This window comes from Arachis hypogaea, chromosome 13, assembly GCF_003086295.3.
Source record: "Arachis hypogaea cultivar Tifrunner chromosome 13, arahy.Tifrunner.gnm2.J5K5, whole genome shotgun sequence".
Taxonomy (NCBI): domain Eukaryota; kingdom Viridiplantae; phylum Streptophyta; class Magnoliopsida; order Fabales; family Fabaceae; genus Arachis; species Arachis hypogaea.
Genome location: NC_092048.1, coordinates 91,644,312 through 91,709,100, shown reverse-complemented (window position 1 = coordinate 91,709,100; position 64,789 = coordinate 91,644,312). Strand labels below are relative to the sequence as shown.

The 64,789-nt window shown below is 38.9% G+C and overlaps 1 protein-coding gene and 1 non-coding gene across 2 annotated transcripts; one reads left to right on the top strand and one right to left on the bottom strand.

The window, feature by feature from the left end:
- The first annotated feature begins 25,765 nt into the window (after positions 1–25,765).
- Positions 25,766–25,869, top strand: LOC112739736 (small nucleolar RNA R71). The gene has a single exon (XR_003170672.1). It is a non-coding gene; the product is annotated as a small nucleolar RNA R71 (small nucleolar RNA).
- A 17,516-nt stretch (positions 25,870–43,385) lies between these two features.
- Positions 43,386–45,416, bottom strand: LOC112735129 (uncharacterized). The gene is made up of 3 exons (XM_025784700.1): positions 45,180–45,416; positions 44,411–44,870; positions 43,386–43,816 (listed from the first exon to the last, which is right to left on the bottom strand). Exons 1-3 carry the CDS (start codon positions 45,414–45,416, stop codon positions 43,386–43,388), a joined length of 1,128 nt encoding a protein of 375 aa, XP_025640485.1.
- Between the last annotated feature and the right edge of the window lie 19,373 nt (positions 45,417–64,789).

Genomic DNA, 64,789 nt, shown 5'->3' with positions numbered 1-64,789 from the left:
ATTTCTGCAAATCCCAATTTAAATCTATTTAGTTCAACTAGAACACTCCTCTGATTAAAGTTGCTCAACCAATCAATCCCTGTGGGATTCGACCTCACTCTATTGTGAGTTTTTACTTGACGACTATTCGGTATACTTGCTGAAGGAAGTTTATAGCGATATAGATTTTTGAGAATCAAGTTTATGGCGCCGTTGCCGGGGATTGATTTTGCATTGACAATGATAAAATCAGAGGATAACTAGATTGAACACTTTTCTTTTCTTTTGTTGATTAGTCTTTATTTCAGTTTGTTTACCTTTATTTGTAGCAATTTGGTTTGTTTTCCCTTGTTTATTTACATTTTAGCACACTAATCCACTAACTATTTGATCAATTGCACCACTCACTCTAACCACAATTCTTAACAAGAGTGAATCCTTCGCTTGCCTTTGCTTGTCTGTTTGCTGAGTGTATGACAGGTAGAAGAGTAGGAGCTTCAACCTCTTTCGATAGTGAACCTGAGAGGACCTTCCTTAGACTAAGAAGGGAAGCATGAGGTAAAGAAAAAGTTGGAGAGGAAGCTTTGGAAGAAGATCTAGACGTTACTATGGAGGAAGAAGTTCATAACCATGTTGGAGAAGGTGCTGGTAACCATGTTGGGCAGGAGAGAAGATTTTTAGGCTCTTTCATCAACCCAAACCCAGGGAATTATTAAAGTAGCATCCTAAAACCAACCATTCATGCCAACAACTTTGAGCTAAAACCACAACTTATCACCCTTGTTCAAAATAATTGCTCATTTGGAGGAAGTGCCCAGGAAGTCCCCAACCAATATCTAACCATATTCCTGAGATTATGCGATACTGTGAAGGCCAATGGTGTTCATCTTGACACCTATATATTGCTTTTGTTTCCCTTCTCTCTTAGGGATAAAGCATCTAAGTGGCTTGTCTCCTTTCCTAAGGAGAGCCTTACTACCTGGGAGGATGTTGTTAATCAAGTTGAGAACGTAGGTGCAAACCTTCAGGCAGCTGGATGGAGAAACTTTGTATGAAGCCTGGGAGAAATACAAAGAGCTAACAAGGAGATGTCCCCCTGATATGTTCAATGAATGGGTGCAGCTGCACATTTTCTATGAAGGTCTTTCTAGGGAAGCAAATAAGGCCCTGGACCACTCTTCAGGAGGCTTTCTCAATACTAAGAAGACCATAAAAGAGGCCATTGATATCATTGAAACAGTGGCAAATAATGAATACTTCTATGCCTCATATAGGAGCACCAACAGAGGAGTGATAGAACTGAGTCACATGGATGTATTGCTAGCTCAAAACAAGTTGATTACCAAGCAATTGGTGGACCTCACCAAGCAGATGGAGAGGAACCAAGTTGCAGCAGTCAATACTCAACCACCAGCTCAAGAAGGGATGAATACAGAGGAAGGAGGTGATTGGGAACAAGCCAATTATGTTGGAAACTCATCAAGGCAACCCTATGATCCACACTCCAAAACCTATAATCCTGGTTAGAAGAACCAACCAAACTTTGGGTGGAGAAACCAGCAAAATCAGAACCAAGATCATAGACCTCAAAACTCCAACCATTACAGTAATTCCAGTTACCAACACCCCAACCAAAGACCATACCAACCCCCACACAACAATTCTTTCCAACCTTCATACCAAGCACAAAATAGCCATCCTCAACCTCCAAATTCCAACCTACCATCATCATCTGAGGATAGAATCTCCCGGATTGAAGCCTTGCTTGAAAATCTCTGCAAGAAGTTTTAAGACAACAAAGCATTTAAGGATGAAGTGAGGTCTAATATGAAGAACCAGGGGGAAGCCATCAAGAAGCTTGAATCTGAAGTAGGATATCTTTCTCAACAGATCCCTAAATCCACTAACAGTTTTCCAAGTGACACTGAGAAGAATCCAAGAGGAGAAACAAAGAAGGTGAGATGGGAAGAATGTAAGGAAATTACTCTAAGAAATGAAGAAACCTTGGAGGAAGAAATCAGCAGGCCAACAGAGCACAACCAAGGGGTTCTAAAGGAGAAGTTGGAAGGGATAGAATAAGGAATTGACTATGCACAAATGAAGGAGCCAATGGAGAAGGGAATCCTGAAACCTTATGTGCCAAAAGCACCATTCCCTCAGAGACTTAGGGGTGGTGAGAAAGAGAAGGTGTATTCTAGGTTCCTAGATATATTCAAGTCCCTTCATATCAACATTCCCTTCATCGAAGCCCTCCAACAGATGCCTTCATATATCAAATGTATGAAGGAGTTTCTAACAAAGAAGGGTACCTTGAAAGGTGGGCAAACAGTAGTGATGACTAAAGAGAGTAGTGCTCTCATCCAGAAAGATTTTCCTGCAAAGAAGAAGGATCCAGGGAGTTTTCACATCCCTTGTGCTATAGGGGATACAATGATTGACAGAGGGTTTTGTAATCTAGGGGCAAGCATAAATCTAATGCCTCTGTCTCTCATGAAGAAGCTGCAAATCAATGAGTTGAAATCCACAAATGTAACCCTTCAACTGGCTAACAAGACCCAGAAACAAGCACTGGGAATTGTTGAAAATGTGCTGGTCAAGGTAGGGAGGTGCTTCCTCCCTACAGATTTTGTTGTCCTTGAGATGGAAGAAAGCTATCTTCATCCAATCATTTTAGGGAGACCATTCTTGGCCACAGCTAGAGCACTTATAGATGTTGAGAAGAGGGAGTTGATATTGAGAATACATGATGAACAACTCACCTTTCATGTCTTCAAACCTTCACATGAGTCTGAACAAGAAAATAAAAACCTGAAGGATGTTCATGAGGAAGCAATTATGGAAGAAGCACCCAATAAATCACCCCTAGAGCATCCAAGGTCATGTCTAAAAGAGAAGAAAGAAGTAAAGGTGGTGCTATAGACTGAAGAAACTAAGGAGGAGCTAGGGTCACAAGCCCCACATGAGACAAGCAACAAGATCCATCCTGACAAAGAGATCACAAGGAATAAGGCACCACCAGAAGAAGGAAAGAAGAAAATGCCAAGAGGTTGGAGGAACAAAAAAAATTCCCACTGAAGATTTTTCTCCAGGGGATAGAGTGATATCGATCTACCAACCACTAATACCACCTCATTTTCCTGTGATACCATCTCAATTACCTCAAGTGTACACAATGAACAAAGTCCTCTCATTGGAGCATGTAGAAATTCTCAAGGAAGGAAGTGGAGATAGATTCACCTTGAGAAGAGAGGACCTGAGACATTATGATTATCTTCCTCCTTGACAAACAACCACCGTCAAGCTAATGACGTTAAAGAAGCGCTTGTTGGGAGGCAACCCAACCAGAGGTAACTCTCTTTTCTTATCTGTTTCAATAAAATAGTTAAGTAGATTTCTCTGTATTGCAAGGAGTTAAGTTTGGTGTTTCACACCAAGGTGATTATATCATGAGTCAACAATTCAAGAGTGAATGTTTGATACTAAGTTTGGTGTTCCACCATAAATTTCAATTAACCACATGATGATCCTTAGCAGCATGACTAATCACCAACTCCAAACCATCATAGAAGTCCCTTGACTTTGCAATTTTCTTTCAATTTTATCTTTGTTTTAGAAAAATAAAAGCACATAATGTTGCGTTGCATGCATACAATCCGTTGCACACAGAACTAAGCAAAGAATTAAGTTTGGTGTTCACACACCAAATTGAGTTCAGAAGCTTACAAGCACACATGAATGCTAACCACTCAAGTGCTTGGGAAGCAAGCAACTTTCACTACTTTTGCAAGAAGAGCAGTCAAGCCTTTAGAGGAATATGCATCATCATCCAGGATGGAAAAAGAAAGATACAAGAGCTAAAGGTGGTGATGACAAATAAAAAATAAGAGGACACCAAGAGGTTGTACTATTTCTTGATTGTGTCTAAATTAAAGTTGTCAATTGAAAGTGCACTTGTATTGCTGTTGATCAATGTCCCTACAGTCTTTAAGTCATTTGCATTTAGTTCTTTAGTTTATCTTTGCCTTGCTAGCTTAGATGTTTAGGCCACTACACCAATGCTTGAATTATATGCTGTGTTCTTAAGCTCAATAAAAGAGATAAGAAAATGTTGTGAAAAAGAAGAGTGAAGTCCAATGTTGTAGAATAAGGTCCTAGTGTTTGTGGTGGTATTTGCTAGCTAAGTTGGTTCATCAATAAGAACAAGACTAAGATATCTCTTGAATTATGAGCTTGAAGTGCATTCTATGAGACTTAGATAATAAATAAGATCCTTGAAAGAAAAAGAAACTGAAAAGAGAAAGAAAAGAGCAAGAAATAAAGCTAGGCACCAATAGTTTGAACCTTGAGGCATGTGTCTGTGGTGTTTTTGTATAAGGATATGCTTGGATGAGTAAGTTCTGAGGAGTGCTTCATCACTTGATAACTTGGGTTAACTAACCCGGGGTTGTCAACTGAAAATCCACTATCAAGAGCAACCTTGTTACAAAACATTTAGTAACCCAAAGAGGTGCTGGACACCAAGGTCTCAGGAATGAAATAACAAACCATGTGTCTGTGGTGCGTATGTGTGTAGGAGAGACTTGGGTGATTAAGTCCTTAGGGGTGTTTCAACACCTAGCACCTTGAACCAACTGGTTCGGGAGTGTTGGCTGAAAGCCTATCCTAAAGAGTTGTCTCAACATAGAACACTTAGCTAAAGAAAGCAATAAGCTTTAAAAAAGAAAGAAAACAAAAGCAGAGCTAAGTCAAGGATCAAGAATAAGAGTCTCATATAAGGCAATCGAGTGAGAATTCAAGAGTATATGATAGCCTAGAAACTAGCAAGAACATGAACCTAAATTGCAATGCATGAAACTCCATGGACCAAGGATTTGAATCCTTTGAATAAGGACTTGTATCTCTTGTATTCTCATCTCATTCTTCTTATGTTCTATCATTTGCTTGAGGACAAGTGGTACACGAAATCACAATCACACTTTTGCAATTCCGCATAACTAACCAGTAAGTGCACTGGGTCGTCCAAGTAATACCTTACGTGAGTAAGGGTCGATCCCACGGAGATTGTCGGCTTGAAGCAAGCTATGGTTATTTTGTAATTCTTAGTCATAAAATCAATTATAAGAGTGATTATATTTATGAAGAGTAAATAGCATAAATTAAATAATACTTTTTATGCAGTAATGGAGAACAGATTGAGGATTTGGAGATGCTCTGTCTTTCGAATCTCTGCTTTCCTACTGTCTTCTTCTTCACGCACGCAAGGCTCCTTCCATGGCAAGCTGTATGTTGGTGGATTACTGCTGTCAATGGTTACCATCCGTCCTCTCAATGAAAATGGTCCAAATCCGCTGTCACTGCACGGCTAATCATCTGTCGGTTCTCACTCATATTGGAATAGGATCCATTGATCCTTTTGCGTCTGTCACTACGCCCAGCACTCGTGAGTTTGAAGCTCGTCACAGTCATCCCATCCCAGATCCTACTCGGAATACCACAGACAAGGTTTAGACTTTCCGGATCTCAGGAATGGATGCTAATAATCCTAGCCTATACCACGAAGACTCTGATCATGAACTAAGAGGCTAAGAGATACACACTCAAACTAAGGTAGAACGGAAGTGGTTGTCAGGCACACGTTCATAGATTGAGAATGGTGATGAGTGTCACGGATAATCACATTCATCACGATTAAGTACAAGCGAGTATCTTAGAACAGAAACAAGCGTGATTGAATAGAAAACAGAAGTAATTGCATTAATTCATCGAGACACAGCAGAGCTCCTCACCCCCAACCATGGGGTTTAGAGACTCATGCCATCAGAAATACAATATGAAATGTGTAAAATGTCATGAGATACATAGTAAGTCTCTAAAAGTAGTATTTATACTAAACTAGTAGCTAGGGTTTACAGAAATTGAGTAAACTAAGATGGATAGTGTAGAAATCCACTTCTGGGGCCCACTTAGTGTGTGTTTAGGATGAGCATTGAGATTTACATGTGTAGAGGCTTCTCTTGGAGTTAAATGCTAGGTTTCAGCTTGTTTGTGGCATTTAACTCTGGTTTGTAACCTGTTTCTGGCGCTTAACTTCAGAATAGGGCAAAAAGTTGGCGTTTAAACGTCAGTTTGCGTCATCAAAAATCGGGAAAAGTATAGATTATTATACATTTCTAGAAAGCCCTGGATGTCTACTTTCTAACGCAATTGAGAGCGCGCCAATTGGGTTTCTGTAGCTCGAAAAAATCCATTTTGCGTGAAGCAGGGTCAGAATCCAACAGCATCTGCAGTCCTTTTTTAGCCTCTAAATCAGATTTTTGCTCAGATCCCTCAACTTCAGCCAAAAAATACCTGAAATTATAAAAAAACACACAAACTCATAGTAAAGTCCAAAAATGTGATTTTTTCATAAAAAAGTAATAATACTATACTAAAAAGTAGCTAAATCCTACTAAAACTATATGAAAATACCCCCAAAAAGCGTATAAAATATCCGCTCATCACAACACCAAACTTAAACTGTTGCTTGTCTTTAAGCAACTAGATAAATAAAATAGGATATAAAGAAGGTCAAGAGGCAATAGCATCTCAGAGTTTTACATGAAGCTCAAATTCTCATTAGATGAGCGGGACTAGTAGCTTTTTGCTTCTGAACAGTTTTGGCATCTCCATTCATCCTTTGAAGTTCAGAATGATTGGCATCTATAGGAATTCAAAATTCAGATAGTGTTATTGATTTTCCTAGTTTAGTATGTTGATTCTTGAACACAGCTACTTTATGAGTTTTGGCCGTGGCCCTAAGCACTTTGTTTTCCAGTATTACCACCGGATACATAAATGCCACAGACACATAACTGGGTGAACCTTTTCAGATTGTGACTCAGCTTTGCTAGAGTCCCCAATTAGAGTTGTCCAGGGTTCTTAAGCACACTCTTTTTGCTTTGGATCACGACTTTAACCACTCAGTCTCAAGCTTTTTACTTGACACCTTCACGCCACAAGTACATGGTTAGGGACAGTGGTATGCGAAATTGTTACTCTGAGGTTGTAAAATTTGTTCTTCGTTCTCTCCCTGATAATGGCGCCAATAACTGGTGCACAATACAATGGTCCAAACATAACTTCACAACTTTGCACAACTAACCAGCAAGTGCACTGGGTCGTCCAAGTAATAAAACCTTACGTGAGTTAGGGTCGATCCCACGGAGATTGTTCGTATGAAGCAAGCTATGGTCATCTTGTTAATCTCAGTCAGGCGGATATCAAATGGTTATGGAGTTTTCGAATAATAATAATAATAAATAAACAGAAAATAAAGATAGAAATACTTATGTAATTCATTGGTGAGAATTTCAGATAAGCGTATAGAGATGCTTTTGTTCCTCTGAATCTCTGCTTTTCCGCTATCTTCATCAGTCTTACTCCTTTCCATGGCAAGCTTTCTGTAAGGGCATCACCATTGTTAATGGCTACATCCCATCCTCTCTGTGAAAATGGTCCAAATACTCTGTCACGGCATGGCTAATCATCTGGAGGTTCTCGATCATACTGGAATAGGATTTACTATCCTTTTGCGTCTGTCACTACGCCCAGCACTCGTGAGTTTGAAGTTCGTCACAGCCATCCCTTCCCAGATCCTACTCGGAATACCACAGACAAGGTTTAGACTTTCTGGATCTCAGGAATGGCCATCCATGGGTTCTAACTTATACCACGAAGATACTAATAACTCGGACTCGGTCCCCTGTATTAGATATCTAAGAGATACTCATTCTAGCTTGGTTGCATGTAGAACGGAAGTGTTTGTCAGGCACGCGTTCATAAGTGAGAATGATGATGAGCGTCACATAATCATCACATTCATCATGTTCTTGGGTGCGAATGGATATCTTAGAAGCGGAATAAGTTGAATTGAATAGAAAATAGTAGTACTTTGCATTAAATCATGAGGAACAGCAGAGCTCCACACCTTAATCTATGGAGTGCAGAAACTCTACCGTTTGAAAATACATAAGTGATAATGGTCCAGGCATGGCCGAATGGCCAGCCCCCATGAAAGTCTAAGATAGCATAAAACTGATCAAAGATCCCCTTATACAATAGTAAAAAGTCCTATTTATACTAAACTAGTTACTAGGGTTTACAGAAGTAAGTAATTGATGCATAAATCCACTTCCGGGGCCCACTTGGTGTGTGCTTGGGCTAAGATTGAAGTTTACACGTGGAGAGATCATTCTTGGAGTTGAACGCCAGTTTGTAACGTGTTTCTGGTGTTCAACTCTGGTTTGTGACGTGTTTCTGGCGTTTAACTCTAGACTGCAGCGTAGAACTGGCGTTCAACGCCCTTTTGCGTCATCTAAACTCGTCCAAAGTATGGACTATTATATATTGCTGGAAAGCCTTGGATATCTACTTTCCAACGCAATTGGAAGCGCACGATTTTGAGTTCTGTAGCTCCAGAAAATCCACTTTGAGTGCAGGGAGGTCAGAATCCAACAGCATCAGCAGTCCTTCTTCTACCTCTGAATCTGATTTTTGCTCAAGTCCCTCAATTTCAGCCAGAAAATACCTGAAATCACAGAAAAATACACAAACTCATAGTAAAGTCCAAAAATGTGAATTTAACATAAAAACTAATGAAAACATCCCTAAAAGTAACTAGATCCTACTAAAAACATACTAAAAACAATGCCAAAAAGCATATAAATTATCCGCTCATCAGACAGCTTGGTTTAGCCGCTTAGGCCGGGATTTTATTCCTTTGGGCCGTCCTATCCATTAATGCTCAAAGCCTTGGATCCTTTTTATTACCCTTTCCTTTTGGTTTAAAGGGTTACTGACTTTTTTTCTTTTTTTTTTGTTGCTTTTTCTTGCTTCAAGAATCAATTTCATTATTTTTCATATTATCAATAACATTTCTCTTTTTCATCATTCTTCAGGAGCCAACAGTTTTAACATTCATAAACATCAAATTCAAAAGACATATGCACTGTTCAAGCATTCATTCAGAGAACAAAAAGTATTGCCACCACATATAAATAATTTGAATTTTTCTTATTAAAAACTCGAAAATAAAATTGCCTCCTTATTCTAAAAATCTGCTATTTTATTCATGTTTAATGATGATAAGAAAGATAAATTATATCTTATTTGGGGATTGAAAAATAAAAAATAAAGATACTAATTACTACTACTCATATAACTTCTAAGGTAGCTTTCTAATAATAAAAGTTATCACAGAGTTAAGACTAAGATTAGGACTCAACAACCTTTATTTTGGGAGATGGATGCTCCTTTAGTCTGTGGGGTGTTTGGCCCTTCAAGAGACAGCTTCTGGCGCTTCAGCTCCTCTAGCTCACGCCCTTGCTCCTCTTGTTCCCTCAGCAGTTTGCAGAGCATGCTATTTTGAACTTGCTGTTCTTCTTTTAGTTGATCCATAGCTTCTTGCAGCTTGGTGACAGAGGCCTCTAGGCGGATCCAGTAGTCAATCTGAGTGATTTCTGGGAGGAACTCCTGTGCTCTCCTTTTGATGGAGTTATCTTGCATCTATTGTCCTTCCATTGAATTTTTGGTGATTGGGTGCTCGACTGAGATATACTCATCCACTCCCATCTTTACCCCAGTATCCTTGCATAGCAGAGATATTAAGCTTTGTTAAGCCAATTTGGCTTCTTTGGAGTTCTTGTTTGCAATTGTGTAGAGCTCACACGAAATCAGATCTTGAACTTCCACTTCGTTTCCCTGCATAATACAATGGATCATTATTGCTCTTTTGAGGGTAACCTCAGAGCGGTTACTGGTGGGCAATATGGAACGCCCAATGAAGTCCAGCCAGCCCCTAGTGACTGGTTTGAGATCTCCTCTCTTGAGTTAATTTGGGACACCCTTTGTGTTGGTTGTCCACTTGGTTTTAGGGATGCATATGTCCTTCAGAACTTGGTCCAAGCGCTTATCTGATCTCACCATTCTCTTACTAAAGGAATCTGAATCATCTTGTAGTTGCTGCAGCTTGAAGATCTCTCTTATTTTGTCAATGTGGAAGTAAATAGCTTTCCCTCTGACCATGGTTCAAAAGGTGTAAAAGGTGATTCCAGCCTTTCTCTGCCTATCTGTTTGCCACACATTTGCGTAAAATTCCTGAACCATGTTTCTTTCCACCTTTGTCTCAGGATTAGCTAGGATTTCCCAGCCCCTTTTTCGAATTTGCTCTTGGATCTCTGGATATTCGTCTTCTTTTAGATCGAATTTAACTTCCAGGATCACTGATCTTAGATCCATTATTCTGTAGTAATGGTCTGCATGTTCTTTTGTTAAGAACTTCTCCTGATTCCAAAGTGGTTTTGGAATATTCTCTTTCTTGCCTCTTGAAGTAGTTTGTTTCCCTTTAGGGGCCATGATCTTAGTGAGTCTTAGCTCAGTGATCAGGCAAAGCACACCAAACTTAGAGGTTTGTTTGTCCTCAAGAAAAAGAAAGGACAGGAGATGAATAGAAGGTGAGCCAAATTTGAATGTTGAAGGAGAGGGGGAGGCCGAGTTTGAATTTATAAAGGAAGGGGTGGGTTTGAAAATTTTGAAAAAGATATGATAGAAGATATGATTTGTAAAAAGATAATTAGGATATGCAAAACATGAAATTTTAAATTTGAAAAGATAAGAGGGAGATTTGAAAGCTATAGATTTAATTTTGAAAAGATAATATGATAGTTTGAAAAAGATTTGAAAAGAATTTAAAAAGATAGATGAGTTTTGGAAAAGATTTGAAAAGAAGTTGAAGGAGAATGAAGAAATATTTTATTATTATTTTTTTTTGAATTTGAAAAATGATGATTTGTAACATGTTTATGCAAGAAATTATGGATGAAATCATGAAAATTTGAAAAAAAATATTTGGAAAACAAAAGTTCTTCCCCTCCACGATCCTGGCGTTAAACGCCCAACTTCTGCATGTTTTGGGTGTTTAACGCCCCTCTGTAGCCTCTTTTGGGCATTTAATGCCCAACTGTTGCTTTTGGCTGGCGTTAAATACCAGAATTCTTGTCACTGGGCATTTTTCTGAATGCCCAGGATGCTGCAAGTTTGGCGTTAAACGCCCAGAATGGTACCCAGCAAGCGCTTCTTTATTGTCTTTAGCTGGACCTTGCTGAGCTTTTTATCTAGCCTCAGCTTTGAGCATTCTTGCTCAACATTGCCTTCAAGATAATGTTTGATTCTCTGTCCATTAACAATGAACTTCTTATTAGAATCAATGTCTTGAAGCTCCACATAGCCATATGGTGACACACTTGTAATCACATATGGTCCCCTCCACCGGGATTTCAGTTTCCCGGGGAATAATCTGAGCCTAGAGTTAAATAGCAGAACTTTCTGTCCTGGTTCAAAGACTCTAGATGACAGCTTTCTGTCATGCCACCTTTTTGCTTTCTCTTTGTAGAGCTTAGCATTTTCGAAAGCAGTGAGTCTGAATTCCTCTAGCTCATTCAGCTGGAGCAATCTTTTTTCTCCAGCTAATTTGGCATCAAAGGTTAGGAATCTGGTTGCCCAGTTGGCCTTATGCTCCAGTTCCACGGGCAGATGATAGGCCTTACCATACACAAGCTGGTATGGAGAGGTCCCTATAGGAGTCTTGAATGCTGTATGCCCACAGGGCATCATCCAAGCTTCTTGCCCAATCCTTTCTACGGGTACTTACAGTCCGTTCTAGAATTCTTTTTAGTTCTCTATTAGAGACTTCAACTTGCCCATTTTTCTGTGGATGATATGGAGTTGCCACCTTGTGGCTAATTCCATATCGGGCCATAGCAGAGTAAAGCTGTTTGTTGCAGAAGTGAGTGCCCCATCACTGATTAGTGCTCTAGGGACACTAAACATGCTGAAGATATATTTCTAGAGGAACTTCAGCACTATCTTAGTATCATTGGTGGGTGTTGCAATGGCCTCTACCCATTTGGATACATAGTCGACTGCCACCAGAATATAAGTGTTTGAGTATGATGGTGGGAAAGGCCCCATGAAGTCAATACCCCATACGTCAAACAACTCAATCTCTAAGATCCCTTGCTGAGGCATGGCATAACTATGAGGCAGATTACCAGCTCTCTGGCAGCTGTCACAGTTACGCACAAACTCTCAGAAGTTTTTATAGAGAGTGGGCCAGTAGAAGCCACATTGGAGGACTTTTGTGGCTATTCGCTCACCTCCGAAATGTCCTCCATATTATGATCCATGACAATGCCATAGGATCTTCTGTGCTTCTTCTCTAGGCACACACCTACGGATTATTCTGTCTGCACATCTCTTAAAGAGATATGGTTCATCCCACAAGTAGTACTTTGCATCAGTAATTAATTTTTTCGTTTGTTGCCTGCTTTACTCCTTGGGTATGAATCTTGCAGCTTTATAGTTTGCAATGTCTGCAAACCATGGTGTTTCCTGAATGGAAAACAATTGCTCATCCGGAAAGGTTTCAGAGATCTCAATAGAGGAAAAGGACGTCCCTTCTACTGGCTCTATCTGGGACAGATGATCAGCCACTTGGTTCTCTGTCCCTTTTCTGTTTCTTATTTCTATATCAAACTCTTGCAGAAGCAACACCCATCTTATGAGCCTGGGTTTTGAATCCTGCTTTGTGAGTAGATATTTAAGAGCAGCATGGTCAGTGTACACAATCACTTTTGATCCTACTAAGTATGATCTAAACTTGTCAATGGCATAAACCACTGCAAGCAATTCTTTTTCTGTGGTTGTGTAATTTTTCTTGGCATCATTTAAAACACGGCTAGCATAATAAATGACATGCAGAAGCTTGTTATGCCTCTGTCCCAGTACTGCACCAATGGCATGGTCACTGGCATCACACATTAGTTCAAATGGTAATGTCCAGTCTACTGCAGAAATAACTGGTGCTGTAACCAGCTTAGCTTTTAGAATTTCAAACGCCTGCAGACACTCTGTGTCAAACATAAATGGCGTGTCAGCAGCTAGCAGGTTGCTCAGAGGTTTTGCAATTTTTGAAAAATCCTTTATAAACCTCCTATAGAATCCTGCATGCCCCAGAAAGCTTTTGATTGCCTTAACATTGGCAAGTGGTGGTAATTTTTCAATTACTTCCACTTTAGCTTGATCCACCTCTATTCCCTTGTTTGAAATTTTATGCCCAAGGACAATTTCTTCAGTCACCATAAAGTGACATTTTTTCCAGTTTAAAACTAGGTTAGTCTCTTGGCATCTTTTCAGAACAAGTGCTAAATGGTCAAGGCAGGAGCTGAATGAATCTCCAAATACTGAAAAGTCATCCATGAAGACTTCCAGAAATTTCTCTACCATATCAGAGAAGATAGAGAGCATGCACCTTTGAAAGGTTGCAGGTGCATTGCACAGACCAAAAGGCATCCTTCTGTAAGCAAACACTCCAAAAGGACATGTGAATGCTGTTTTCTCTTGGTCCTGAGGATCTACTGCAATTTGGTTATAACCTGAATAGCCATCCAAAAAGCAGTAGTATTCATGACCTGCTAGTCTTTCTAGCATCTGGTCTATAAATGGTAAAGGAAAGTGATCCTTCCTGGTGGCTGTATTGAGCCTTCTGTAATCTATACACATACGCCACCCTGTAACTGTTCTTGTAGGAACCAGTTCATTTTTTTCATTATGAACCACTGTCATGCCTCCCTTCTTGGGGACAACATGGATAGGGCTCACCCAGGGGCTATTAGAAATGGGATAAATAATCCCAGCCTCCAGTAATTTGGTGACCTCTTTCTGCACCACCTCCTTCATGGATGGATTTAGCCACCTCTGTGGTTAAACCACTGGCTTAGCATCGTCCTCCAATAGGATCTTGTGCATGCATCTTGCTGGGCTGATGCCCTTAAGATCACTTATGGACCACCCAAGAGCTGCCTTGTGTGTCCTTAGCACTTGAAGTAGTGCTTTCTCTTCCGGTGGATTTAAGACAGAGCTTATGATCACCGGAAAAGTGTCACCTTCTCCCAGAAATGCGTATTTTAGGGATGATGGTAGTGGTTTGAGCTCGGGTTTAGGAGGTTTCTCCTCTTCCTGAGGAAATTTCAGAGGCTCTTTTATTTCCTCTGATTCCTCTAGATCAGGCTGGACATCTTTAAAGATATCTTCTAGCTTTGATTCGAGACTCTTAGCCATGTTGATCTCCTCTACCAAGGAGTCAATAATATCAACATGCATGCAGTCTTTTGATGTGTCTGGATGCTTCATTGCCTCAACAGCATTTAGCTTGAACTCGTTCTCATTGACTCTTAAGGTCACCTCCCCTTTTTGGACATCAATGAGGGTTCGTCCAGTTGCTAGGAAGGGTCTTCCTAGAATGAGAGTTGCACTTTTGTGCTCCTCCATTTCCAGCACTACAAAGTCAGTGGAAAAGGCAAATGGCCCAACTTTGACAATCATGTCCTCAATTATGCCTGATGGATATTTAATGGAGCCATCAGCAAGTTGAAGACATATCCGGGTTGGTTTGACCTCTTCAGCTAAGCCAAGCTTTCTGATAGTGGATGCAGGGATTAGATTGATACTTGCCCCAAGGTCACATAGAGCTGTCTTGGTACAAGTACCCTCTAATGTGCATGGTATCATAAAGCTTCCGGGATCCTTAAGCTTCTCTGGTAAGCTTGTTAGGATGACTGCACTGCATTTTTCAGTGAGAAAAACTTTTTCTGTTTCTCTCCAATCCTTCTTATGACTTAAGATCTCTTTCATGAACTTAACATAAGAGGGTATTTGCTCAAGTGCCTCTGCAAACGGAATCTTTATTTCAAGAGTCCTGAGATAGTCTGCAAAGCGGGCAAATTATTTATCCTGTTCTGCTTGGCGGTGTTTCTGAGGATAAGGTATTTTGGCTTTATATTCTTCAACCTTAGTTACTACAGGTTTATTTCCTACAGAGACAGGTTAAGAAGCCTTCTTGAGGGAGTTAGTATCAGCACTTGCAGGTGTCTGATCCTTCACTGGCATTTGAACGCCAGATCTGGACATGGATTGGGCGTTTAACGCCAGATTCCTACACTTTTCTGGCGTCTAAACGCCAGAACTAGACGTGGATTTGGAGTCTAACGCCAGTTTTTCACCTGTTTCTGGCGTTTGATCACCAGACCTATTCCTCTCTGGGCTCTTACTGTCCTCAGAGGGATTTTGGGTAGCAAGTTGCTCCTCCTCTGTCAGCTGTTCTTTTCTTGGCTTTCTGCTGCTTTGAGTTGAAGTGTTTAGCATTTTTCCACTTTTTAATTGAACTGCTTGGCACTCCTCTGTTATCTGTTTTGATAACTGCTATTTTGTCTGATTCAATTATGATTCCATATCCCTGTTAGCATTTCTGGTCTCTTGTAGCATCTCCTTAAATTCTACTAGCTGCCTTGTTATATAAGATAGTTGCTGATTGAGTTCAGCAACTTGTTCCTGAGGACTAAAGTCAGTTGACACTTCCTTAGCTTCTTCTTTCATGGAGGACTCATTACTTATGTACAGATGCTAATTTTTAGCAACTATATCAATAAGCTCTTGAGCCTCTTCAACAGTCTTTCTCATGTGTATAGATCCACCAGCTGAGTGGTCTAGAGATATCTGAGCTTTTTCTGTAAACCCGTAGTAGAAGATGTCTAACTGCACCCACTCTGAAAATATTTCAGAGGGGCATTTCCTTAGCATCCCTCTGTACCTCTCCCAGGCGTTATAAAGGGATTCATCATCCTCTTGTTTAAAGCCTTGGATGTCCAGCTTTAGCTGTGTCATCCTTTTTGGAGGGAAATATTGATTCAGGAATTTGTCTGATAACTTTTTCCATGTTCTTATGCTTGCTGTAGGTTGGTTATTTAACCACCCCTTAGCTTGATCTTTTACATCAAATGGAAACAGTAATAATCTATAGACATCCTGATCTACTTTCTTGTCACGTACTGTGTCAGCAATTTGTAAGAACTGTGCCAGAAACTTAGTAGGTTCTTCCTGTGGAAGACCGAAATACTGGCAATTTTGCTGCACCATGACAATGAGCTGAGGATTTAGCTCAAAACTGCTTGCTTTGATGGGAGGTATACAGATACTACTCCCATATGCAGCAGTAATGGGGTTAGCATATGACCCCAGAGTCCTTTTGGACTGTTCATTTTCACTTATGTCTATGTTGGAGTAAGGGAGATGATGTGGATAAAAATTTTATTTTATTTTATATATATACTTTTTTGAAATTAAAATAAATAAAAAAAATAAAATAGATGAAAAATGGGTGAATATTTTCGAAAAATGGAGAGAGAGAAAGTGGTTAGTAAGTTTTGAAAAAGATATGATTTCAAAATTTTAAATGTTGAAACTTCCTCAAAACTTAAAATTTTTAAATCACAATAATAGAGTAAGAGTAGGTTTTCGAAAATTATGAGCAATTAAAGGAAAGGATATATATTTTTTTGAATTTTAAATTTTATGAGGAAAGAGAAAAACCACAAAATGACACCAAACTTAGAATTTTTAGATCAGGACAACGAAAACAAGCAGGAAAACTTTGAATATCACAATGAACACCAAAAACAACTTTTTTTTTGAAAAATTTTTAAGAACACTAAAACACAAAGGACACCAAACTTAAAAATTTTTATACTCTGAACCAAAAAAAAAAGAAAAATTTTTCCTAATCTAAGCAACAAAATAGACCGTCAGTTGTCCAAACTCGAACAATCCCCGGCAACGGCACCAAAAACTTGGTGCACGAAATCACAATCACACTTTTGCAATTCCGCACAACTAACTAGCAAGTGCACTGGGTCTTCCAAGTAATACCTTACGTGAGTAAGGGTCGATCCCACGGAGATTGTCGGCTTGAAGCAAGCTATGGTTATTTTCTAATTCTTAGTCAGGAAATCAATGATAAGAGTGATTATATTTATGAAGAGTAAATAGCATAAATTAAATAATACTTGTTATGCAGTAATAGAGAACAGATTGAGGATTTGGAGATGCTCTGTCTTTCGAATCTCTGCTTTCCTACTGTCTTCTTCTTCACGCACGCAAGGCTCCTTCCATGGCAAGCTGTAGGTTGGTGGATTACCATTGTCAATGGCTACCAACCGTCCTCTTAGTGAAAATGGTCCAAATGCGCTGTCACCGCACGGCTAATCATCTGTCGGTTCTCACTCATGTTGGAATAGGATCCATTGATCCTTTTGCGTCTGTCACTACGCCCAGCACTCGTGAGTTTGAAGCTCGTCACAGTCATCCCATCCCAGATCCTACTCGGAATACCACAGACAAAGTTTAGACTTTCTGGATCTCAGGAATGGCCTCTAATAATCCTAGCCTATACCACGAAGACTCTTATCATGAACCAAGAGGCTAAGAGATACACACTCAATCTAAGGTAGAATGGAAGTGGTTGTCAGGCACGCGTTCATAGGTTGAGAATGGTGATGAGTGTCACAGATCATCACATTCATCACGGTAAAGTACAAGCGAGTATCTTAGAACAAAAACAAGCGTGATTGAATAGAAAACAGAAGTAATTGCATTAATTCATCGAGACACAGCAGAGCTCCTCACCCCCAACCATGGGGTTTAGAGACTCATGCCGTCAGAAATACAATATGAAACGTGTAAAATGTCATGAGATATGATGCGCATAAACTAGTTATGCTACGATTTAGGAAATTGCACGATCGGCAAAATTCCTTCCGGCAAGTGCACCGGTTATCGTCAAGTAAAAACTCACAATAGAGTGAGGTCGAATCCCACAAGGATTGGTTGAGTGAGCAATTCGGATTAGAAGTGTGTTCTAGTTGAGCGGAATCAAGATTGAGATGAGAATTGCGGAATGTAAAATTGGCGGGAAAAGTAAATGACAAGAAATTGAAATGGCGGAATCTTAAATTGCTGAAATTAAAAGGGAATGGGGGTGATTGCATGAATTGAGTTGCAGAATGTAAAGAGAAGATGGAAATCAAAATTGGGGGATTCATTGGGTTATAGGAGATATTGAGATCTCCGAATCAAAACATGTTTATCTCTTCCTCAAGCCATGCGTTCATTGAATTTTGCTTGGCAATCTTATATGATTGGATCCCAATCCCTTGGTTCACCAATTCTCTCTAAAAATGAACAAATTCCCAATCCCTTGGTTTAAATGTTCATAAGAAGAGATGATGCTCGATCACTGATTATACCACACAGTTTCATGAACCACAATTTGGTAGGATTACATGTCACAATATCCATCCAAACCCCAATCCAATTCACTGTGAGAAAGCTTCTCTAGCATGAATCCTCCATTCCTTTCCCAAGGTTCCGAAGGATTCCAATTATGGGTAGTTTCTTTCCCAAGACAACTACCCAATGGAATTAGATCGAGAAGCTTTCTAACAAAATTCAAGAGAAAAGATTGAAGAAGAAGATAAACTATTATTGATTCATTGAATTACAATAGAGCTCCCTAACCCAATGAAAGGGGGTTTAGTGAGTCATAGCTCTGAATTCAATTACAAAGATATGAAAACTAGCTAAAAGTGAAGGTCCAAGTCCTTTCTAACTTAAATTCTATCCTATTTATACACTTTCTATATTGAGCTTCTGTTGTGTTTCTTGGGCTTTGAGGCCTCTCCCTGCTTTCCTTTTGCCTTGGGTTTATGATCCATAATCTTGATGAGGCTGCTGATCCAAATTCTGTAACATTCATTGAGCCAACTTAGTGATAATCAAATAATGGCACCTGACTCAATAAATTGAAATTTCAGACTCATCAATCCTTCAGGCCCAATCCCATAAACCATGATATTCAATTGGGTTTCATATCAGAATAAGTTTAAGTTAATGTTTGTGCTCAAATACTAACTTAAACCACAATATTTTTGGTCCAGAAACCTTTTCCAAGAGTGGCGTTTAAGCAGTTTAAGCTTAAACTGCAGCTTAAACGCCAGACACTTCCAGTGAGGCCTTTTGTAGAAGCACGTTTAAGCTTCAGTTTAAGGTTAAACTGAAGCTTAAACGTGGAAATGGAAGAAGGCAGCCCTGGAGAGTCATGTAGTCGAACACGTTTAAGCTTCAGTTTAAGGTTAAACTGAAGCTTAAACGTGGAGATAGGAAGGGCAGCCCTGGAGGTCGAACACGTTTAACCTCCAGTTTAAGGTTAAACTGGAGGTTAAACGTGGAAATGGAAGGAGGCATCTTGGAGGTCGAACACGTTTAACCTCCAGTTTAAGGTTAAACTGGAGGTTAAACGTGGAAGCTTAGAAGGGTAGCCCTGGAGGTGTCGAACACGTTTAAGCTCCAGTTTGAGGTCAAACTGGAGCTTAAACGTGGAAATGGAGAGAGCAACCTTGGAGGAGAAAACTTGGTCGAACACGTTTAAGCTCCAGTTTGAGGTCAAACTGGAGCTTAAACGTGGAAATGGCTCCCTGGTGCTTTTCCCATTCTGGCGTTTAACCTCCAGTTTAAGGTTAAACTGGAGGTTAAACGTGGAACTCCTTCCTGAGTGGCATTATCATTCTGGCGTTTAACCTCCAGTTTAAGGTTAAACTGGAGGTTAAACGTGTAATGCTTCTTTGGTGAGACTTTCATTCTGGCGTTTAACCTCCAGTTTAAGGTTAAACTGGAGGTTAAACTTCAATTTCAGCATTTCTTAGCCTTCATGATTCTGGTGTTTAAGCTCCAGTTTAGGCTTAGACTGGAACTTAAACTCCACATGTGATATTCAAGCTTCCTTTATTGACTTTGTTGCTTCCTTGCCTAGCCTCTTCTTCCCTGAAATCATCCAAACAATTGCATCAAAGTCTTGCAAAATTTCATGAGAAATCTTCCATTCATAGCATTCAAGTAATATAACTAAAACTCATGGAATTTGCATCAAAATCATATTGTTTGGATGGTTCATTGCTTTGTTATTCTTTTAACTATTCTTGGTTACTTTAAGCTCAAGAAAATGCATAAAACCACTAAAACTAACAGAAAAATACTAGTGAAACTAGCCTAAGATGCCTTGGCATCACAACACCAAACTTAATACTTGCTTGTCCCTAAGCAAGTCCTGAGTTATTTGAGAAGAAAGTATGAAACAGAAAGCAATTATATTGGCTATATTAGCAAGCATTTGAAGTTCATCAGAAGGGTTTTATGCAGAAAGTTGCAGCATCACTTTTTCATTCTTATCAGGTAAGATTATCACTTTTTCATTGCATCCATCAAACACTGCTATGGCCTCTTGTTATTCTTATGTCCTTGGCACTTTTCTCTTCTTTGTTTTTCTTTTCTTTTTCTTAGAGCTTCTTTTGCTCCTTGTTTGCTTAGTGTCATGTGTTGCACAAGCTTTTGGCATTTTCTTTTTCTTATCAGTGCACTACACATATCCACTTTAGGCATTTTAGTTCACATTTCTTCTTGAGACATTGGTGCCCAGCACCTCTTTGTGTGACTAAATCTTTTGTATTTAGGTTGCTCTTGATAATGGACTTTTGGTTGATAATCCCGGGTTAGTTAACCCAAGTTACCAAGTGTTGAAACACTCCTCAGAACCTATTCATCCAAGCATATCCTTAATACATAAACACCACAGGCATTTGTCTCAGAAGTTCAAACCATTGGTACCTAGCTTATTTTCTCAATTTTTTTGCTTTTTGGTTGCCCTTTTTCAGTGGCTTTTTCTTCTTCTTTTTCTTTCTTTTTCATGGCCAAAGACATTTATTCATCAAGATCCATAGACAGTTTTCAATTTCTACACAAAGAATGATAATTCTACACTCTAATTCCAGTGATCTGACTAAACAATCAAGCATGCATACCACCACTTAATTCTACTTGATTTGTCACTAATTTAGCCAAGTTACTTTTGTTCAAACTTTTCTTTTATTTTTTTTGGAAACAGAACAAGCATGGCAAGCACTCGTTTAAGAAGGTGAAGTTATATCCAAACATCTAGGCATTCACTTTATTCAAAGCAATAAACAGACACTCATACTAAAAAAAAACTCCACATAACACTTAAATGACTTATGATGAAAGAAAGCTCATAAAGACAATCCACCAATGATCATTTGATTATTAAGGAACGAGACCACCTCTTATTTATTGCTTGGTTCTTCTTAATTCTTGGGATCCTGCTTCTTCTTGCTTCCTGCCTCTTTTTGACCACTTGTGCTTCCTTTGTCTTTTCTTATGAGCTTTTTCCAGAATCCAGCCTTTTTCATCGTTTCTTCCACTCCTTTTTCAAGGATCATTGCCTTGTTTATTTCTCCTTCTTTCCTTCCTTTGAAATACTCATCAAAAGCTGGGAATGCTGGGTCCATCTTGTGTAGATGTTCCCCTATGTAGTTAAGCTTGATTTGCGAACTGATGTTGTAATCAGCTTGGACTGAGTATCTTGCATTCTGTAAAGTGGTGGCTTCCTTGATTGCCAAGACATTGGCATCTTGGTGTTGGCATATGTGGCTGAAGGATTCCTGTAAGTGTAAATTCTGTTCCCTTTGCAGATCGAAGAATCTTGATTCAAAGTTCCTTTGCATATCCATCATTTTTAGGTGAAAGTCCTCTTGTCTCTCCTGAGACCTCATGTATTGTTGAGACATTCCTTCCATGATTTCCTGCATTCTGCTCATATCCATGGGGTCTCTGGGAATTCGTTGTCTTCTTTCTGGAATTGCTTGCTCTTCTTGCTCTTCTTCTCTGTCTTCTCCTTCCTGTCTTTCTTGTTCTGCTTCTTGCTCGGCTTCCACTTGTTGCCCTTCTTCATTTCTTCTTCTTGTATGTCTTGGAGGAGTTGGGCCAAGAGTCATTCTGTACGCAGTTATGGCCAATCCAGGATATAGCCAATTAGGTCTTTCATCCTCAAGTGGTACTTGGGCATCGATGCATAGTCTAATGATAGTGCTAGGGAAGTGGAGCCAGGATTCAGGGTCACTTTTCTCACTAAACTCTTGTATCTGTTCAGCAATGAGTTTATGAACTTTGATCTCCCCTCCCACCATAATGCAATGTAGCAAGATGGCTCTTTTAGGGACTATTTCTGAAGAGTTTGCAGTGGGTAGGATGGATCTCCTAACTATTGCATACCACCCTTTAGCTTCAGGTGTTAGGTCTCCCTTTCTCAAGACTCTTGGAGCCCCTCTTGTTTTTCTCACCCATTCAGCTCTGATGGCAAAAAGGTCTTCAGCAATAGTTGCATAGTCAGGTTCTCCTATCATCCTTTCTTCATAACTTGCTTGGCTGAAATGTATGTTTTTCAGGCCAAGGGTTTTCATGATTGCTTTGGGACTGAAGTCAACTTCCACCCCTCTCACATAGCTTTTGTATGTGGGTTTCTTGGTTGGATCCTCCCTTACTGCATTTGCATAAAACTCTTTCACCAAGTTGATGTTGATTTTAGTGATTGGCTTAGTCAGGAGCTCCCACTTCCTCTTTTTGATCTTTTCCCAAACACCTGGGAACTCATCCTTTTCAAGGTCAAAGGGAACCTCAGCTAGTACCGTTTTAGGTCTCATCCATTCGGCTTGAATCTCATGGAAAACTGATCTGTATCTCCATGCATCGAATTCCCTATTTTCCTCCATTGGCTGCTTGTCTTTTCTCCTTTTGTGGCTAGATGAAGCTGCCATTGGTTCTTTAGTTTTGGTAAGTGACAAGCTAAAGTTGACAAGGTGAAGCAAGAAGTGTTGTTGGAAGTGTGGGGAGGTTGTTTTCGGCAAGAGATAGTTTATGCTATGATGAAGGAAATGTGCATGAAGGAGATTTGGTGGTGTTGAACTTGTTCCCCAAGTGGTTCTTTATAGTGCCCGTAAGTGCAAAATGGACGGCTAGGGTGATTTGTGCAGGGTGGCTTGATGGTAAATATATGAATTAGGGAGAAGGACGAATTGCTTTTCATTTTCTTGGAAGTATTCTGGGTGCATTAGGTTGTACATGTAGCTATCTTTTCTTGCAGAACTTCCTTTTCCCATGTGTTAGTTTCAAAGACTTGTGAATTTTCTTTTTGACCAAGCATCGTACCTCCCTTTGTCTTTTTCCTCCATTTTTGTCTTTTCTTTTGTACCTGCACAAACAAACAAGTTTGCTATCATTTTTCGGTCCATGTGAATTATGAATAGTACTTGCACATGTAAATCAATGATTGTCTTTATGAGCTTATAGCCGTGACTTCTACATGTATGCACACTTATTATTTGGACACCAAACTTAGTGTTTGGTCAAGTCTCCTGATGACATGAAATCCATATTGGTTGTCCTTAATGAATGTGCTTAATTCTAATAAATCATAGTCACCTTGGCTCTTTGATTCTAAACAAATTTACTACCCTAAGTAATTGAAACCAAAGCATTAAAACATGCGAATGGTATACTTGTCATGAATTTCGAAATCCAGAGGAACTTCGTGCTTTTCATGAACCGTGTTCAAAGAGGAACACCAAACTTAATCTTTGGTTGTGCACTAAAAATTGAATGCATTTTGAATAAAATTTGGGGTGCCTTCAGGCACACCAAACTTAGAGGCAAATTGCATTTTACATGCAATGTTTAGTGCACTTTTTCAGCAGTTGTCCTGAGGATTCAAGTTCATGCATAAGAAACCATGCTTTATTAGATGCACAACAAAACAAAAAAAGTAAGGGTATTAAAACATGGGTTGCCTCCCATGAAGCGCTTCTTTCACGTCACTAGCTTGACGGTTGTCCCTTGTTAGGGTGGATTGTAGTGCTTGACGTCTTCTCCTCTCACTATGAAAACGTCCCCACTTGATTCATTCATGACCTCTAAATGTTCCATAGAAAGAACTTTCCTGATTGTGAACACTTGAGGGAGCTGGGAAGGAATGGTTTTGAGGCCAGGTGGGATTGGCAGATAATGACTTGATATCACGTTATCTCCCGGAGAAAAACCTTCAGTGGGAATTTTCTTGTTTCTCCACCCTCTTGGCAATCTCCCTATCACTCTTCCCTTTCTCTTGAGGATTTCTTCATTGACCCTTATGTCAGGAGGATCCTTCTGATCTGTTTCCACTGATTCTTGTGGCTTTAACTCTTGCAACTCTTGTTTGCCTTCCAAGGACTGTTTTAGAGTTTCAGCTGCTGGATTACTTTCCTCCAAACACAGATGGCTACTATCATCCTTAGGCTTTTCAGGTTCTGGTTCAGGCTCAGATGCAGGTTTGAAAACTTTGAAAATGAGCTGTTCATCATGTATTCTCAGAATTAGCTCTCTTTGTTCTACATCTATGAGCGCTCTAGTAGTGGCTAGAAATGGTCTGCCCAGAATGATAGGGTGTAAGTAGCTTTCCTCCATGTCCACAATGACAAAGTCTGTGGGGAAGTAATAATCCCCCACTTTCACCAGCACATTTTCAACTACCCCTTCAGCTTGCTTCTGAGTTTTGTCAGCCAGTTGTATGATTACATCAGTGGATCTCACCTCATTCAGTTGTAGCCTTTTCATAAGAGTTAGAGGCATCACATTTATGCTAGCTCCTAGATCACAGAATCCTCTGTCAATTTTTGTTTCCCCTATGATGCAAGGGATATGAAAACTTTCTGGGTCCGTTTTCTTAGAGAGTGTGTCCTTCTTGATGAGAGCACTGCATTCTTTGTTCATTGTTACCGTTTGTCCTCCCTTCAAAACTCTTTTCTTGCTTAACAATTCCTTTAAATACTTGATGTGTGTAGGCATTTGATGGAGAATCTCAAGAAAGGGAATATTGACATGGAGAGAGTTAAATGTCTCTAAAAACCTTGAATAGGTTTTCCCTTTTTCACCTCCTCCTAACCTCTGAGGAAATGGTGCTTTTGGTTGGTATATTTCCAGCATGCCTTTTTGCAGTTCCTTGGCTTGCTCAGTTCCACTTTCCTGCTTAACTTCTTCCACTCCTTCCTTCAAGATTTCTGGCTCCTGCTCTGAGGGCCTGATTCCTTCTTCTTCTGAAATTTCCTTCAATATGGTGATGGCCTTGCATTCTTCCCATCTCACTCTCTTTTGTTCCCCTTTAGGATTCTTTTCTGTGTCACTAGGGAACACTGCAGTTGATTTGACGGCCTGTTGAGATAGCTCTCCTACTTGAGACTCCATCCTCTTGAGTTTTTCACCATGGTTTCTTAAGGTAGCTCTCACATCATCCCTGAAGCTTTTCAATTCGGTTATGTCTTGACTCATGGTTGCCATCATTCCTTCTATCCGGTTTAATTGATCTTGAAATTGTTGGTTCGGATTAAGTTGGGTAGGTTGATTATTTTGGCCATGATATGATGGTTGGGGGTAAGTGTTTTGTGTGGCTTGGTATGATCTTTGGTTGGAGTTTTGGTATGTGGAATTGTTATGTTGGTTGTGGTTGTAAGGTTTGTGGTTTTGTGGTTGGGTTTGTTGGTTCCCCCACCCAAAGTTTGGGTGATTTTTCCATCCTGGGTTGTAAGTGTTGGAGTGTGGATCATATGATTGCCTTTGTTGGTTTCCCACATAGTTGGCCTCTTCCCAATCACCTCCTTCAATGCTTACTTCCTCTTGATCTTGTGTGTGTATTGCAGCCACTTGCTTTGTTTCTAATTGCCTGGTAAGCTCTGCTAGTTGCTTGGCAAACACCTTGTTTTGGGCTAGAATTGTATCAACATGGTTCAGCTCCATGACTCCCTTAGTGTTGTGCCTTTCTGATGCATAGTAGTACTCATTCTCAGCCACTGTCTCAATCACCTCAATGGCCTCTTCCACAGTCTTTTTCCTGTTCAATGAACCTCCTGATGAATGGTCTACAGCCTTCCTTGATTCATAAGAGAGTCCATCATAGAAAATATGCAATTGCACCCAATCATGGAATATGTCTGGTGGGCATTTCCTTGTCAAGTCCTTGAATCTCTCCCATGCCTCGTAGAGAGTTTCACCATCTTGTTGTCTAAAAGTCTGAACCTCAGATCGAAGCCTATTGACCTTTTGTGGGGGTAGAAACGTGCCAGAAACTTGCTTTCCACCTCATCCCATGTTGTTAGACTCCCCCTTGGGAATGATTCCAGCCACTTAGCTGCTTTGTCCCTAAGTGAAAATGGGAACAAAAGCAGTTTATATGCATCTTCCTGGACTCCATTGGACTTCACAGTGTCACAAATTCTCAGGAATTTTGTGAGATGTTGGTTTGGGTCTTCATTAGCACTTCCACCAAATGAACAATGATTCTCCACAAGTGATATTAGCTGTGGTTTGAGTTCAAAATTGTTGGCCTGAATGGGTGGTTTCTGGATGCTGCTACCACAATTCCCAGAGGTTGGGTTTATGTATGAACTAAGAACCCTCCTCTCAGGAATGGCATTGTTTCCATCAGCTCTCTCATGGTTGTGAACTTCTCTATCCATGTTGAGATCTAAAGCTTCCTCAAAATTGTCCTCAGATTCTCCTTCAGATTCCTCTTCTCCCACTACTCTCTTCCCTCTTGCTTCCCTTCTCAGTCTATGAAGGGTCCTCTCTGGTTCGGTATATGGAGGAGTTGATGTCTCTCCTCTCCTACCTGTCATACAAGAACACAGCACAGGCACAAACAAGTGAAATACTCTTGGTTAATGGAAGAGTATGGTTAGAGCAATTTAGGAATTAATTCAAACAGTTAGTGAGTCAGTGAGTTAGTTGCTTGAATTTAAAGGCATAAAGAAAGAAAGCATGTAACCGAGTGCAGAAATTAAAATTCAACAAGTAACTTGAACAGAATTAACAAAGCAAGAGAAATTGCTCAATCTAGTTAGCTTCCAATTGGAGAATTGTCAATCGAAAACCAATCCCCGGCAACGGCGCCATAAACTTGATCGAACACGTTTAAGCTCCAGTTTGAGGTCAAACTGGAGCTTAAACGTGGAAATGGCTCCCTGGTGCTTTTCCCATTCTGGCGTTTAACCTCCAGTTTAAGGTTAAACTGGAGGTTAAACGTGGAACTCCTTCCTGAGTGGCATTATCATTCTGGCGTTTAACCTCCAGTTTAAGGTTAAACTGGAGGTTAAACGTGTAATGCTTCTTTGGTGAGACTTTCATTCTGGCGTTTAACCTCCAGTTTAAGGTTAAACTGGAGGTTAAACTTCAATTTCAGCATTTCTTAGCCTTCATGATTCTGGTGTTTAAGCTCCAGTTTAGGCTTAGACTGGAACTTAAACTCCACATGTGATATTCAAGCTTCCTTTATTGACTTTGTTGCTTCCTTGCCTAGCCTCTTCTTCCCTGAAATCATCCAAACAATTGCATCAAAGTCTTGCAAAATTTCATGAGAAATCTTCCATTCATAGCATTCAAGTAATATAACTAAAACTCATGGAATTTGCATCAAAATCATATTGTTTGGATGGTTCATTGCTTTGTTATTCTTTTAACTATTCTTGGTTACTTTAAGCTCAAGAAAATGCATAAAACCACTAAAACTAACAGAAAAATACTAGTGAAACTAGCCTAAGATGCCTTGGCATCAAGATACATAGTAAGTCTCTAAAAGTAGTATTTATGCTAAACTAGTAGCTAGGGTTTACAGAAATTGAGTAAACTAAGATGGATAGTGTAGAAATCCACTTCTGGGGCCTACTTAGTGTGTGTTTGGGCTGAGCATTGAGCTTTACATGTATAGAGGCTTTTCTTGGAGTTAAATGCTAGGTTGCAGCTTGTTTGTGGCATTTAACTCTGGTTTGTAACCTATTTCTGGCGCTTAACTTCAGAATAGGGCAGGAAGTTGGCATTTAAACGCCAGTTTGCATCATCAAAACTCGGAAAAAGTATGGACTATTATATATTGATGGAAAGCCCTGGATGTCTACTTTCCAACACAATTGAGAGTGCGCTAATTGGGTTTCATTAGCTCGAAAAAATCCATTTTGCGTGAAGCAGGGTCAGAATCCAACAGCATCTACAGTCCTTTTTCAGCCTCTGAATCAGATTTTTGCTCAGATCCCTCAACTTCAGCTAGAAAATACCTGAAATCATAGAAAAATACACAAACTCATAGTAAAGTCTAGAAATGTGATTTTTGCATAAAAACTAATAAAACTATACTAAAAAGTAGCTAAATCTTACTAAAACTATATGAAAATACCCCCAAAAAGCGTATAAAATATCCGTTCATCAACAAGCAAGATTTAAGTTTGGTGTTGTGATGTCAGGACATCTTAGCTAGTTTCACAAGCCATTTTTAGTATATTTTTGGTTAGTTTCATGCATTTTCTTATGCAATAAGCAAGTATTTGGTTGAATATGCATTCATACCTTGATTCAAGAAAACATTGTGAATTCTAAACAATTTCATGAGAATAATGCAAGGATTAAATGATAAAATGAATGTTGAATCATCTCATGATTAAGAGCAAGACTTTGATACACTTTGTTTGATTGATTTCAGGTAAGAAGAAGCAGAGAAGAGCCATGTTAGTGCCACTAACGTGGCCATTAACGTGAAAGAGGGGACAGCTTGCAACGTTAGTGGTGAAACTTCACCACTAACATGTTCGAAGGCCAATTAAGCCCACGTTAGTAGCCCCGTCAGTGCCACTAACATGGGCACTAGCGTGGAAGAATGAAGAGCTTGCAATGTTAGTGGTCAAGTTAGCACCACTAACGTAAGGAATGGCCAAAGAAGCCCGCATTAGTGGCCACATTAGTGCCACTAACGTGGATAAGGGGGAGGTTGCAACATTAGTGGTGAAGTTATAACCACTAACGTGTTCAAAGCTGAGATTTGTCCACGTTAATAGCCACATTAATGCCACTATATGTGGGCCATTAACATGGATGAAAGGCTGCTTGGGACGTTAATGGTGAATTTAGCACCATTAACGTGACCAAGGGTTAGGAAAGGCTACGTTAGTGGCCACGTTAGTGCTACTAACGGTGGGGTTAATGTGACTCAAAGAAGTTGGGGACGTTAGTGACCAAGTTAGTGTCACTAACGCCTTCGAACCAGGAATTTGCACTTGACGTTAACCACAATAACGACTTGACTAACGTGAATGATACCCAACTCAAACTCTTCCAAGAAAGTTGAGCAAAGCCCACTGAGATTGTAACTGCTTTAACTGAGCTCAAAGGCCCACATCCAGAGACTTGCAAAGATAACTGAAGATCAGAGAAGTAGTATATATAGGGGTAGTTTTGAACTAGAGAGAGAGAGATTAGGACCTAGGGATCCAGGATTGTAAACACTCTGTATTTACTTTTCTCTATAATTCAGTTTTACCTTTAATGTATTTTATTTTTCCATCTTTCATTTCCAGAGCCATGAACAACTAAACCCACCTTCATTGAGTTAGGGAGCTCTATTGTAATTCAATGGATCAATTATAGTTCTTATTATTCTTCTTCTTTCCATTCTCTTTGATTTACATGAAAGCTTTCACTCTTCATCCAATTGAGCAATTGTCTCGGAAGAAAAATTGCTCATACTTGGATTTCCTCTGAACCTTGGAAGAGGAATGAGGAAATCTTGCTAGACATGCTTTCTCATGTTGGACAGGATTTGAGGTTGGATGGATATAGTGACATATAATCTTACCAATACTTTGATCTAGGAAACTATGTGGTATAATCAGTGATCACACTTCATCTCTTCCCGTGAGCAATTAGATCAAGGAATTGGGCAATTGTTCAAGCTTAGAGAGATTGAATTGCCAAGGAATTGGGATTCAATCACCTAGGATTGCCAAGAGATCAATGAGTTGCATGGATTGAGGAAGAGATGAGAATGAACTTGATCCGGGGAATACAATATCTCCTGAGCCCAATGATCCTCCCATTTCTTATCTCCCCATTCTCTATATTCTGCTATTTTACATTTATGCTCATCACCCCCATTCCCATTTAAGTTTCTGCAATTTACTTTCTGCACTTTACATTCTGCCATTTACTTTCCGTTATTTACATTTCCTGCAATTTACGTTTCCCGCCATTTTAATTTCTGCAAATCCCAATTTAAATCTATTTAGTTCAACTAGAACACTCCTTTGATTAAAGTTACTCAACCAATCAATCCCTGTGGGATTCGACCTCACTCTATTGTGCGTTTTTACTTGACGACAATTTGGTATACTTGTCGAAGGAAGTTTATAGCGATATAAATTTCCTAGCATCAGAGATGCAAATAATTAAGGCCCAATCTCAATTATACACATCATTAAAAGCCTTAATCACATCCCAAACATTGAAGACTCTAAAAGATTAGTTATTAATTCTTTATAAAAATATAACAGATTTGGTTGTTAGGATTTGATTTGAATTATTGTTTTGATTTGAATTTAAAGTAAGTAGTTAGTTACCTTATCTTTTTTTTCTAAAGGATAAGATTAGGATTAATTTTGAATTTAAATTCTAAAATTTAGAATATAAATAAGTGAACCTTGTTCACAAGAAAGGAACCACATCCATGAAGAGGATCCTCGGATCCAAATCTGATTTCGTTCCTCAGCTTAGTTTTCTTTTTATTTTCTTTCAATTTTCCATTGGTAACTAATCCTCTGAGAAAGGGTTAGGAGCCGTGTTTATGTTTTCTATGACTTATTAATCTAAGTTTATTTTATTTTGAAGTTTTACATTGATCTATTTCATGATTAAGTTATTCGTTCTTCATTTGGATTAGTGATATCGAAAGGTATGCTAATATCTTTTAAATTCTTTTATTATTTTGAAAAAATAATATTTGAATTAATCTTGAAAATTCTTTCACATGACTCTTTGAATTCGGCTAGGAATAATGGTTTAATTAGTCTGGGACACATACATAATTTTCAATCACTCTAATTTTGAATAAATGACATATAATTCAGATTAGAACAACTTTTAAAAATTGTGTTTTATTCTAAGATTTAACTGGACAGTAGTAGCTTGAATAAGTGACATATAATTTGATCTAAGGACTATTTTTAAATTTTATTAGAAACTACATCAGTTTTTGTGCTTAACCTCTTTAATTAATTAACTGACAACTAATTGATTAAAAAGAAACTAAGGAACCAAGGAATTAGTAATCAGTTACTAAAGATTTATTATGAAAAACCTTTGCATATTTCAAAATAAGTAAACAAGGTTTGATTTTTCTAAGAGCATAAATATCTCTGAAGTCCTTGACTCTCACCATCATTGTCTTATCTCAATCAACATTCAAGTCACTATTTCTCAAGCAGTCAAGATTCAAGCAAGATACAAGTTCTGCCCTCATCAATCCAGGTTATTTTGTTTTAATTAGGTATTTAATATGATATTTGCTTGCTCAGTCCTTTAATTCTCGTGGGAATGATCTCCACTCACTGTGGTATTACTTGAACGATCCAGTGCACTTGCCAGTATCCGTGAGCTTTAATTTTTGCTCATCAAGTTTTTGGTGCTATTGTTGGAGATTAATTAAGATTGACAACATACGTCCAGTTAAATCCTAACTTAGATCTTGTTTTCTTTAATTTCACATTTATTTTCTTTCTCTTTTTTTCTCTTTTAAATTTCTTTTTATGTTCTTTAGTTTTTTATCTTGTTTAAATTCCTTTTTTCTCTTCTTTATTCCACGAGGTGCGTTTGCTCTTTTCTTTGTTTTTATATCCAAGGGAATAATGGAGCCAGATGCTATGGAAAAATTCTAGAACAATGAATGCATGATCCATCAACTTTCCTTCATCACAAAACAAGTGGAACAAACACAATGAATTACCCAAATTTTGAATGGGAGAGTCAAGAACAAGGATACTTCAATGTGCCAAACAAGAAATTAAATTTTAATGTTGAAGATCAAATTCCTCAAGAACCATCACCTCTTGAACGTACCTTGGAAAAAATGGATCAAATCATGGCTAAGATGTCTCTATATGTTACTAAGATGTCTCAATAAGCTCTTGAGAGTAAGATAGAAAAATTGTCTCAATCCACTGCCCAGTTTATTCAACAAACGCAAGATTTCATGCAAGAAACAAGAACAAACTTCAAAAACTAAGAAATCTCCATCAGAAATTTAGAGATGCAAGTGGATCATGCTGCCAAGCAACTAACAAAAAGGAAAAATCTTACGAAAGAATGTGAGGCAATTCATATAAAAGGTCCATATCTCTGTAATTCAAAAAAAACTGTAGAGAGCAATTTGGCTAATCCATTGAGTCAAGAGATGCCCAATAAAAAGGATGTAATCAATTTGCCACAACAATTCAAGAAGAAAGAACAAAAGTGGCCAGTACACACTTGTCCAATGGAGAGGATACTCTCAAAAAATACTAAAGGAATAGGCCCCACTGATTCTCCCGAAAACTATCTCTCAACAATTTTCTACCGGCAAGTGCACCGGATTGTCGTCAAGTAAAAACTCACTGTAGAGTGAGGTCAAATCCCACAGGATTGGTTGGTTGATCAATGATAAGTGGAGAATTGTTCTAGTTGAGCTAAATCGAAAATGAAATTGGGATTGTAGAAAGTAAAATTGGCGGGAAACTTAAATTACAAGAAATTAAAGGAACAGAAATTAAATTACAGAATATAAAGAACAGAAGCTTAAATTGCAAGAAATTAAATGGGAATGGGGGTTTAGCATGAAATTAAAGAAGCAGAATATAAAAGAATGGGTAGATCAGAGATGGAAAAGCTCATTGGAGTCAGGAGATGTTATAATTCTCCGGATCAAATTCATTTTCGTCTTTTCCTCCATCAATGCATTCATTGATCTCCTTGGCAATCTTAGGTGATTAGATCCCAATTCCTTGGCAATCTAATCTCTCTTAGCATGAACAATTGCCCAATTCCTTGATTTAAGTGCTCATGGGAAGAGATGAAGTTTGGTCACTGATTATACCACACAAATTCATAGATCAAAGTATTGGTAGGATTACATGTCACTATATCCATCCGAACCCCAATCTAATCCAATGTTAGAAAGCATTTCTAGCATGATCTCCTCATTCCACTTCTAAGATTTAGAGGAGATCCAATTATGAATAGCTTCTTTCCCAAGACAACTATCCAATTGGATGAAGAACGAAAGCTTTCTAGTAAAATCAAGAGAAAAGAAAGAAGAAGAAGAATAAAAACTAATATTGATCCATTGAATTACACAGAGCTCCCTAACCCAATGAAATGGGTTTAATTGTTCATAGCTCTCAAAATGGAAAATGGAATTGAAAGATACATTGCAGAATTAAAAGAATTGCAGAAAATTAAAACTAGCAGAGTGTCTGTATCTCTCTGCGCCGCTAAAATTTCCTTCTAACTTCAATTCTCAGCCACTTATACACTTTCTTCCCTTGATCTTCAATATCTGAATTGGGCTTTTGGCTTTGATTGAATTGGGTTGAAGTTGCTCCAATTGATTTCCCTTGCTGTTGAAAAGAGATCTGTTTGAATTGTCAAATTCTGCTGCTCACGTTGGAGTCCACGTTTGATGGCCAACGTTGACTCAAACGCCTCTCTTAAAAATCAGTTCTGCTTACTGTCATTGGTGTTTGGCTCAACGATGATGTGCCAACGTTCTTCTACCCACGCGTATGCGTGTCTTGCACGTTTGCGCCCTTGGGGTCAGAATATGCATCCACGCGTGCGCGTACGCTACGCGTGCGCGTGGATGCAAAAATCCCACTTCCAGTTTTAAAAGCCTTCAGAAGAACTTTGGCCTCAGCGTTGGACTGGCAATGTTCCCTCCAACGTTGGCCTATCCACACGTGCGCGTGATGTACGCATGCGCGTGATGTATGCGTGTGCGTCGTTGCGCTTTTTCAAGTTCAGAATTTGAGATCAAAATCGCGCACGTTGGCCACCAACGTTTGAGGCAGCATTTGGGGTCCAATGTTATGGGTTGTCAGAATTTCTAATCCACGCGTGAGCGTATAGCACGCGTGCTCGTCGCTACAAATTTTCAAAATCTCCAGAAAGCACATTTTATCACAACGTAAGCCAACGTTCCCTCTAACGTGGGCACCAGCAAATTATGCAGAATCTTGCTCTGCTTCCTTCTCAACATTTGAGGCAATGTTGGTGGTCCAACTTGGCCACCAACGTTGCTTTTTGTTCATACTTTCCATGTTCCTTCTTCAACTTCCTCCCATGCTTTCCTTCACCTATCATCAACCAATACATGCATCAAAGCCTTGCTAAAATCATGAGAATTCTCATCATTCTTAGCACACAAGTAATTATAGCATAATTCTCATGAAATTGCATCAAATTAACCATGCTTAGATGAATCTAGGCATACATGAATTTCTAACCTAATTGCTTACTTATACTCAAGAAAGTGCATAAAACCTATTAAAAACAAAGAAAAATGCTAGTGAAACTAGCCTAAGATGCCCTGGCATCACCCACCATGTGTGTATACAAAATCTCACTGGAGGAAGATTCTAAACCCGTAGTGCAAACACAAAGAAGAATTAATCCAACAAAGAAAGTTGTTTACAAAGAAGTAATCAGGTTGTGGGAAAAAATCCAATCAGTGAGTATCTTTTTCTTTTCTTTTCTATTAAAATATTTCTTTTAATTAATTGAAAAAAAGAAAAAAATCTTTATCTTTTTTGTTCTAATTAAGTATTCTATATTTGTATTATTCTTCTTCTTATTCTTTTGCATTCTTCTTTCACATTTTTTTGGTTCACGTTGTGTTTTAAAGTTTTTCAAGAAAATTTTTAATGCCTATTTTCTATTCTTTAATTTCAACTTAGTAAAACGTTTTCTTAAAAAAGTAATCACATGCATCCTCTTCAAAACAAATTTTAAAGTTTGTTTTTAAATTCTTGTTTTCTGGTCTTGATTTTTCAAAAAAAAAAAAAGGAAATTGCATACCAGGCGTACAAGTTGGATGCTTGACGTCCAAGAATAACAAAGAAACACACGCCTGGCGTAAGAAGCCCGGCAGCCAAGTGGGAAAAGCTCCCAGGTGTCTTCAAAAACACCTCCTTATTTAAGCCACATTAATTAGAGTTTATTTTATTTTGTTCTCTTTCATGCACGTATGCTTTTTTATATGACTTACACTATTTATTGTTAAACTTTGTTAAATTCTAAATTTGGTGTAAGCCTTTAAGTTTGGTGTCGGTAACACTATGAGCCTCTGGATTATGAAAAATAAAGAAGATAGTGATGATGAACAAGTAACTGGTAAGATTAGGGTAAGATACATTCTATATTCTGTTGATTAGCACTTTTCTTTTTCTTGTTTTTCTTTTCTATTTATTTCTTTTTTTTTCATGCATATTCTATTTTTTTAACTTAAACTTTGAATACTTGTTTCTCTAGCAATCACTTTAGATGGGGCATATTGATAAACCACTATTTTATGGAATATTTTGGATTAAATTGAGTGGATTTTGTCAACTATTCTCACACTTATCCATATAAAATGCATGTCTTTGAGATTCCTTTCTAACTTTGTGCTAAGAATGAAAACATGCTTCCTAAGCCTTAAAATTGCTAATTTTTAATCCTCTTTTATTACCATTCGATGTCGTGATATGTGCGTTAAGTGATTTCAGGGTTATAGGGCAGGAACGGCTTAGAGGATGGAAAGGGAGCATGCAAAAGTGGAAGGAGCACAAAGAATTAAAGAGTTGATAAGCTGGTATCAACGCGTATGCATGACTGATGCGTGCGCGTGACCAGGAGCGTCGTCCATTGACGCGTACGCATGACTGATGCGTACGCGTGGCCAATGCAAAGTTCAAACGATGCATAGGCGTGGCTGACGCGTATGCGTGACGAGCCTCTCGTGTTGTAATAAAGTAAAAATGCTGGAGGCGATTTCTGGGCTGCTTTTGGCCCCGTTTCAAGCCCGAAAATGAAGACAAGAGGCTGGGGATGGAGCTGGTATAGAGACTTTTCACTTTTCATTTTAGTTTTAGTTTTAGATGGAAAATTCTAGAGAGAGAGAGAGGCTCTCTCCCCTCTCTAGGTTTTAGGGTTTCTTCTTTTATTTTCAGTTTCATCTAGGTTTAGATTCTACTTCTTATTTTTATTCAAGTTCCTCTTTTAATTTCTTGTTATTACCTTTTTGCTTTCTTAGTTTTATATGTCGTTTCCTTTACCTTGTTGCTTTATTGTTCATGACTCTTTGTTGATTCCAAATTCTTTTTAATGTATTTTGAGGTATTTTATGTTTATTGTCGCTTTCTTTAATTCGTTGTTATTGTTTTCTTACAATTGTTTGTCTTGGATTTTACTATTTCTTGTTAGTTTTCTATGTTTTTATTTTATGCCTTCCAAGTATTTGATAAAATGCTTGGTCAGATTTTAAAATAGATTTTCGTGTTATTGGCTTGGATCGAGTAATTTGGAGACTCTTGAATTGTCAAAGTCTCTTGTTGATTGGTGATTGAAAGTTGCTAGTTGGCTTGAGCTTCACTAAATCTAGTCTTTGATTAGGACTTGTGAACTTAAGTTGATTTTGCTCACTTGAATTTCCTTGAATTATTAGAGGTTAAAAAAGTGAGAGCAAAAGGCAATTACTATCACAATTGACGATGATAATGAGGATAGGAATTCCAATTCTCAACCCTTGCTAGGACTTTTCTTAGTTGTTAGTTTATTTTCTTGTTATTTACATTCCTTGTTCATCATTTCAAAACCCCAAAAATATACCTCATAACCAATAACATAAACACTTCCCTGTAATTTCTTGAGAGATGACCTGAGGTTTAAATACTTCGGTTATTTTTATTAGGGTTTGTACTTGTGACAAACAAATTAAACGTTGATTGACGTTTAATTGTCGGTTTAGATCTATACTTCGACGAGATTATTTTTGTGAAATGCTATACCGACATAAATCCTCCGTCAGATATCTTAATGAAAAATTTGAATAATGAATTCAAATGGAAATGATGGTGCTTAAAAGAGGTGATTACATTTGATGAATTTGAAAATGTTTGAATCTTGTGAAAATAGAAGGAGAATCTTTAAAAACATAAATTTGAAGAAGTATTATGAGAATTCAAATCAATTCCTTGAAGTAGTTCAAAAACAACAGTCTCGAAATAGATCAAAGAAATCAAAAGTTATAAGGCTCTGAGCACCAATGATTAGGGCCCACCTGTGATATTTCTATTTCAGAGAAAGACTTGGACGAGTAAATTCGAGGGATACTTTATCACCCAATAACTTGGGCTAACTGGATTGGGATTATCGATTGAAAGCTCGTTTAAAGAATTGCCTTAAGTCAAAACATTAAGAAGTCCAAAGAGGCTCCAGGAATTTATGTCTGGATTAGTAAAAACCCTAGTTATGTACTTGTGGTGTGATTGTATCAAGTAGAGACTTAGGTAATTAGATCCGATGGGTGCTTTATCATCCGGTAACTTAAGCCAATTAGCTCGGCATTATCGATTGAAAGTCCATTAAGAGCTACCTTGTGACAAAACACTAAAAGTCAAAAGCCTCAAAGATCTTTTTCCAAATTAAAATGACAAGTAACTACCTTTAACTCATATAAGCTCAAAATTATCATAATACAATTCAGATTTCAGTTTTTGAAAATTCCTAAAAATCCTCAGTATGCAAGATTCATAAAGGATAAGAGAAGTTAAATGTAACCATAAGTATTATCATAAATACCACTTTTTATTTTCTGAATCAGTTTAAAACTTTTTCAATTTTTTTATTAAGATAAACAGAGTCTATCTTTCATTTTTGTTTGAGGACAAGAAAAATTTTAAATTTAGTGGTGTGATGACACGTCATCTTAAGCAATTTTCAAGGTTTTTTTTCATTCATTTTCTTAGGTTTTAATCAAATTTGTTATATTTTCTAATGAAATTCTATAAATAATCAAATATTTAGAGTTGGAAAAGTGTTGTTGTGTTTTTAGGAGTTTTTAGTCTCAAAACAAGTAAGAATTGAAAATTTTTTACAAGAAAAACACAAGTACAGCAAAATCGTGCCCTAATAAATCAAAATCGTGCCCTAAGGACACCCAAACCTCCAAATTTCATGCACACCCGATGGCTATGTTTACAAGCTCGGGGTGCATGTCCCCAACCCTGACCTCTTCATACTTAAGTGGTCATAACTTGAACTATAGAGGTCAAAATGAGGCAGTTCCAGTTGCATTAGAAAGCTAACGTCTAGAGCTTCAGAATGATATGCATATGCCTATAGTGGACATTTAGTTTGAGCCACGCACCACCATCATCAATTGGACACAAAAAACAGCGCCCCAGACATTTCCAAATGCACGCCTAGCAGCCCCCTCCTTGCTCCCTGTAACACCCTAATTAGCCTAAGCTTTACCTCGCGTCGTAAAGCAAAGGTTAACCAGAGATTATGACAGTTCTAAGCTCATATGTATAATATATAGAAGAATAATATAATATCTAGAAGCCCGATGAAATATATAGCCCAAATACAGGATTTCAAAAGTGCAAAACATACTAACAAAGCTACTAGCTTGAGGCACAAGAAACAAATAAGATATATCAAAAGATAAGTATATAATATCATAGGAAACTAGCCACAACTCGCGGAGTTTAAGCCGGCTAGCCATATACAAGTATACAGAACCATATAGTGAAAACAACTTATACAAGTTTTTCTCTCATAAACATGCCTCTAGGCAAAACGAAATACAAAAGAGAGATGTATAAACAGATAAACCAAAAAAACTCCAAAATAGTCCAGGATCCTCCGCTTCTGTCACCATCCCAAAGCAACTCAACGAGGTGGGTTGCGACCTGCATCTGAAAAACACAACAAAGATATGGTATGAGAACCGGAGGTTCTCAGTATGGTAACAGTTCCCAGTGATGTAGGATATAAGACCCCGGGACGCCAAAGGCAATCCTAAGCTCTATATCCATCACAATATTCAAGCTTAAAGCATTCTAAAACAAATAAGCATAATATAAACCTTATCATAAATAAACTGGGTGATCTATCTGAAGGGATTTCTATTCTAACCAAACACCGCTGTCCCACAGCCTTCACCAACCTATCCTCCATGCGATCCCATCGTCACCGCCTTCCGAACCTCCTCAATCCCAGTAGAAAGCACAATTAATAACAATGCAAGTAATTCACAAGTAAAAGCATACAAGGCAAGTAGATCAAGTAAGCAAATAGGCATGTTATTCAACTAGGCATACAAGTACAAGTCGGCAAAGCAAGCAAACAGATAGGAAATGCATATGATGAATGCCTGCCCTACTGGCTGTGACATCACATTGTCGGTTCAACTGCCAACTCGACACATCTCCATGGAGACGTCGCCCTTCTGATTTCTCATATGGAAAACCCGAGATATAGTGCCCGGATCACTGTCCAGGTACCGGCGCCTGCACGCTTATAGGTCCGAAGGGATGCGAGCGGGATACTCTTGCCACATACCTCACATTTCAACGCAAGCGGGATGAACCACCGCCCCTACGCCGCCGCCACTACCTCGACAGGCGGGATCCAACCGCCATCCCTGTCGGGCGCATAGCGTCTCATATTCTCAGTAAAAACAATATTTCAGTGGTTTTCAGAAAAAAAACATTTTCAGTATACAAAGATCCATCGTCTCAATCCGAGTCCTCGACTCATCTCAACCACTGTCCATTCATAACTCAGTTTCCAATGTCAAAAGTTCATCATTCCTTATCTCATATATCAATCATCCTCCATCCAACGTCAAATCATTCTCAACCGCCAGAAACCTAAGCCTCCGTTTTCTAATTTATCATAAAACCATGCTCTAGAACCCTTAAGTTATATCCCATGTTCTAATACTCAAAATTAAGCCCCAAAACTCTTAAAATGGTGTTTTAGAAGATTACAATCTTGTTGGGAAGGTAGAATAGTTGAAAAACAAGAAAAATTTAAGAAACAGGTAAGAAACAGGACGTGTGCGGCCGCACAAGGGTGTGCACGTGCGCACGCCTAGGAAGTTTTAAGATGTGTGCGTACGCACAGGTGACAAAATTTCTACGGTCTATTCCCTCACACAACCTGAGCTAGCGCCCCAAACAGACTGACCTTCCCGACTTGTGCGTCCGCACAGACCTGTGCGTCCGTACAGGTTGAAGTTTTTCCTTGGATATGTGCGTGCACAAGCTGTGCTGGTGCTGTGAACAGAACGCACTTCCCTACCTGTGCATGCGCACAGGTGTGTGCGTCCGCACAGATCAAAATATTTGCAGGTTGTGCGTCCGTACGAGGGTGTGCTCCCGCACATATCAGTAATCATGAAATTATGTAACTTTGCAGAATTTCAGATTTATAACACCAACTTTGAAGGATCATAACTTTCTCTACAAAATTCTAATTTTCACAAATTTTATACCGATTCAAAGAGTTTTCAAAGGTCTTTCATTCTAAACAAATTTCAAGCAATTTTGAAAATTAAGGCTAAAGTTATGATCGTACAAATTTTATCAAAAATCCAATTTTACCAAACTTCACAATTTATATAATTTCTTACCATACACATTCCAAACCCCCTTCTCTCAACAGTATTTACCTTTTGTATCATATCACATCAATTATACCACAATTTCTTTCACCTTTCATTATTCTCAACTTCATTTATCACATATATATAAAATATCCACCAATCATCATCATCTCATTACCAATTCTCATCACCAACTCAACCAAGATTCATATTCATAATCAATAATACTTATGCATCTAATCCATCATAATTTCAACTTCATCATGTAATCACAACAACACATCAATACATTATACCTCATCAACACAAACAATCATCAACAACATACAATTTCCAAACCTATCCTATAGGTCACTAGCCTAAGTGTCCATGAATATTATATACTACATAAAGGAAACCAAAACCATACCTTGGCCAATTTCCCTTTATGCACCAAAACTCAAATTGATCACCAAATAGCTTTTAACCAATTTCCAAGCTTTCACTTCCACACCAATAAGCACAAATAAGTTCCAAGAGCTCCCAAAGCCACAATAATCAAACTATATACATATAAATCACCTCAAATCAACCTAGGGTTCCAATTACACATAAATTCACAAGGGTTTAGTGGCTCTTATCTCCTCCCACAGATTTACTAGTAAGAATCCAAGGCTAAGCAAGGATTAGAGCAAACCTAAATACCAAGAATCACAAAAACTCATTTAATCAAAAACCATATATACTCAAAATTTTAAGGAGAGAAACTGAGAAGGATTCGTGCTTTCCTTACCAGTTTCTTATATGAAATTTGTAGAGCTCTTCACAAGAAACACATAGTGATGAGCGGATAATTTATACGCTTTTTGGCATTATTTTTAGTATGTTTTTAGTATATTTTAATTAGTTTTTATTATATTTTTATTAGTTTTTAAATAAAAATCACTCTTCTGGACTTTACTATGAGTTTGTGTATTTTTCTGTAATTTCAGGTATTTTCTGGCTGAAATTCAGGGACCCGAGCAAAAATCTGATTCAGAGGCTGAAAAAGGACTGCAGATGCTGTTGGATTCTGACCTCCCTGCACTCAAAGTGGATTTTCTGGAGCTACAGAAGCCCATTTGGCACGCTCTCAATTACGTTGGAAAGTAGACATATTGGGCTTTCCAGCAATATATAATAGTCCATACTTTACCCGAGATTTGATGGCCCATACAGGCGTTCCAAGTCAGCTCAAGAATTCTGGCGTTTAACTCTAAAACTGGCACAAAAGCTGGAGTTAAATGCCCAAACTGGCACAAAAGCTGGCGTTTAACTCCAAGAAAAGTCTCTACACATGGAAGCTTCAATGCTCAGCCCAAGCACACACCAGTGGGCCCGGAAGAAGATTTCTGCATTAATTACTGATTTCTGTAAACCCTAGGCTACTAGTTCTCTATAAATAGGACCTTTTACTATTGTATTGACACACATCTTGGGACGTTTAGTCCTTAGACCTTTGAGGCTGGCCATTCGGCCATGCTTACATTATTTGTTCTTATGTATTTTCAACGGTGGAGTTTCTACACACCATAGATTAAGGTGTGGAGCTCTGCTGTTCTTCATGAATTAATACAAGTACTATTGTTTTTCTATTCAACTCAAGTCTATTTCTTCTCCAAGATATTCATTCGTTCTTCAACTTGATGAATGTGATGATCCGTGACACTCATCATCATTCTCACCTATGAACGCGTGACTGACAACCACTCCCGTTCTACATGCAAACAAGCTTGAATGCATATCTCTTGGGTTTCTGATCTAAGATTGGAACCTTCGTGGTATAGGCTAGAATTATTGGCGGCCATTCCTGAGATCCGAAACGTCTAAACCTTGTCTATGGTATTCTGAGTAGGATCTGGGAAGGGATGACTGTGACGAGCTTCAAACTCGCGATTGTGGGGCGTGTGACAGACGTAAAAGGATCAATGGATCCTATTCCGACATGATCGAGAACCGACAGCTGATTAGCCGATGTTGTGACAGAGCATCAGGATCATTTTCACTGAGAGGACGGGATGTAGCCATTGACAACGGTGATGCCCAACATAAAGCTTGCCATGGAAAGGAGTATGAATGATTGGAAGAAGGCAATAGGAAAGTAGAGGTTCAAGGGGAACAAAGCATCTTCATACGCTTATCTGAAATCCACCAACGAAGTACATAAGTATCTCTATCTTTATTTTATGTTTTATTCATCTTTTAATTATCAATCCTCCATCACCATTTGAATCTGCCTGACTGAGATTTACAAGATGACCATAGCTTGCTTCAAGCCGACAATCTCCATGGGATCGACCCTTACTCACGTAAGGTATTACTTGGACGACCCAGTGCACTTGCTGGTTAGTTGTGCGGAATTGTGATAAAGTGTGATTCATGTTTGAGAGCTCCAAGTCTTTGGCGCCATTGTTGATGATCACAATTTCGTGCACCACATAGCCGCAAACAGTGTGGCGATCGGAGCTCTCTAGCTCAAGATATGAGCTTTGGAAGAAGATGATGAATAGTAACCAAAAGGGTTTCTTCTTCCTCTCTTCAATTCAGCATGAGTGTGGGTGTGTTTAGTGTTGTGGCTGACTTGGTTCATTTAATGAGCCTTTTATATGTTGGGCTTGGGCCCAACTTGGGCCCGGTCCAATCCGTTAGCATTTTTAGCCCGTTTGGCCCAACTTCGGGCCAAACCTTTAAAATTAACGCTCGGTTTTTCATTTCTAATATTTTCTAAGGTTTTCGCTGGTTTTCACTTTTCCTCATGCGGTACCAGGCAGACTTGAACCGGTTCAACTGGTTCAACTGCCGGTTCGCAGTTTTTCACGGTTTTTCGCAGAAGACACATTTTCTGACTCAGAAAAACCTACTGAGTCCGAAAATCACCTTAAAATCCTCAAATTCTCACTCTAACTTTTTGGAAGCTAAATTTGGGCAATATTAATTACTTAATTAACCGGTCGATTAGTTGTGGTTCTTACATTCTCCCCATCAAATATAAAATTTTGCCCTCAAAATTTGAATTACTTGAGAAAAGCTCGAGATAATCCTTTCGCATCTCAGACTCCAATTCCCAAGTGTGCTCTTCTACTCCTGCTCACTCCCAAGTAACTTTTTTCACACTAGTGTCATCGATCCTCAATGGCGTTACTTGGAAAGTCAAGTTCTCTTCTAACTCGACCGATTCAAGCTCCAACACATGAGCCGCATCCGATGTGTACTTACGGAGCTGTGACACGTGGAATACGTCATGCAAGTTAGAAAAATGAGGTGGCAAAGTGACTTGATATGCCACCGGCCCGAATCTCTTTAGAATCTCAAACGGTCCTATGTATCTTGGGTTCAACTTCTTGGTCTTGATTGCTCTTCCAACCCCAGTTGTCGGTGTAACCTTAAGGAATACGTGTACTCCCACTTCAAACTCTAACGGTTTCCTTCTCTGATCCGCATAACTCTTTTGTCGACTCTGAGCAGTCAAAATCCTTTCTCGTATTCTCTTAATCTTTTCAGTAGTCTCTGCTACCACATCTGGACCCAATACACTTGCTTCACTAGATTCATACCAACAAAGTGGAGACTAGCACTTCCGTCCATACAAAGCCTCATACGGAGCCATCCCAATGCTCGCATGAAAGCTATTATTGTATGCAAACTCCACCAATGACATGTAACGATCCCAACTCCCGGGTTGATCCAACACACCTGCTCTTAGCATATCTTCCAACATCTGAATAGTCCTTTCCGATTGTCCGTCAGTTTGCGGATGATATGCGGTACAAAGGCATAGCTTCGTACCGAAAGCTCTTTGGAAAGCTCCCTAAAACCTTGAAGTGAATTGGGGATCACGGTCCGATACTATGCTCGACGGCACACCATGCAACCTTACTATCTCCTTGATGTACAATCTTACTAACTCTTCCATAGAACAGTTCCCTCGAATAGGCAGAAAATGAGCGGATTTGGTTAAGCGATCCACGATCAGCCAAATCACATTAAATCCCGACCTAGTCCTCAGTAAACCGGTCACAAAATCCATAGCAATTCCTTCCCACTTCCACTGAGGAATCTCAAGTGGTTGTAGCATTCCTGACGGTTTCTGATGCTCTATCTTCACTTTCTAACAAGTTAAACACTTGGATACTACTGTTGCTACATCACCCTTCATCCCTGGCCACCAGAACATCTTCTTTAAGTCATAATACATCTTTGTGCTTCCGAGATGAATGGAAAATCCACTGTTGTGAGCTTCCGACAACAAATCTTGTCTCAAACTCCCCACATCCGGTATGCAAATCCTTCCCTTGTACCTCCATAACCCTTCATCATTCTTAGTGAATTCTTCGCACCTCTTATCACCAACAGGTTGAAACAATTGCTGAAGCTTTTGCTCATCTTGCTGAGCCCTTTGTATTTCTGATTTAAACGTGCTTGAGATTTGTAGCTGGTTCAAACAAGCTCTTCCGGCAACTTCACCAACATCCAGCTTAAGATCTACAAACTTATCCACTAGCTCTTCTTCTTTGATCCTCATCCAAGCTATCGTTAGAGATTTCTGACTCAGAGCGTCTGCTACTACGTTTGCCTTTCCAGGGTGATAACTCAACTCAAAATCATAATCTTTAAGCAATTCCATCCACCTTCTCTGGCGCATATTTAGCTCTTTCTGATCAAAGATGTACTTGATACTCTTATGATCAGAAAAGACACTAAACCTTACTCCGTACAAGTGGTGCCTCCAAATCTTCAATGTAAACACATTCACCGCTAATTCCAAGTCATGAGTGGGGTAATTCACCTCATGCGGTCTCAGCTGACGCGATGCGTAAGCCACCACATTCCGATATTGCATCAACACGCAACCCAAACCTTTCAGTGATGCATTACAATATACTTCAAATGGTTCATGCGGTTCCGGTAACATTAGAACAGGTGCTGAAGTTAATCTCTGCTTTAAAGTCTGAAAACTCTCTTCACACTCCGACGTCCACACAAATGGCACTTCTTTCCTCGTTAATTTCGTCATCGGTAATGCAATCCGGGAAAATTCTTCAATGAATCTTTGGTAATATCCTGCTAAGCCAAAGAAGCTCCTAACTTTCTTCACTGTCGTTGGTCTTTCCCAGTCCATCACCGTTTCTACCTTAGAAGGGTCTACGGCTATTCCTCATTTGCTCACCACATGACCTAAGAACTTCACTTCCTCCTTCCAAAACTCACACTTCGACAACTTAGCGTACAACTTCCGCTCCTTCAAGATTTGCATCATAATCTTCAAGTGTTCCTCATGCTCTCTTGCCATTATAGAGTAAACTAAGATGTCATCTATGAAAACCACCACGAATTTGTCCAAAAAGGGACGAAAAACTCTGTTCATGTAATCCATAAAAATAGCAGGTGCATTCGTTAACCCAAAAGACATTACCGCAAACTCGTAGTGTCTATAGCGTGTCCTAAACACCGTCTTAGGGATATCATCTTCCTTCACCCTGATTTGGTGGTAACCGGATCTTAAATCTATTTTGGAAAATACTCCAGCTCCTTGTAATTGATCCATCAAGTCATCTATCCTTGGCAGCGGGTACTTGTTCTTCACAGTCACCTTGTTCAACTGTCGGTAATCCACGCACAAGCGCATTCCTCCATCTTTCTTCTTCACCAATAAAACTGGCGCTCCCTACGGTGACACACTCGGTCGAATGAACCTCTTATTCAGAAGCTTTTCCAACTGAGTCTTTAACTCTGCCAGCTCTATCGGAGCCATTCTATATGGTGCAACCGACACTGGTCTGGCTCCCGGCACCAATTCGATCGTAAAATCAATTTTCCTTTGAGGTGGGAACTCAGGAATATCTTTCGGGAACACCTCTGGAAAATATTTAACCACCGGTATCTAATCTAAATTCTGGGCATCACCCAACACATTAGCAGCCAACAGAATATAACCCTGACACTCCTCCCCACTACAGTGCACCATTACAGAGTTCAGGTAATATCTCGTAGCTACCACAGCTCCATTCTCTCCTTCTGGTATAAACCGAATTGTCCATTCAAAGCAATCCAACAAAACTCAATTTTTCGACAACCAATCAAACCCCAAAATCACTTCAAGTCCCACCATTGGTAAACAGATCAAATCGTGCACAAAATCTCTACCCTCAAGCTTGAAACCTACTTGTCTACAACCTGACCTAGTCATAACTGTTTGATGCAGAGTATGTACATGCAGATCAAAAGGAAATTCTGACACTTTCAAACCTAATTCCTCAACTTTATCAAATGAAATAAACGAATGCGAAGCTCCAGTATCATATAATGCAACTAGGGACTTATCACCAATTAGACATATACCTCTCATCAACGGATCCGCCTTAGAAGTATCCTTGGCATTCACAGCAAAGACTCGACCTTGATGTTGACTCTGGCTCGCATTTTGATTCCTCCCACGAGTGCAATCCCTCGCAAGATGACCAGGCAAGCCACAGTTGAAGCACCCACCTATACGAATCTTGTAAGAGTCATATGGATGAAAACGTCCACAGCGATTACAAGCTAAATTCGGAGAACTCTTACTCTGATTTCCTCTTCCCCTAGCTAACGAAACTGATTCTGATTGTTCTTTCTGAAGCCCCCTTGGCCTTGAGGCGTATATCCTCCTCTCTTGAAGCTTTGTCCTCTCAGATGAAAATACTTGCCACGCCCACGACTAGAACTCCCTCCATGAGTGTCCTTGGATGCCGCCACAGTCTTGGCATATTCTTCCACTACTCTAGCCTTATTCACCAAGTCAGAGAAGACACGGATCTCCATAGGAGCCACATCAGTCATAATGTTGTCCTTCAAACCCCTCTGGTACTTAACGCATCTCCAACTCTCGTAAGACTCCGGGTCACCTTGACACACCCGAGAAAACCTACAAAGCTCTTCGAACTTGTTAGTGTACTCTGCCACAGACATGGAACCTTGCTTCAGCTGTATTAGCTCTATCTCCTTTGCTTCTCTTGCAGACTCAGGGAAATACTTCTTATAGAAAGCCGTTTGGAACACCTCCCATGGAATGTCGGCGTTCTGAAGCTGTAGCAAACGACACTCAGCTTGCCACCAGGGCTGGGCCTCTCCCGCTAGCTGATAAGCGGCAAACTCTACATATTGATTAAGAGGAACATGCTGTGCCTGTAAAGCACGCTCCAAAGCCTGGAACCAGTGGTCCGCTTCAACAGGATTTGTGGATCCTCAAAAAGTTGGCGGATGAACCTTGAGGAATGTCGCCAAGGTCATCGGAACTCCTCCCGTGTTATCGCTGTTATCCTTAGCATTATCATTGGCATTCCCTTCGCCATTCCCATTGCCATTTCCGTTCCAGGCCGGTTGGCCCAATCTCTGCACCGCTTGCAGAGTTGCAACAACATTAGCTTCCATGGTATTAGCGAGATTTGCCATTACCGCCATGAATTTGGCATGATCGTCAGCTGGTTGCTCATTCTCACTCTCTCGCGTACGTGTTCGACCTCGCCCGCGAGTGGCCATTAGGGTTCCTGTCTACACCAAACAATCGATATCATGGTGATCAGTCTCAATAACAAATGCCTAGTGCTTCAATTATCCCAAACAGGCACTCACAAACAAGCATGCTATGCAATATCAAACAGATAACATAATAGCATCAAAGAAAAGACATACAGAGTATGCAATGAAGCATAATCGGTCCATCCCTCAGGCACACGAGGACGAACCGCTCTGATACCACTAAATGTAACACCCTAATTAGCCTAAGCTTTACCTCGCGTCGTAAAGCAAAGGTTAACCAGAGATTACGGCAGTTCTAAGCTCATACGTATAATATATAGAAGAATAATATAATATCTAGAAGCCCGATGAAATATATAGCTCAAATACAGGATTTTAAAAGTGCAAAACGTACTAACAAAGCTACTAGCTTGAGGCACAAGAAACAAATAAGATATATCAAAAGATAAGTATATAATATCATAGGAAACTAGCCACGACTCGCAGAGTTTAAGCCGGCTAGCCATATACAAGTATACAGAACCATATAGTGAAAACAGCTTATACAAGTTTTTCTCTCATAAACATGCCTCTAGGCAAAACAAAATACAAAAGGGAGATGTATAAACAGATAAACCAAAAAGACTCTAAAATAGTCCAGGATCCTCCACTTCTGTCACCATCCCAAAGCAACTCACTGAGGTGGGTTGCGACCTGCATCTGAAAAACACAACAAAGATATGGTATGAGAATCGGAGGTTCTCAGTATGGTAACAGTGCCCAGTGATGTAGGATATAAGACCCCGGGATGCCAAAGGCAATCCTAAGCTCCATGTCCATCACAAGATTCAAGCTTAAATCATTCTAAAACAAATAAGCATAATATAAACCTTATTATAAATAAACCGGGTGATCTATCTTAAGGGATTTCTATTCTAACCAAACACCACTGTCCCACAGCCTTCACCAACCTATCCTCCATGCGATCCCATCGCCACTGCCTTTCGAACCTCCTCAATCCCAGTAGAAAGCACAATTAATAACAATGCAAGTAATTCACAAGTAAAAGCATACAAGGCAAGTAGATCAAGTAAGCAAATAGACATGTTATTCAACTAGGCATACAAGTACAAGTCGGGAAAGCAAATAAACAGATAGGAAATGCATATGATGAATGACTGCCCTACTGGCTGTGATATCACATTGTCGGTTCAACTACCAATCCGACACATCTCCATGGAGACGTCGCCCTTCGGATTTCTCATATCGGATCCCCCGAGATATAGTGCCCAGATCACTGTCCAGGTACCGGCGCCTGCACGCCTATAGGACTGAAGGGATGTGATAAACCCCGATTTCGTGATTTATCTTGTGCTTATTTTGGGGGATTTTATCACCTTTTCTCACATTTATTCAATGAAATAGCATGGTTTTGTAATTCTCCCTTAAATTATGCTTAAATGTAAAAACATGCTTTTTAGGCCTTAAATTGGTGATTTTAATCCACCCTAATTCCATTCGATACCTTGATGTGTTTGTTAAGTAATTTCAGGTTCATTAGGCAAGTATTGGATGGAAGAAATGAGGAGAAAAGCATGCAAAGAGGAGAATGCATGAAGAAACAAAGATTTGGAATGCACTAATGGACGCACAAGCGTACAAGGCGCGCACGCGCAAAAGTGGTTTCTCACAAGGACACACACGCGTACATACCGCTTCCGCAGATTGGGAATTTGCCAGCGACGCGCACGCGCACAGGGCGCGCGCGCGCCGATACTCTTACTTGGCCCACTTAATGGCAAAACGCTGGGGGCGATTTCTGAGCCGCCCAAGCCCAAATCCAACTTGTTTCTGAGTGTATTTCATGCAGAATTGAAGTCCAAGCAAGGGGGGAGCAATTAGTTTAGTCAACATGAGCCTTTAGTTAGTTTTCTAGAGAGAGAAGCTCCCTCTTCTCTCTAGAATTAGGTTAGGTTAATTTTTATCTTAGATTTAGATTTAATTCATGCTTTGATTTACTTTTTCTTTACAATTTCTTGTCCCTCTACTCTTCCTCTCTCTAATTTTGTATTTCATTCTAGTAATTGCTTACTTTGTTGTTGATGCACTTTTGTTCTTCCATTTTTCTTTAATGCAATTTATGATTCATGTTCCTTTATTGTTGATTTGGATTTGTTGTTGTTTAATTCATTGCAATTGAGTAGTGTAGATTTACATTCCTTGCAATTTTACTATGCTTTCCTTTTATGCCTTCCAAGTGTTTGATAAAATGCTTGGAAGGATGTTAGAGTAGATTTTGAGCATTCTTAGCTTGGAAAGAGTGATTGGGCAATCTTGAGTCATGAAAACCCAACTTATGTTGGCGATCTAGAGTTGTTAGCTAGTATTGTTTCCATTGACGCTAATCTTTTGCTATTTTAATTAGTAAGTCGATTAGGACTTTTGGATTGAGATTAGCTAGTCTTATTAGACTTTCTCCCTATTTGTTGGAGTTGACGTAATGAGATAAATTCTTGTTATTATTGTGGTATGATTGATTAGTCTTGTTTGACATTCTCCCTATTTGTTGGAGTTAACTAAATAAGATGAATTAATCATTGCATGACTAGGATAGAAAGCCTATATTCTCAATCTTTGCCATGAATGTCTCTCTTTATTATTTGCTTTTGCTTATTTACTTGTCCTCTTTAATTACTTGCTTAATTTACTTTTCTTGTCGTTTAATTTCTTGCCCTCTTATCAACCCAAAACCCCCCTTACCCCACTTCATAGCCAATAATTAAACACTTCATTGCAACTCTTCGTGAGACGACCCGGAGTCCAAATACTCCGGTTAATTTTTATTTGGGGTTTGTTATTTATGACAACTCAAATTTTTGATTGGGAGGATTGTTTGTTGGTGTAGAACTATACTTGCAACGAGAATTCATTTGAGGAAATTCTAAACCACACAAAAGTTCTCTCATCAAAATGGCACCGTTGCCGGGGAGTTGCAATGGTGTTACATTATTGGTTATTGTATATATTGTGAATAGCTTTATTTTTGGTTTGTTTGTTGATTTTTGCTAGTTGTAGGACATAGTTTTCTTTATTTCTTGTTAGCTTTTGTTTTTATTTTCTCTTTCACTATGAATTCTCACTTTGGCTATGAGTGTGATTACAACTATGTTGTAGGAAATGGGAACTTCAATAAAGATGTGCATCAAGGATGGGATAACCAAAGGTGGGAGGAGCCATATGCATATGATCAATCCTCTTGGCAACAACCTCCACCAATGCACTATGAAGAAGAGCCATTCTATGACGCATACCAATCCAATGGTTATGGTGAATCTCCTTGTGACTTTCAAGAACCACCACCATACACCTATGAGCCATATCCCCAACATAACCATCAACCATACTCACAAGCCACCTTTCACCAACCATCTTCATATGACCCTAATCCATACCCACCACACCAACAATCATATGAGCCATATGAGCCACACATAGAGCCACCACCATTCCAACATCAACATTTTCAAGATGAACCACCTCCAATGTATGAAAATTTCCAACCACAAGATGAATACCACTTTCCACCACAACCTCCCATGGAAGAATACTCATGTCCTTCAATCCAAGAGTCATATGATCCTACTCATGATATCCAAGAAGAACAAGAGTCAAGGGATCGTTTCAAGGAGACATTGGATCAATTTCAAGCAACCATGGAGTGTTTTGTACAACAAATGGAAAGAATGGGAAATATTGAACTACCACAACCCTACCAAGAAGAACCACCTTCCAACTACAATACCCTTTCCTCAAACAATGAACCCTCTCTTCCACCATCACCTCCCGATGAAGCCCTCATGCTAGAATTGAGAGATCTTGAATCTCATCTTTTAAGGCAACACGAGGAGGATGAAAAGAAATTTGAGGAGTTAAGAGCAAAAATGACTATCATGGTAGAAGCCATTAGCAACATAGTCTCATCCCGCCTAAGCCTATGCGATCAAGGCACTTCCATTGTGGAATGTGGAGAAGCAACCAAGGAGCTTAGTGAGGGAGTGAACTTGAAGCTCCAAGGTGAAGAAGAGGAGTTAAAGCAAGACATGCAACAAGAGGAGGAGGTAGGGATTATTGAACAAGAGGAAGAAGTGGTTGAAGACTTAGGAGATTCGGAACCTCCTTGGGAACATAGAGTTGAAGAAAACCCCTCCAAGATGATTGAAATTGATGCTAGGGAGGAAAGTGCACACCTTCCAAGGCATATTCCATATGAAGTCTTGGATGGGATAGACCAAGCATTGAGTTCCCTTGGTGATGGAGATCAAGCACCAAGTCTTAGTGGTGAAGAATCCTTTGAACATGAAGAACTTTCCCCCATTGGATTTGATAGCAATGTAGAGGTAAATCTCTCTCGTCCTCCCATTTGTGATTTGAGTAAGGAAAAAGGTTTAGATAAAATTGTTGAACAAAGGATTGAAATTAAGAGATCTTGTGAAGAGGTGGAAGTCCTTAGAAAAAGGAGGATGGGAATTGAATACGCCTTGTCAAGATCCTTGGAAACACCTTTACCTAGGTTGCCATCTACACCTTCATTTGAGTGGGTGAAACTCATTTCTATTATCTTTACTATCCCACTCGAATATGGCTTGCTTGAAACGGATGGTCAACTTAGGATGCTTTGTGGGATGAAGCGTAAAAGAAAGACGTTTCGTGGTTGGTGTTGTAAGTCTAGGCTCATTATGGTTGAAGCTTCAAAGAGCAAGGGTTGGACTAGTACTCAACTAGAGGGGTCTAAGAGGATTGTCGGCCACTTTATTGAGAATTCACCTTACTCACCACCCGGTTGGACTAATAATGATGATCAACTTGAAGACGGGTGTGAAAATAAAGTGTGGGATCCCGGATCACAAGACGAGGATCAACTTTGGGAGCCCGTGGGTTGTGAAGAACTCCATCAAAGCTTGGGGTTATTAACTTTGAATGATGAAGCACAATGGAAATCCAAGCATTGGTGGATGTTCAAGGATGGATTCAAACACAAGCCACCTTGATGAAGAGCTCCCCATAAATCCAACTTAAGGACAATAAACAAAAGTGCTAGGTGGGAGACACCCCACCATGGTAAACTCTTTCCCTTTTCCTCTTTGTAAATATTGGAAATTTAGATTTAATTTCATGTTTTGAATTGATTTGTTAAGTTTGTTTGGGAGTCTAGTAGGTTAAATAAGGTTCTAGGATGTTGTGGTAGCTGTTTGGAGGTTTGGAATGCTTGGTTTGGTGCAAAAACATAGAAAAATTTTGAAAAATAGAGCACAATCCACGCGCACGCGCACTTTACGCGTACACGTACCCAAGTGTTTTCGGCTATCCACGCGCACGCACCATGTATGCGTACGCGTGGATTGATTTTTTTTTCACCCTCCATACATTTTCCCGAGAGTTGTGCTTGGAGTGTGCCAACTTTGTGCCCAAAGGCACGCGCACGCGTACCTTGCGCGGATGCGCCACTCTCGAAATAACCCACCGACGCGCATGCGTGCTGTACGCGCCCGCGTCGCTTCCATTTCATCTATCCACACTTACGCGCACATGACGCGCACGCGTGGATTGTCCTGTTCCACTCATCTTCTTTTCTTCTCTTCTTTCCATTTCTTTCCTTCTTCTCTCTTCTCTTCTTTTCCTTCCACCCTTCAAGCATCATCCAACACTACCAAGCATCATATAACACCATTTCTTTTAGTTAGTTAGTTAGTTTAATTTTTGTTTTCTATTATAAGTGTTGGATTACTAATCTTGCTTACTATTTACTGCTGCTTATTACTGATAGGGTGTTAGTTTAACATCATTATGTTATTGCCATTGTTGGATTTCTTTGTTGAGGTTATATTTGGTTACTTGGTTCGGAAATTTTCATGTTTAATGCTTTTGAATACCAAGTACATGTGACATTGCCTTTAAACTTCTTAACTCTTTTGAATTTCATGTTTTGGCCACCATACATCCATCATCCATTGTTAGGCAATTGTATATTATCATTGCATTTTTTTTAGGTGATGCTTGTTTATGGTCTACCCTTGTTCACATCACTTATTTCATGCATTGATTGTAGAATTGTGAAATTGGATCGAAAGCTTACCTAGTGACATATTTTTGAGCTTTGTAAAGCTTTGTGGACCATGCTTGCTATGTGATTGATTTTCACTTCTATCTTCTTTTTCCTAAGCTCCATAGCATCCATGTGTTTCACCTCTATGTCACTTAGGTGTTACAACAACCTCAATATGTGTCATTGATTGTTGTGTGAGTTTCATATACCATTTTGTTCACTAAATTTACTTACACATCAATCAATGTCCATGCATTATCCAATTTCACAATTGCTTGATTTTTGCTTGAATGCTTTTATGCTTCTTCACTACTTGTTGGGTTGTTTTAGCCTACAAGTCTTTTAAAGTATCTCAAGCACACTAGAATGAGTGAAGTGCATGTTTTATTTTGTATAATTGTGACATGATTTTTAAATACTAGAGTGTGAATTCTAAACCGCATGCAAGTTAGAACCCATACAACTATTTTTCATTATTGTCACACCAATTCACTCACTCAATTCTAGTGATTTACCTCATTCCAACAATCCATGCTTCCTTGCTTGTGCATTTACTTGTCTTATTATCTCCTGTTTTCTATATTCAGGATGAGTCATCAAAAGAAAAAAATGAAAGCGGAAGGAAGAACACGCAGCAACCGGTTGACCTACCAGGTGAAGGTGGCAACTCGGAGAGTCGTCGTACCCCCTTGCTCATCTTTGAGTACACCGAGGACGGTGCAAACTTTTAAGTGTGGGGAGGTCGTCCGACCACTCGGCGTTTTCGGTAACAAGTTTCTAATCCCAACACTTTTGCATTTCATTTTAGGATTTTTAGTTGCATTTTTTTATTTTGCATTTGTATATATTAAGCTTAGTCAAAATCATGATATTTTTCAAGCATTTTATCTATAGGGCACCCCACCCCAATTGATTGAGAAAAATTTTTTTTAGAACTTGCTTGAATTATATATTTTGTGGAACATGATTTTTGAGCTAAGAACACAAGCATGTGAGATTTGAGCCTAATTGTGTGGTTACATCATATATGACCACTTATTTTCATTCTTGTGTGCATTATTCTCTTCCTATGATTGTAATCTTTGATTTGTTTAATTCTATATGTCCATTATTTTGTGTATACATGCATTTACATGATTGAGGCCATTGTTCAAATAGCTCACTTACCCAAATAGCCTACCTTTTATCTTCCATTGTTAGCCAATTTCGAGCCTATGCTTAATCCACTTATTCTTAATTGTAGCACATTACAAGCCTAAGTGAAAAATAATAAATGTCCTTAATTTGGATCTTTGATTAGCTTAGACTAGTGAGAGTGTTTATCATTTGATTTTGGGAGAGTTGGGAACATCGGGTAGAGATAAAAGTGTGTTTGTGTTTTTATTGAAAAATTTTTGGGAATTGGGTACATACTCATGTATTAATCATGTGTAAACCATATGCATTGATGTTCTTGTATACATTTTAGTTTGAAAAGAAAAAAAATGAGAAAAACAAAAAGAAAAAAAAATATATATATATAAAAAGAAAAAAAAGAGAAAATATATAGAAAAGAAAGAAAAAAGAAAAGCAATAAAAAGGGGACAAAAATGCCCCAAAGTTCAAAATTCAATAAAAATCAATGCATATGTATGGTGATCAAAAAGAGAATGCATGAGTGTGTGTGAAAAGTGAAGAATGGGTAGTTAGGTTTGTTTAGAATTGTATAGGTCGTCAAAGGTTAGGTGGGAAGTTTAAGTTAATCAAAGATTCAAATTTCAAGCTCACTTGACCATATGCATCCTACCTTGACCCTAGCCCCATTACAACCTATGGGAAAGCCCTCATGATATTTGTATGCATGCATGAAATAATTGTTGATTGTTAGATGAAAAATAAATCTTGGAAAGCATGATTAGGGGAGAATTGAGTGAATCAACCCCATACACATGAGTGACTAGAGCGGATACACATCCGGTGAGGGTTCGATTGCTCAATTACATGTTTCCACTCATGATCATCTCTTTTCTTGCAAGTTTGTAAAATCTTTTTAATAATTTAATTCAATTGTGGGTTGAGTAATTGCTATTGCCTTAGCCCTTGTGTTTGTATATGTATTATTGGAAATTGATTTATTTTGACTAAGTGGGTGCATTCATGTAGTTAGATTGCATATAGATAGATTGCATGTAGTTAGTTTGCATTGAATAAATGTTGATGTCCCTTTGCTTCTTTCTTGATTTTAGCATGAGGACATGCTTAGTTTATGTATGGGGAGATTTGATAAACCCCGATTTCGTGATTTATCTTGTGCTTATTTTGGGAGATTTTATCACCTTTTCTCACATTTATTCAATGAAATAGCATGGTTTTGTAATTCTCCTTTAAATTATGCTTAAATGTAAAAACATGCTTTTTAGGCCTTAAATTGGTGATTTTAATCCACCCTAATTCCATTCGATACCTTGATGTGTTTGTTAAGTAATTTCAGGTTCATTAGGCAAGTATTGGATGGAAGAAATGAGGAGAAAAGCATGCAAAGAGGAGAATGCATGAAGAAACAAAGATTTGGAATGCACCAATGGACGCTCACACGTACAAGGCGCGCACGCGCAAAAGTGGTTTCTCACAAGGACACGCACGCGTACATACCGCTTCCGTGCAGATTGGGAATTCTCCGGTGCGCGCGCGCCGATACTCTTACTTGGCCCACTTAATGGCAAAATGCTGGGGGCGATTTCTGAGCCGCCCAAGCCCAAATCCAACTTGTTTCTGAGTGTATTTCATGCAGAATTGAAGTCCAAGCAAGGGGGGAGCAATTAGTTTAGTCAACATGAGCCTTTAGTTAGTTTTCTAGAGAGAGAAGCTCCCTCTTCTCTCTAGAATTAGGTTAGGTTAATTTTCATCTTAGATTTAGATTTAATTCATGCTTTGATTTACTTTTCCTTTAAAATTTCTTATCCCTCTACTCTTCCTCTCTCTAATTTTGTATTTCATTCTAGTAATTGCTTACTTTGTTGTTGATGCACTTTTGTTCTTCCATTTTTCTTTAATGCAATTTATGATTCATGTTCATTTATTGTTGATTTGGATTTGTTGTTGTTTAATTCATTACAATTGAGTAGTGTAGATTTACATTCCTTACAATTTTACTATGCTTTCCTTTTATGCCTTCCAAGTGTTTGATAAAATGCTTGGAAGGATGTTAGAGTAGATTTTGAGCATTCTTGGCTTGGAAAGAGTGACTGGGCAATCTTGAGTCATGAAAACCCAACTTATGTTGGCGATCTAGAGTTGTTAGCTAGTATTATTTCCATTGACGCTAATCTTTTGCTATTTTAATTAGTAAGTCGATTAGGACTTTTGGATTGAGATTAGCTAGTCTCATTAGACTTTCTCCCTATTTGTTGGAGTTGACGTAATGAGATAAATTCTTGTTATTATTGTGGTATGATTGATTAGTCTTGTTTGACATTCTCCCTATTTGTTGGAGTTAACTAAATAAGATGAATTAATCATTGCATGACTAGGATAGAAAGCCTATATTCTCAATCTTTGCCATGAATGTCTCTCTTTATTATTTGCTTTTGCTTATTTACTTGTCCTCTTTAATTACTTGCTTAATTTACTTTTCTCGTCGTTTAATTTCTTGACCTCTTATCAACCCAAAACCCCCCTTACCCCACTTCATAGCCAATAATTAAACACTTCATTGCAACTCTTCGTGAGACGACCCGGAGTCCAAATACTCTGGTTAATTTTCATTTGGGGTTTGTTATTTATGACAACTCAAATTTTTGATTGGGAGGATTGTTTGTTGGTGTAGAACTATACTTGCAATGAGAATTCATTTGAGGAAATTCTAAACCACACAAAAGTTCTCTCATCAGGATGCGAGTGGGATACTCTTGCCACAGACCTCACATCTCAACGCAAGCGGGACGAACCACTGCCCTTACGCCGCCGCCACTACCTCGACAGGCGAGATCCAACCGCCGTCCCTGCCGGGCGCATAGCATCTCATATTCTCAGTAAAAATAATATTTCAGTGGCTTTCAGAAAAACATTTTCAGTATACAGAGATCCATCATCTCAATCCGAGTCCTCGACTCATCTCAACCACTGTCCATTCATAACTTAGTTTCTAATGTCAAAAGTTCATCATTCCCTATCTCGTATATCAATCATCCTCCACCCAACATCAAATCATTCTCAACACACCAGAAACCTAAGCCTTCGTTTTCTAATTTATCATAAAACCATGCTCTAGAACCCTTAAGTTATATCCCATGTTATAATACTCAAAATTAAGCCCCAAAACTCTTAAAAAGGTGTTTTAGAAGATTACAACCTTATTGGGAAGGTAGAATAGTTGAAAAATAAGAAAAATTTAAGAAACAGGACGTGTGCGGCCGCACAAGGATGTGTGCGTGCGCACGCCCAGGAAGTTTTAAGATGTGTGTGTACGCACAGAGGTGTGCGTACGCACAGGTGACAAAATTTCTAAGGTCTGTTCCCTCGCACAACCTATGCTAGCGCCCTCAACAGACTGACCTTCCCGACGTGTGTGTCCGCACAGACCTGTGCGTCTGCACAGGTTGAAGTTTTTCCTTGGATATGTGCACGCACAAGCCGTGCTGGCACTGCGAACAGAACGCACTTCCCTACCTGTGCGTGCGCACAGGTGTGTGCATCTGCATAGATCAAAATATTTGCATGTTATGCGTCCGCACGAGGGTGTGCGCCCGCACATATCAGTAATCATGAAATTATGCAACTTTGTAGAATTTCAGATTTATAGCACCAACTTTGAAGGATCATAACTTCCTCTACGAAATTTCAATTTTCACAAATTTTATATTGATTCAAAGAGTTTTCAAAGATCTTTCATTCTAAACAAATTTCAAGCAATTTCAAAAACTGAGGCAAAAGTTAAGATCATACAAAGTTCATCAAAAATCCAATTTTACCTAACTTCACAATTTATACAATTTCTTACCATACACATTCCAAACCATACCATACCATTTCAAACCCCCTTCTCTCATCAGAATTTACCTTTTGTATCATATCACTCTAATCATACCATAATTTCTTTCACCTTTCATTATTCTCAACTTCATTTATGACATATATATAACATATCCTCCAATCATCATCATCTCATTACCAATTCTCATCACCAACTCAACCAAGATTCATATTCATAATCAACAATACTCATGCATCTAATCCATCATAATTTCAACTTCATCATGTAATCACAACAAGATATCAATACATTATACCTCATCAACATAAACAATCATCAACAATATACAATTTCCAAACCTATCCTATAGGTCACTAGCCTAAGTGTCCATGAATATTATATACTACATAGAGGAAACTGAAACCATACCTTGGCCGATTCCCCTTTATGCACCAAAACTCAAATTGATCACCAAATAGCTTTTAACCAATTTCCAAGCTTTCACTTCCACTACAATAAGCACAAATAAGTTCCAAGAGCTCTGAAAGCCACAATAATCAAACTATATATATATATAAATCACCTCAAATCAACCAAGGGTTCCAATTACACATATATTCACAAGGGTTTAGTGGCTCTTACCTCCTCCCACAGATTTACTAGCAAGAATCCAAGGCTAAGCAAGGATTAGAGCAAACCTAAACACCAAGAATCACAAAAACTCATTTAATAAAATACCATATATACTCGAAATTTTGAAGAGAGAAACTGAGAGGGATTTGAGATTTCCTTACTAGTTTCTTATATGAAATTTGTAAAGCTCTTCACAAGGAACGTGTAGCCGCAAACGGTGCGGCGATCGGAGCTCTCTAGCTCAAGATATGAGCTTTGGAAGAAGGTAATGAATAGTAACCAAAAGGGTTTCTTCTTCCTCTCTTCAATTCAGCATGAGTGTGGGTGTGTTTAGTGTTGTGGCTGACTTGGTTCATTTAATGAGCCTTTTATATGTTGGGCTTGGGCCCAACTTAGGCCCAGTCCAACCCGTTAGCGTTTTTAGCCCGTTTGGCCCAACTTTGGGCCAAACCTTTAAAATTAATGCCCGATTTTCCATTTCTAATATTTTTCTAAGGTTTTCGCCGGTTTTCACTTTTCCTCATACGGTACCGGGCAAACATGAACCGGTTCAACAGGTTCAACTGCCGGTTTGCGGTTTTTTACGATTTTTCACAGAAGACACATTTTCTGACTCAGAAAAATATACTGAGTCCGAAAACCACCTTTAAATCCTCAAATTCTTACTCTAACTTTTTGGAAGCTAAATTTGGGCAATATTAATTACTTAATTAACCGGTCGATTAGTTGCCATTCTTACACTCCCTGGTGTGGAATTTAGGATTTTCACAATTGAACCGGTAAGTGCACCAGGTCGTCTAAGTAATACCTCAGGTGAGTGAGGGTCAATCCCACGAAGATTGATGGACTGAGCAACAATGATCGAATGATTGGTTTAGTTAGGCAATAGAAAAGTTGGTTTGGTGGGTTTTAAATGCATGAAATAGTAAAACCAGAGTAAAGAAAGCAAATAATGAGTTTAGTGTGAAAACAGTACGTGAAAACAGTTAAGGCTTTGGAGATGTTTATCCTTCTGGATTAAAAGTTCTTACCAACTATTTTAACAATATATGATTCATTCCATGACAAACTGTAAATATCTAATTCCTAATCTCGCAGTGATTTAGCTTCCTCTAACCTTCATTAACCGCCACTCTCATGGTCACTTAATTCCAATTAGAGGGTTGAGTTTAAAAACTAGTTTATGGCCACAAAACCCTAATAACCCAAAGCTAATAGGATTATATGTCTGGTGCACGAAATTGTGATTCACACTTTTCATAACTCCGTACAACTAACCAGCAAGTGCACTGGGTCGTCCAAGTAATACCTTACGTGAGTAAGGGTCGATCCACGAAGATTGTCGGCTTGAAGCAAGCTATGGTCATCTTGTAAATCTCAGTCAGGCGGATTCAAATGGTTATGAGTTTTGATAATTAAAAGATAAATAAAACATAAAATAAGATAAAGGTACTTATGTATTTCATTGGTGGGAATTTCAGATAAGCGTTTGGAGATGCTTTGTTGCTTCTGAACCTCTGCTTTCCTATTGTCTTCTTCCAACCATGCGTGCTCCCTTCCATGGCAAGCTGTATGATCCACTCGGATGAAAAATACCAGGTACAATCTCTGCACGGCTAATCAACTGTCGAATTTCTCGTCTCGGATGAAAAATACCAGGTACAGCTACCGCACGGCTAATCATCTGTCGGTTCCCGCTAGCGTCGGAATAGGACTCTTATCCTTTTGCACACTGTCACTGCGCCCAACATTCGCAAGTTTGAAGCTCATCACAGTCATCCCTTCCCAGATCCTACTCGGAATACCACAGACAAGGTTTAGACTTTTCGGATCTCAGGAATGCTGCCAATGGTTCTAGCCTATACCACGAAGGTTCTAATCACGAACTCGGATGCTCTGTTGTTAGGAGAGGTGATGCGAATCATGGGTTAGAGACCCAAGAGAATATACTCCGGCTGTCATCCAATGACTACGTTGAACATCATGTAGACCGCTTGTGGTTGTCAGGCACGCGGATCTTGGCTAAGCGAGTAACGAAGATAGTGGGTGATTGTCACGGGTCACCCCTTCATTCTGACTTAACTGAATTAAGTACGAGAGTATATCTTGGGGAAGAAGTAAGCGTGAATTGAAAGAAAAACCATAGTACTTGTATTAATTCATGAAGAACAGCAGAGCTCCACACCTTAATCTATGGGGTGTAGAAACTCCACCGTAGAAAATACATAAGAGAAAAAGGTCTAGGCATGGCCGAATGGCCAGCCTCCAAGTCCAAAGGTCTAAGGACTAAACGTCCAGAGATATGAATACAATAGTAAAAAGTGCTATTTATACTAAACTAGTTACTAGGGTTTACAGAAAATAAGTAACTAAGTGCAGATAGTGCAGAAATCCACTTCCGGGACCCACTTGGTGTGTGCTTGGGCTGAGCATTGAGCTTTACACGTGCATAGGCCATTTCTAGAGTTAAACATCAGCTTGGATGCCAGTTTGGGCGTTTAACTCCAGTTCTGGTGCCAGTTCTGGAAAAGGGTCTCTGGTGGGTGTTTAGACGCCAGTGTGGGCCATCAAATCTCGGGCAAAGTATGAACTATTATATATTTCTGGAAAGCCCAAGATGTCTACTTTCCAACGCAATTGAGATCGCGCCAATTGGACTTCTGTAGCTCTAGAAAAGCAATTTCAAGTGTAGGAGGGTCAGAATCCAACAGCATTTGCAGTCCTTTCCCAGTCTCTAAATCAGAGTTTTTTTCAGGTCCCTCAATTTCAGCCAGAAAATACCTGAAATTATAGAAAAATACACAAACTCATAGTAAAGTCCAGAAATGTGATTTTTGCAAAAAAAGAATAAAAATATAATTAAAAGTAACCTAAACATACTAAAAACTATGTAAAAACAATGCCAAAAAGGGTATAAATTATCCGCTCATCAATGTCACATATCCCAATTAGTTCATATAATTAGAAATGTAGGAGGAATTTATTTTCAAGCTGTAGTTCAAGCAAGATAACTCTCTCGAGAATCACAAGAACTCAAGTAGAATAAGGGTCATACTCTCGTTCCACCCAAATTCATAAAATTAAGAACCAAAACAATCATTGAAATTGAATCAATATATTAATTAAAATAGGAAAGTAATAGTTCTAATCCATAGAAATAAACAGAGCTCCTAACCTTAACCAAGAGGTTTAGTTGCTTATAACTTACAGAGAAACTAGAGTTCTGAAAATGTGCGAAAGAGAGAAGATCTAAGATACAAGAGATCTTTTCCCTTTTATATTAACCTAATTTTATTCGGAAAATAAAGTAAAAAAATAAATCCTAGAACTAAAAGGTATTGTTTGTAATTAAAAATTACATAAAAAAAATAAAATAAAACTAATAAATGCTAAATCCACTTGAGAAGTCAAAGAGAGAGTGAATTCAATCATGCTGCTGGCATGAAACGCCCAAAAGTTAAACGCCATTTTGGGCCTTTAACGCCCTAAGGGGAGCAGTCACTCACATGTTTGGGTCCCTTGCTGGCGCTAAATGCCAGTTGGGCATTTAGCGCCAAAGGAGGGTGCTATCAGCTTTGTTCCTTTTTTTTGCTCCAAACTCTACCAAATTGCTCCGAATTTCACCTAAAATCATCAAAATACTAAAAAAATCCAAGTAGCATCTAAAGGGGATTTTTGCACTAAAATCAAGTAAAACTAAATAAAATCTAATAAAAAGCAACTAGAAAATTCTAAGAAAAAGGGTACAAGATGCTCACGCATCACAACACCAAACTTAAATTGTTGCTTATCCCCAAGCAACCAAAAACAATGTAGGACCAAGAAGAGAAAATGTCTGAAACTTGAGTTGTCATTTAAGCTCAGGTCTAGTTACTGAATGGGGCTAATGGCACTCTAACTCTGAATAGTTTCGGCATCTCACTATCCTTTGAAGCTCAGAAATATTAGTATTCTTCAAAACTCGAACTCGGATGATATTATAGATTCTCTTCTTTAGGCTCTAATTGATTCTTGAACACAACTTTCCTTTCTTTTCTTTGGTACTTTAAACCTTGAGCCTAGCCGTGACTCTAAGTATTTTGTTTCAAGCTTAACTTGAAACAAGAACACCACAAGCACTTGAATTGAGGAACCCCTTGGATTTGAATTCCTCCTTTCTTTTTCTCCTAGACAGTGGTGCTCAGAGCCTTAGGCATACTCTGTAACAGCAACGGGTCACGGCTTTAGGTGCTCAGTCTCAAGGGTTGCTTGACTTTCACACCACAATCATATGGTTAGGAAAAACCACTTTTTTGAGATTTAGATTAGTTTTTGACCCCCTAACCATTGATGCTCAAAACCTTAGACCTTTTTCTTTTGATTTTTCTTTTTCTTTTCAATTCTTTTTGCTATTTCTTTTGCTTCAAGAATCAATCTTTTTCTTATTTCAGAGAATCAATAATACTTCTCTAAGCTCCTGTTCCTCAGGAACCAATATACTCAACTCCAATATCAAATATGCATAGTTAATTGATACAGTCAGAATTAAAGATAATGCCACCATATCAAAGTAACTAGAACAACTCAATATATATAAAACTCAAAATCTCATGCATTTTATTAATTTTTTTCTTTTAAAATTTTATTTAAGCTCAGTGAGCAATACATGAGACATATTTCAAAAGGTAAATATGAAGTACTAAAATAAACAACTTAACTCGAAAGCAAGGAAATCCTACTAGTGATCATGCAACTCAGAATTGAAAACAGAAAATAGAATAAAATACTGAAAAATAGAAATAAGATAGGGGAGGAGAGTGAAACTTAACCACCTTAGTCATGGTGGCTGTTGTTCCCTTTGGGGGGTCCTCTCTGGTGCTTCAGCTCCTCTAGTTCACGTCCATGCTTCTGCTGTTCCTCTATCAGCTTATGGAGGATTGTTGACTGGCTCTTGCGCTCTTGTTTCATCTGATCCATAGTGGATATCAACTGTCTGATGGATACTGGCAGCTGAGTCCAGCATTCTCGCAGAGGGAGATCTTGTCCTTCCTCTTTCTTGAAGAGGATTCTCCAACTTTTGATGCCCTAAGGAGTGTGAGGAAAGTGAAAAGTGGAGCGCCCCAACACTAATCTTAAAATTTTTTGCTCGTCCCCGAGCAAAGAGAAGAGAAAATAGGAAGAAAAAAGGAGAGACGAAAGGAAGAATCGATAGTAGAATGAAGGTGTGAGGAGAGGTGAGAATTGAAGTGGTATTTATAGGGGTAGGAGGAATTCAATTTCAGCCAGGAGGGCGGGGGGAGAAAAAAATGGAGTGAATTTTTGGATTAATGGT

Bases quoted from the DNA above. Each gene is read 5' to 3' on its own strand.
- LOC112735129 (XM_025784700.1), bottom strand. From the start codon at position 45,416: ATGGACTGGGAAAGACCAACGACAGTGAAGAAAGTTAGGAGCTTCTTT. The intron at 44,871-45,179 runs GTATATTGTAAT...CACCCTGGAAAG, and splicing joins AACCGCATGAACCATTTGAA to GCAAACGTAGTAGCAGACGC. The intron at 43,817-44,410 runs GTTAGAAAGTGA...TATTGGGTCCAG, and splicing joins AGTATCCAAGTGTTTAACTT to ATGTGGTAGCAGAGACTACT.